Raw genomic sequence first — 50,939 nt, forward strand, 5'->3', positions numbered from 1 at the left:
CTTACAAGCAGGATCTAACACTCAAGACTCCATTTTTTTAAATTGTGATAAATTTGACTATAGAAAAAAGTAAACTTTGGATACAGAAGTACCATAAAGTAAATAAACTGCAACTATTATATGACAGAGAAAATGTACTCAAACTTCTAAGGAACTTCTAACAAGTAGGGAAAAAAAAAAAAAAAAACACAACCCCAAGGCAAACATAGTCAATAAATATATGAAAGTGTTCAACGTTACTCATAATAAAGGCGCACAAATCAAACCATGAAATACTATTTTTCATTAATCACAACTTTGAAAAAACTAAATGATTAAGTAATATCTGATGTCAATAAAGATGCAGAGAGATGGAAGGCAATTTGGTAACTTCTGTCAAGATTTTAAGTAGTCGGCCGGGCGCGGTGGCTCAAGCCTGTAATCCCAGCACTTTGGGAGGCCGAGACGGGCGGATCACAAGGTCAGGAGATCGAGACCATCCTGGCTAACACGGCGAAACCCCGTCTCTACTAAAAACACAAAAAATTAGCCGGGCGAGGTGGCGGCGCCTGTAGTCCCAGCTACTCGGGAGGCTGAGGCAGGAGAATGGCGGGAACCCGGGAGGCGGAGCTTGCAGTGAGCTGAGATCCGGCCACTGCACTCCAGCCTGGGCGACAGAGCGAGACTCCGTCTCAAAAAAAAAAAAAAAAAAAAAAAAAAGATTTTAAGTAGTCACTAAACCAAGTTCCAGTGCTAGGAATGAATATGTCCTATAAGTATTGTACTTAAGGATGTTGACTGCATCATTATTTGAAATATCACAAACTGAAAACCTAAAGTCCATCAATACAATCTAGTTAAATACATTTTCAATCCATCAACAGAATTAAATGCTATGAAGTTGTTTTAAAAATCTATACATATAGAAATGAAAAATGCCTAAGATATATTACATGAAAAAGATAAGATACAGAATAGTGTTGCATTTTAAAACTGAAAAGGAGAAATAATACATATGTGCACAGAAACATTCTGGGAAGCTACTCAAAAAACTAATAATAGTGATTGTCTCTGCAGAGTCCAAATGGGAGGCGGGAAGAGATGAAAAGGGAACTTTAAAAAAATATATTTGAATTTTCCTTTACTATTTGAATTTTTTCCCGTGCACATATATAACTTTGACAACTTTAAGGCACTCAACAAAAGAACATCGCAACTAAGGCACACTGAATAATAAAGACACAAACCTCAAAGTAGTTTTTTTCAAACATTTACTGAACACAAACACCATTTTTTCCTTTTACACAGCAAGATTGTTAGTTTCAAATTAGCTGAGTTATTAGGACTGTCAATTGCCATGAAACTAAAAATGACTCTACATGTCAAACTCAAAATAGAAAATGTCATGCAATATATAAATCACTAATGGACCTCTGGTGCAGTCAGCAAGTTTACTATGTTTATTAAAGTCACATAAATGGTTTGACAAAAGTGCACAATAGAATGACATCACTGGTTTGTTATAAATCACAGTGAATTACTAGAATACAACAATGTAGTTCCTCTACACGGAGGATTGCAGGATGGGGTGAAAAGGACAGGGTCTTTTCCATCGATTAGGCCAGTCAGATTTTACTCCCTAACTGTGTACCTCTGAAAAGATTAGTGAGGAAAGCTGAGTTTCTTTCCTCATCTTTTCTTCTCTACCAGTTACTAAGCAACAACAAAAAAAAGCCATGCACAAATTTTACAACACCTGATAAAAAATAGATACAAAATCGTGTTCATTTCATCACTTGGCAAGCTTGCATCTTTGCTCCTTCATTTTTCTGATTAGGCCATTCATCACATAACTCACCCTGAATAAAAGCTGTTAATAATTTAGCAATACTTACCCCTGTACACACATCAAGATACACTCCCCATAACCATCAAGTCATTGTCTCTTCCCTATACATTAACACAAAGGTACACACCACAAACCTAGACTAGAGACCACATTTACTTTACAGTTTTAAAAATTAATATATCTCCACTATCAATAGTGTAGTATTTATTTCAGATCCCATATTTGGGGGAGGGCATGCTGTACAACCCAGTCCATCTAAAGATTTGGGAAAGTCTGCCAGAAATACATAAGAAAGCCCTGCAATGTGATACACACATAGGAGTTTTCTACTTTCAAGAGATGACATCCAGAAAAAGCTATGCATTTTCAGAGCAGGAATGGACACATAGCTTAAAACCTCTGGACTAAAAATGTTTCATAGCACAAAAGGCAGAGTTTTGTTTTCTTTAACCCCTTTTTAATGTTATAGTATAGTCAGTGAGAAAAACAGAATAGTCATGTGTGCATCAACACATCTGACTAATCTGAAAAGGAACATTTAAGATTCTTACAGATAATCTACCATAAAAAAACAAGTCCTTTATACTTTCATTCATCTATTCACTAATTCAGCCACTGACTGGCTGTTTCTAAACCAGCAAACTGTAATCAAAGGTCTGGCAACTCACTCCTCACCCCACCCCATTCCAAAAAAAAAAAGAAATGCTTCTGCTTAAACAACCCAAAGTGGTCTTATTCATAAAGTAGCTGCCTCAACTATAGTGGAAACTCTTGACAGGGTGTTGCTCCCTTGAAATTTCAATTTTCAAAACATTTGTCAAACAGAGTTGGTATTTAGAAAGCTGCTGCCCCCAAATCATATTTTACTTCAAACAATGCTATCATACCTAAGTTCTCACAATTACCAATTGTTAGTCCACTATTAGTATAATGAAATAAAACCCTTCTCAGAAACAAGCAGACCAAAGCTTACAGATGGTCTGCTTTTGGGTTTGGTTTATTTAAAATTCCCACAGCAAAGAACCTTAACATGATTGGGCTGTGGCCTACTAGAGCAACCAGGGTGGACTGAAAAAGCTATGTTGTCAGTGTCAGTTCTAATGTAAAAACGTTCCCCCTTCTTTATCAATTGAGGGGATGGGTTTGCTGCCCATTCCTTGAGTTAAATAGTTAACTTAAACTCAATAGCTCAATTTTGCCAACTCTATCAAGTGCATAAAACCCACTTAAGCTTCTCATGATTTGCGAATGAAAACATCCACCTGGGCCTCCCTAGCTCATCCAGATTTATATAACTATTACTGAACAGGACAGAGAAGTTTTGGTTGAATCTGTAATACCATCAATGAAGAGATACAATTCAAAGCATACGTATACCAATAGTAAACATCAAATGACCAAAGTGGCTGCAAAATGGAGACAGCCTAGAGTTCACAGAGGGCTAAGATATAGAACTATCATTTTCTTACCTATTTTCCTTTTTTTAAAAAAAAAAATTAAGTTGGGGAAGGGTCTGGCTAAACATATTTTAAAACAATTCTACCAAAAACATTTTAAAAAAACAGGCATGTAGATCACTTATTTCAAAAATGATTTTATACAGATGTTTCACAATACACATTTGGATTGATTTTACAAGATAGAATTAGATTCTCAGCAGGATACTACACAATTTACCACTATACTAAACAAACAAAAAAAAAACTAATTACCATTAGCATAGTTCATAGTTTATTCCACTGTCTTCAAATTCGTTCTCCAACCTGTCAGCATTTCAATCAACAGTTTTACTTTCTCCAGCATTGTCTTCCCTTCTCAAAATAGAATGTCATTAAATTTTGATGTCTGAATATGTACATATAATCGTTATCCTCATTTTATAAATAAGCAGTGTCTTAAATAGTGCTGGTCCTGGGTAGCCAAAGGGATGAAATGTGTTTTTAAAACATGCAACATTATCTGATATTTTAAGTTTTGATGTTTAAATAAAAATGATATACATTAATAATGGAATCAACTGAATACCAAGTATCAAAGCTATTCCTTAGACTGTCCAATAAGCAGGCCTTGTAGTTTGAAAAATAAAGGGTCTGATCTGAACTGTGGAAAAAGCATGATTCACTCACCTTGAAGAAGAGCATTTTCTCTTTCAGGCCACTGAGAGTTGCTAAGAGCAAGGTACAGTATTTCCTTGACTCATACCAGGAGGATCAAGTCTGGTAATTTTTAAATTAGGGCTCACTCAAATACCTCCGTTTAAGCCAACCTAAAAACCTTCCTTGTAAAATCTCAGGTTAGGAAAATAGAAATCTATTACCATGACAGAATTTACCATGAAAACATTCCTAACTGAAGCAAGAAGACACACAAAGTATAATGATAGCAACTGTAAAAAGTATCTTGCATCCTTGGGGGATAGTCCCCCCTTCTGTCCCCTCCCACCCTTCAAAATATTTCATTTTGTGGGGTATTTCTATTTTATTTAAGGCCCTAGGTGCTGATTTTGGCTTGGTCATTGTTTTATACTGATCCAACTGCAACCTTTCTCTTATACTTTACAAAGCATTATCCATACATAAAGTGTTAATTGAAACCTTATTTTTTTTAAGTTTATATCTGATGCTGCTACATCATTATAATGCTTTTCATTAAAGGAAAAAAAAAGAAGCTGCAGGTCTTCACTTACAGTACCATGCACTATGAGTAGCTAAGGCATTCATTTGGCACTAGAGAGAAAATTACAGATACAGCTAATTTTGCTTTCATTATCATTTTTAACATCAATAGAAATAAGCGTATAACTTTCACTTGAATTTTTGTAATGCTTAAAAGATAATCACAGAATACCCTTTTAGTTTGACAGTTAAAATGTTGCCATTAAAACAAAACAAAACCAAAAAACCATAAAGACCTCTGTATAGCCTGTAGGAATAAGTGACATTTTGTGGTTGAAAAATTTGCAGCTCAGACAAAATTACCTTTCAAGTGGCATTAAGAATTATTTTTATCATAAAAAAACACGTAAGTTCCTATACCACACTAGTGATATTTCTACTTCTTGTCACAGACTAAGAAAGTGAAAAAATTCAAAAATATCCTGGTTCCTTTTCATCTGTCATAAATAAAAATACCTTATTAGGGAGGCACAAATAATGCCTTCTGGAAAAGTCGTTTCCAAATTTTAAAAGATATAGGAGGAAAAGGGAAAAGGGGACAAAAATAGAATGTATAGCTATACTGTGACAATTTGTTTCATAAGAAAACAGCATTCATAATTTTTACATGTCTATGAGCTGAATCAAATAGACTGCTGCAATTTAGATAAATTTCATTAAAATAGACTTTGAAGAATTCAAGCCTAAAGGCAGAGTCCATCAAGATTCTCTGAAAAGTTGGTTTAAGATGATAACCATTTTGTATATACTACCCAGCATAATGCAACAATTTCAAATGGATTTAACTTTACAAATTTGTAACTATTAAATTAGCATATTTTCCAGATTAATCTGCAGCTATTTTTTTTAAATCCTCCTGAATGCTAAAATATGCTGCATCACTCCGTATAAATAATGGAAGAGTGAAAACTATCTGCAGCAGTTTGGCATGTGCAGAACACCTGGATATCCCATTCCTTTTAATGTTCCTTTTTAGCTCTTTTTCTTCATAAAATCCTCAAAACTGCTGCATGGATAACATGCTGACATAGGCTTAACAGAAATACTTTTGTAAGCAGCTGTTTAAAACATTATCAACTTGAAATTATAAATGTCCCTTGTTACATAAACAATTTTATATCTGTTCCTTTAAAAAAAAAAAAAAAGACAAATAGGTGACCAATATCCAAATACCTTATCGTTACACCAAAACTATGTGGCTTTGTTTAAAGTCTGTCTGAAATCAATTATCATGAGGCAAGAAAAACAAATACAGAACTAAGGAAGGATGGGATGGGAGGAAGGGTAGTGGAAAGAAAAGCAGAATTTATGAACACATAATTCTACTGTCTGTGATTAAAGTCCTTTACTTTTTAGCACCACATTAAACGACTTTACATATCCAGTCACTTAATGAAATCCAACAAACTCTTCAAGAGTTCTGGGGATCTGGTCTTGGTAGTTAATGTCATTAGCCCGAACTGCTCGGGCAGCCAGGCACTTGAGACTCATCTTCATTTGAGTTTTAAGTAGTATTTCAGATACCCCAGTTGTACTTTTGTCTAGCGGAGTCTTATTCTGTTTATTCGTCATGTCAGTGTGAGCTCCAGCTTCAACTAGGCTAATGATGATGGAGTGCAAGGTCAAAAAATCACTGATGGGCCTGTTGTACTGAACGATAATATGAAGGGCACTGTTTCCCTCATTGTCCACGGCATTCACCTCTGCACCACAGTCCAGTAGGAGCTTTGTGACAAGTGCGTTTGGAAAGCTGCAGACATCATTGGTGTGGAAATCATCAACCGGAGTATTGGAATTGACAGCCAGATGCAACAAGGTGAAACCTTCACGAGTTCTGGGATCAAGGTGAATCAGGTTGTATATCTGCTTGTTAATTTTGCACTGATCTTCTTCGCTGCACTGCGTTTTGGTAGAGATGCATACTAAATACAGAAAGGTATAGAGATTACATTCATAATTGTCCATAGCATTGTGGACATCAGCATCTGATATATTTTTCACTCTGTTCATACTTTGTTCTATTTCCAAAACACTGCATCTCAAAACACATTCTATGTCTGGGGCCTTCACAGTTTCATTCAAATGTATCATTTGTGAGAAAACTTGAGCAAATCGAAGAAGATCCTTGTGGGTGTTCCTGTTACCTTTTTGTCTGAGGTGCAGGGCGTGAAGCCACAACTTGATACACTGCTCAAATTCCATGTTATCCGCATAAACAGCTCCCCTGTAAATGATGGGATGAGAAACATCAATATTGTCAGCACCTAAAATCCGTTCCCGAACTATAAGGCCTTCCATATGAAGAGCATCTCTGTCTTGCCGAATGGACTCCAGTTCCTGAGGATTTCTACATTCAGTTCTATTCCCATAAGCATGGATTGGTGGAAGAACCTCTTTTTCGAGAATGTTATCACCATCTTGAAACCTCTCTAACATGGCTAAATATAGATAGTGGTATGTCTTTATGATGTCATAGTTCTCACGGTCATTTGCAAAGGAGGCACCCAAGAGTTCCAAAGCTTCAATCCGACTTCTTCGGTCACAATCAGCATGAGAGAGCAACAGTTCAACGACATCAGCTTTACAGCTTTCGGCAGCTACTTTCAATGGCGTCATCCCATGGCCATTCACTACTATAGCAGCACGCCATTTTATCAGCTCTTTCACAATATCTATGTGCCCAGCTTCAGCTGCAAAGTGCAATGCTGTGGCTCCACAATGTGCTTTAGCATTGGGATCAGCACGTTGTTCTAAAAGGTATCTGACCACATCAGTGTGTCCCTTATATGCTGCAATCATTAGGCAGGTGTTGTCATATTTGTTGGCAATGCTGATGTTGGCATTATTTTCAACCAAGTATTTCACAATGTCCAGTCTGCCATCAAAGCATGCTGCCCGCAGGGGGGTTGAATTAGTTACTGTGGTATGATTCACGTTGGCTCCATGGCTGACTAGAAGTTTAACAACTTCAAAATGTCCTGCTCCAGCTGCACACCAAAGAGCAGTGGCACCATCAATGACATACCTACACATGAAAAGAATAAGCAGTTAGATAATGGAGGCCACAGCCTAACATCCGTTTAAAGGATGTGTTCACTCGCACCGACCAAGACCTCACTCTCCAGAACATTAATAAAACATCAGTTCTCATGAAAATAAAAACAGGTAATTTAAGGAAATCACTTTGCATAGTACTTGTACCTAATATAAAGCTCAATATATGCTATTACTGTTACTATATAACCCTAAAAAACAAACCTGAAAAATCAACAACTTTCTACTAGCAAAAGTAAATACATTTCAGAAGGCACAGGGGAAATGTATGGAGGTAGCTTCTTCATCACCAAGTTGATTCACTGGTTCCTAGAAGAACATGTTCCTCCTTCCCAGTAGCCTCCAGGCAGCAAGCAGTTTCTGACAATTAGGAAAGCCACCCCAACCCTACATTAAAGCCGCTTTAAGAAGAAAAAAATACAGCAGATTAAGTTTCCCCTAAGCTAATTGAGTACTATACGACAGCAATGAGAATGAAATAATTATTGCTCCCTACACAATATGAATAGATAACATAAACCTGATGCTGAGAAAAAGAAGTCAGATGAATACAGCACATATTGTATTATTACATTTACATACTTATCTGCAGTGTTAGAAGTGAGGATACCGGTTACTCTTGGGGAGAGGAGTGAATGGGAGAAAGCACAAAGGGGACTCTAGTAAACAAATATGTTCACTTTGTGAAATTTTTATATATTATAATTAGTGCATTTTTCTCTAAGTTACATTATGCTCCAATTTAAAAGTTTTAAAAACATATATGTACATGTGCGTGCATATAATGCTCGTCTGTGTGTGATAGGAAAAAACTAAAAGCAGGAAATAATTCACACTTTTGGAAAACCAAGCAGATATCTTCTGACATGACTGGACTTGTGGTTTCGTATTTATCACTTACTTACTAAACATCTGATATGTGCTAGGTTCACTACTTAACGTACAAAATTAGACTATTGCTAGAGTCCAATCTTTCCCACCTTTCTACTGTCAATTTTTCCCCAAACTCAATTTCTCAATTTTTTACCACTAACCAAAACACCTGATAAGCAGATTTTTGCTGGAGATAGTCTACTGTGCTAGAAGCAGTAAGTATATTTGGAAATGTTAACAAGAAAAGTTGATCAAAGGAACATTCACTAGGGCAATTAAATATACATACCAAAAACTTCACTAGTGAGCTTCTCACTATACAACTTTACAACACTGGTCAAATTATATCCCCCACGAAGTGGAAAAGAGAATAATGCTCCTGGTGCTATAGTTTGAATGTGTCCCCACCAAAATTCAGGTGTTGCCAAATGTGAACAGCATTAAGAGGTGATGTCTTGAAGAGGTGATTAGGTCATGAGGGCTCCTCCACTTGTGAATGAGATTAAGGACCATATACAAGAGGCGTTAGGCCTGGCGTGGTAGCTCACGCCTATTATCCCAGTACTTTGGGAGGCTGAAGTGGGCAGATCACTTGAGGTCAGGAGTTCAAGACCAGCCTGGCCAACATGGTGAAACCCCATCTCTACCAAAAATACAAAAATTCGCCGGGCATGGTGGCACATGCCTGTAATCCCAAATACTCAGGAGGCTGAGGCAGGAGAATCGCTTGAACCTGGGAGGCAGAAGCTGCAGTGAGCTGACATCGTGCCACTGCACTCAGTCTGGGCAACAGAGCAAAACTCCATCTCAAAAAAAAAAAGAAAAAAAAAAAAAAAAAAACCGGTGTTAGCAACATTCCACTGGCTTGCCTTTTCACCTTCCACCATGTGAGGACACAGCATTCCTCCCCTCTGGAGGACACGGCCCTCACCAGACAACTGAACCTATCAGCACCTGGATCTTGAAGATTTCAGCCTCCAGAAATATGAGAAATAAATTTCTGTTCATAAATTACAGTGTCAGGTATTTTGTTATAACACCACAGAACAGACTAAGACATATAAATATCACGGTTTAACCCCAGTTAACATCAACACAAAAAACAATACCCTTTATCACTTCTACTGAAAATACTCATTTTATAATAATTTAAGCAATTACTTTTTCAGTTTCAAATAATGACACAAAATATTTGTAAACAAAAGCCTTCTCAGTAACAGTGTTACCTACAAAGAAGAGGCTAGGACTGGCTGGAAAGAGACTTGAAGGTACTGGAAATATCCTATATTTCGATCTGGGTGGCAGCCACATGAACGGATATTTAGGGAAAAAACTCATCAAACTGCATACTTAAGATCTCTGTATTTTACTGTAGGTAAGATATACCTCAAAAAAGATCAGAAGGCTCCTAAAATTATTTAATTTTTATTTTTAAAAATGCATTTGTTAATTGATTTTTTTTAACTAAAGAATGGATCAGGCTGGGTGCAGTGGCTCATGCCTGTAATCCCAGCACTTTGGGAAGCCAAAGCGGGTGGATCACCAGAGGACAGGAGTTCGAGACTAACCTGGCCAACATGGTGAAATCCCTTCTCTACTAATAACACAAAAATTAGCCAGGAGTGGTGGCACACACCTATAATCCCAGATACTCAGGAGGCTGAGGCAGGAGAATCACTTGAACCCAGGAGGCAGAGGTTGCAGTGAGCCGACATTGCGCCATTGCACTCCAGCCTGGGTGACAAGAACAAAACTCCATCTCAAAAAAAAAAAAAAAGAATGAATCAAGAAAATAAGACACTACATCAGTGATGCCAACTATATGTTAATTAAACAATTCAGTTTAATTAAAATTCACTTATTATGTTTTTATTGTCATGATTATGTAAAGTTCAATAAACATTTATTTACTGTCAAAAAAATACCACTTGCAACAGCATCAGAAAATACCAATAAATAGTAATAAATCTAATGAAAAATGTGCAAGACTTCTACACTGAAAACTACAAAGCAGCACTCCTGAGATAAGTAAAGAAAATCTAAATAAATGGGAAAATATTCCATGTTCATGATCCAGAAGACTCTATAATGTTAAGATGTCAATTCTCCCCCAAAATGATCTATAGAGTCTATATAAACCAAATGAAAATCCCAGCAGGTTGTGTGGTATATGTATGTGTGTGTGTGTGTGTGTGTGTGAGTCCAAGAGGTCGAGGCTACAATGAGTCATGATCAGGCCACTGCACTCTAGACTGAGCAACACTGCGAGACCCTCTCTCTAAAATGGGAAGGCGAGGAAGGAAAGGGAGGAAGGGAAAGAGAGAAAAGAAAAGAAAAGAACAGAAAAGAAAAGAAAACGAACGGACAGGCCAATTCTAAAAAGAATACGGAAATGCAAACAACCAAGATAATCTTCAAGAAAAATAAAGCTAGAGGACAAACTACAGTAATTAAAATTAAGTGCTGGCACGGGGACAGAATAATATTATCAATAGACCAAAAAAAAAAAAAAAAAAAACTCCAGAAATAGATTCACACATACAGAATCCCTTGATTTCTGACAAAGGCTCCAGGGAAATTCACACAGAAAACATGGACGGCCGGGCGCGGTGGCTCAAGCCTGTAATCCCAGCACTTTGGGAGGCCGAGGCGGGCAGATCACGAGGTCAGGAGATCGAGACCATCCTGGCTAACACGGTGAAACCCCGTCTCTACTAAAAAAATACAAAAACTAGCCGGGCCCGAGGTGGCGCCTGTAGTCCCAGCTACTCGGGAGAGCTGAGGCAGGAAGAATGCTTGCTCGGCCAGGCTGGGCTTGCAGTGAGCTGAGATCTGGCCACTGCCTCTAGCCTGGGCGACAAGCAAGACTCTGTCTCAAAAAAACATGGTCTTTTTGATAAATAGTTCTGGAGCAACAAGATCATCTATATGGAAAATAATTATCCTTGATTCCTACCTCACAGTACATACAAAAATTAGAGACACAGTATAGACCTATACTGTGAAAAGCAAAACAATAAAAGCTTCTCAAAAAAAAAAAACTAGACTATCTTAATGAATTTAGTGTTGATCACAATTTCTTGAACAGAATACCAAAAAAAAAAAAAAAAAACATTAACTGTTAAAGAAAAAGGAAGTATTTTATTGGATTTCATTAAAACTAGAACTTCCATTAATCAAAAAACATTATAAAAAAAGTGATTAAGTGGCCAGGCACAGTGGCTCACAACTGTAATCCCAGCACTGTGGGGGGCTAAGAAGAAGACTGTCTGAGCCAAGAGTTGAAGATCAGCCTGCGCAACACAGCAAGATCCTGTCTCTACTCAATTTAAGGAAAAAAAAAAAAGACTGAACAAGTATACTTCATAAAAGATCTCCAAATGGCCAATATGCATATGAAAAGATGCTCAAGATAATTACTTAACAGGGAAATGCAAATTAAAACCAGTTTACCAATATACACACCCAGCAGAATAGCTAAATTTAACAAGACTGACAGGGCAATAATAAGTGTTGAGCAAGATGTGGCAACTGACATTCTCATTGCTGGGGGAAACTGCAAGTAGGAATGTAATTTGGTTGTTGAACTTTGGGGAAACTATTTGGCAATATCTGTTAGTTAAACATACACCTACCTGATGACCCAGCAATTCCACTCCTTGATATATACCAGATAACTAAATGCAAATGTCTACCAAACAACATACACAAATGCTCACTGCAGTTTTATTTGCAGTTTTATTCATAACAGTCAAACACTGGAAACAACCAAAATATTAATAGGAAATGGATAAACTGTAGTATATTTATGCAATGGAATATCACACATCATTAAAAAAAGAAACTACTGATACATGCAACTACACGGATGAATCTCAAAGACACTGTTTTAAGCGAAAAAAGTCAGACAAAAAGAGTACATACTGTATAATTCTGCTTATAGGAAGTTCAAGTACAGGCAAAACTAATCTGTGGTGACAGAAGTTGTATTAGTCCATTTTCATGCTGCTAATAAAGGCATACCCGAGACTGGGCAACTTACGTAAGAAAAAGGGTTATTGGACTTACAGTTCCACATGGCTGGGGAGGCTTCACAATCATGGCAGAAGGCAAGGAGCAGCAAGTCTTACGTGGATGGCAGCAGGCAAAAAGAGCTTGTGCAGGGAATCTTCCCTTTATAACCATCAGATCTCATGAGACTTACTATCACGAGAACAGCACAGGAAAGACCTGCCCCCATGATTCAATTACCTCCCACCGGGTCCCTCCCACAGCATGTGGGAATTCAAGATAAGATTTGGGTGGGACATAGCCATACCCTATCAGACGTCAAAATAATCATTACCTCTGGGAAGGAAAGGGAGGAAACTGGGAAGGGGCACAAGGGAAACTTTCAGAGTGATAAAATATTCTACACATTGATCTAGAAGGTGACTAGATGGATGTAAACATATTAAAAATTCATCGTACAGTATTGTACACAAGATTCATGCACTTTACTAGATATACCTCCTCTAAAAAAACCAGATATAATTATAAACAAAAACAGGCACAAATGACTTCAAAGAAAAACAGTTTAAATGAATATAAGTAATTTATACCAAATACTTTCATTTCAAGTAATTTCAATTTCAAGTAATTTCAATTCAAGTAATTTATACCAAATACAGTGCCAAGCACTGTATTCACTGCTGAATATGCAAAATATCTCACTTAATCTTCACAATAATCCTATGAGGTAGGTACTATTATTATGCCCTATTATACTATTACATTATAGTTATAATATTAACTATTATGCAGATAAATAAAAAGTTTATATGAGGGCTGGGCGCAGTGGCTCACGCCTATAATGCCAACACTTTGGGAGGCCGAGGCAGGCGGATCACCTGAGGTCAGGAGTTCAAGACCAGCCTGACCAACATGGAAAAACCCCATCTCTACTAAAAACACAAAATTAGCCGGGTATGGTGGTGCATGTCTGTAATTCCAGCTACTCGGGAGGCTGAGGCAGGAGAATTGCTTGAACCCGGGAGGTGGAGGTTACTGGAAGCCAAGATTGCACCATTGCACTTTAGCCTGGGCAACAAGAGCGAAACTCCGTCTCAAGAAAAAAAAAAAAGTTTACAAGATTAAAAATACAAAAGTACTTGGAATACCATAAAATGCATCAAAGGTAAGGAAACACAGTACACATCATTGTTCAAACATTTGTTTCAATTTAAAGAACATTTCCAAACTGATTGTTAATATAATCAAAAAATACAGTTAATACATAGTGACAATTACATAGTTACAATGTTTCCTTGCACTGGATTTGTTTTGTTTTGTTTTGAAACAGGGTCTTGCTCTGTTGCACAGGCTAAGTACAGTGGCACAATCACCACTCATGGCAGTGCCATAGCACCACTGCTCACTGCTGCCTAGATCTCCCAGGCTCAAGGGATCCACCCACCTCAGCCTCCTGAGTAGCTGAGACTGCATACTACCTTTTTTTTTTTTTTTTTCTTTTGGTAGAGTAGAGGTCTCACTATGTTGCCCAGGATGGTCTCAAATTCCTGAGCTCAAACGATCTCCCCACCTAGGCCTCCCAACGTGCTGGGATTACAGGTGTGAGCCACTGCAACTGGCCTGGTTTTTAAGATATGTAATTATTAAAAGCCAGGGAACAGGAATCTAAACTACTTCAAACTCAAGAAATGTTAGATTAAAATAGGCAGTCACATTAACTTTAACCCTAGCAATAACCCTACAAGAAAAGCATTACCCTCATTTTAGAGATGAGAAGAGACAAAAAGTGATTAAAATATTTTTCTGATCTCAAACTTCTCAGAATCTATGATGTAAGAGTAAAAATTAAATTACAAGTATTCACTTGGTTTTTATAATGGAAACTACTTGGTCAATTTAATATTTTTCCTGGTATAGTCTAATTAATTTCCATTTTTTCCCTTGAGCTACAGTCATTTGACAGGAGCCTCAAAAAAGTTCAAATTACCTATTTCTTTTGAGACAATTAAAAATTTTAAAGATATTCTATGACAAAAGAATTCAATGCAGAATGTTTCACGAGACTGGTCCTTCAGAAACATTAGCCTTGTTAAATTTAGAATTTCTACATCTAAATCAAAATATTACACAGATTAAAGAGAATTATAATACTAACATTTATGACATTCCTCCATCTATAAAATCTAGCTGAAATTATAAGACTATACTGCCTCAAAACACCAAATACATTTAACAGAAATTAAAGATAGAATAAAATTAATGCAATATTTACTAAGTTCCTAAAGAAGAAACACTATAAAGCAATTATCTTTCTAGGCCCAGTCCAAAATTACAATGCAAGTTCTCTATTATGTATTCATCTTCAAATCAAGAAACTATAATCTGATATTCACCTTTTCAAACAAATAGTATGCATCAGATGATGGAAACTTTTCACAATAAGAGATAACATTTCTGATCACAAGGCTGAGCTCATCTATTACCTGGTTCAATCTGAAATAGAAATGCCTGGTTCAAACATTTGAAAGGGAAATAAAAATTCATTAAATATAAATGATCCACACTTTATTTTAACCAAGGTCCTTAAAAATCATGTATTACATGAAATGTAATTCCTTGAAATATATATTGACAATGACTTTCTAAATGAAGTCAAATACTGGCATGCCCCTCATGCCTTTCCTCTAGCTGAACATTTATCAGAAATATTAGTACTAGCACTGACTAAAGGTAACAACACCCAACAAAAAGCCTCAAAATTATCGGAGGTCCTATTCTCCCCATTCACATCAGCAAACCCCTTCAAGGACAGGTGGTCTTCACAAACTCTGGGAGAGAGCAGCCAGACCCTCAGAACTCAGGCCAGCACAATGTTCCATGGTCACATGACACCTCCCCCTTGTTCTGTTCCATTTTTACAACATTCTTAACAAACAGCTTCCCACTATTCAACTAAGGGATCTTCTTTCATTCCCACTCATATGACTTTTCTTCTTGTCCACTCATCTATATCAACATGGTGTTCACATGTCAAGCCACAAGTAAAATAATCTCAAATGTTACTCCTAAAAATGTGAACAAGAACTCATATATTAATGGCTATTTATTCTAGGTGGGTGGTCCCTTTCCCCTCGAGGCTCTACCATGAATCCACTTTAGTTTCCTAAGGTATTATAGAAGTTTTTAGGTAAAACAGACTTTTTTAAACTTTCGTTAATATTTATTTTAATGTATGTCTCTCACGCACACACACACAACACACAGCAAACCCATAATTACACAGGATGAAGCTAAAAAGTAAAACATTCTAAAGACAACTATCAAAAAAAAAAAAACACAATTTAAAGAAAATATATTTATTAAGTAAACAGCAGGATAGTTACTGAACAATCTGGCCAAAAATTGTGAAGATAGCACGTGAATGACTAAAAATTAGAAACGCTAATCTACTTCAGCACACAGCTTCCCTACCTGGCCACGTGTCTCAAGTGCCAACGGTTGGGGTTGGGGAGGGGGGCGGTGCTGGCTATGTATTTTTCAATGGTCAGCCCCCAGGTGTCAAGTCAGCTTTCTATTGTTAATGTACTCAGGCTAACATTTTCACAATGTCTGAAACAAATGCAAAGTGAAATCATCACACTCTTTTTTGGTTCTAAAATGCTAAAATGACTGGGATAAACGGCAAAATAATCTCACAGAGGGTGTGAATGGGCAAAGAGGACCAGGAACTTCAATACCTCTTTTATTAATTAATTTGTAAGCTTCTCAAAAGTAGAAACCTTAGATTTCCTGTACCTTACATTTCCTCCAGAACATGACAGAGGCTAGGCCCATCATAAGCATTTAATAAAGACTAAACTATTTTTACATAGCAGCTAATTCATAACTGTAATAATCCATAAGCTAAACTAATATACGGAATCAAGGAGATGAAATCATAAATGATGGAAACATTTGAGATTGCAGTTTCACCAGTCTTACTCTTAGTACTTTATACAGGGATCATCTGGTCTCCAGCTCTCTCCAGTCTCCCACAATCTCTTTCTTAATTGCTCCAACTTGAATCCCTTCTTGCAACAGCACTGAAACACTAGTCACTGCAAGAGCATCAAGCTGTTGTTCCCCTTCTTCATGTTCCACTGCTATTCTTTAAAACACAGCTCGAACATCACCTCCTCTGTGAAGCCTTTCCAGATTCCCCCCCAGATAAAACTGAGCACTTCCTTTCCCTGTTTTCCCTCAGTAGTCCAAATGATTTCTACAACCCTAAATGGCATGGCATCTGCAAATACTCATGTATTAATTTCTCTCCCCACATCCAGACTGTCATCCTCCACGACAGAAGAGTATGTTATTCATCTCTGCATATCCAATCCCTACCACAGAACGTAGCACACAGTAGGTGTTCAATAAATGTTTACTTACCAAACTCATTAATTTCTCTGGCCAGTACAGAACATTGGGCAAGATAAGCCACTACACAGGCTCAATGCTACATTTCTAGTCATTTCAGGTTCTTTTAATTGCCACCTCAAAACATCTTTGATGACTGAAAAAATGGCAATAAGCAAAACCTTTCGAAATTCTTAACTCTTTTTTCTCCCCACTATTCTCCCTTATGCACATTGCCTCAGCAGCAGTATTCCCAAGCAGCTGTTATTACAGAAATTCATATCTCAATGACTGCACGTGCTTATACAGGTGAAATGGTACTGGAGGTTCAGAGGTCACTGTGCTTCACTCCTTCTCTAAGTGCGGGAATGCAAGGAGTTATAGAGAGGTCACGGAAGCCAGTAAGGAAAAGCAAACATGAAACAGGTTGCCATCTTTGGTCAACATGAAAAAAAAAAACATCTCCTTAATGTGTATAATAGTGATACCCGTGATATAAGTCATTACCCATGGGCTACCATTTCATTAAGATGTAATGCTATGAATATCTTCCACTCATCTAAAATAGAAAAAGCTTTCATTGTTTAAACCTGAAAAAAGAATCAACCGAAACAGAACATTTCCCTAGTCATCTTAAAGAATAAATGCTTTTTCAATCGAGTTTTAGCCAGGCAGTTTTTAATCACCAAAACTAAAGAAATATATTTTTATGTTCAGACCCTATTGACTTCAAAAGAAAAAAAAATGCTAAAATAGCTTATGTACTAGCACTAGTCAACCAAAACATATGTAGCAAAATCATTATGCAGTTGTAATCTGTAAAACATGTTATAATTACATGTAATCTGTAAAACATGTTAAAGTAAGAGGATAATGTCAAACCTGACAATTCTGGTCAATTACCCAAAAATTCGTACAATTAAACTCCAAGGGCAAATCTTAGGCATAACAGTGTGCATTTTTAAACTTCCCACCTCGACTAACAGTAAATGATCAACCTTCTCCACAACATCACAGGGTAAGATGTAATTTAAGAATGGCATCATCTCCCACATCAGGTCCAATGCCATTTTTGTAGCCAATATATCTACACCGAGCAATGTGGAGGAATCGGAATCATGTCTTGAGATGTCTGGCTGCGTGACAATCCCTCACGAGGCTGCAGCTGCTGCTGGTTCTAGGTGCTTATTTTGACACTAACGCCCAGCAGCCCACTGAAGGTTTTACGGAACCACTCACTTGAAGCGGGTAAAAATGGATGCTCAAATAACTCTTTCGGAGTTCTTCAATGTTAACTGCTGACCTCCTTAATTTCTGATCAGTTACAACACCAGTTCCACTAAAAGTAAAACCTGGAAAGGCAGCCACCTCCTCCAAATGGCTTGTTAACAGACTATCTAGTAGAGAAGACGACTATCTATTAGATCTCAAGGCCGAGGGTGTGGTTATCTTCCCACAGAGGGAATAAGGGGTAGGGGGCTGATGAGGACGGGCAGCAAAACATGGAATGGAGTATTAGCCCTGGAAGATGAAGTGGGCATTAGTGGGGCAGGAGGAGGTACAAAAAGGGGAGAAGTGAGTACCTACATGAAGAGAGGGTGAGGGAGGGGAGGGCCCGTGAATTAACGAGTCCGCGCGCGTCGGAAAGGAGGCTGGCTTGGGATGTACCTACCCATCGAAGCGGACGGTGCCAGTCTGCTGAGTCTGCACCCGGTAATGTTCTAAGAGCAAGCGTACCACCTTTGCGTGTCCATTGCGGGCTGCGATGATGAGGGGCGTGGAGCGCTGCCCTCCCTGCTGGCTGACATAGCCAAGCAGATAGCGGATGTCGCTTTCAGACCGGTTGAGAAGCAAGGCGGCCAGAGTCAGCACCTTGCCCTCGCTGGCCGCCTTGTATACATAGCCAGCCAGGCCCTCCATGGCCGCCGCCAACTCCAACACCCGTTTGGTCGCCACCGCTGCTGCTGCTGTGCGCCCCCGGAGGCCGCGTTCGCCAGCGCTTCAAACCTGGGCCCTCACAGCCCATTCAACAGGGCGCCGTCGCCGCCGCCGCGCCCAGGCAGCAGTGCGGCCCGGGGAAGGCGGAGACGCGGAGGAGGCCGAGTGCCGCGACGGGCACGTCCGCGACCCAGCCCTGGCAGGGAGGAAGGCGGTCAGGGCCGCTCGCCAGGACCCAGGCGCCGACCCTGGGCCGAGGGGATCTCCATGGTGGCCGCCGCCCCGGGCCTCAGGCCGGACCCCTCCTTCCTGCGGGATGCGACAGGCGCGTGCCCGAGGTACGGGTCGCCGGCCGGGTCCCGAGAGGACCTCGCGCGCCCCGGATGGCGAAAGATGGGCGCGTCTCGCCTGACCCGGCCCACCCGGCCTAAGGCCTAACACTGCCTCCGCCTGCGCTTTCCGCCCTTCGCCGTCCCTGGCTGGAGGAAACCTCAGGCTTTCGTCCCCCGAGCTCAGAAGTGCCAGGCGCTGCCAACGGCTTCGGAGATCCTAGCGTGGGGACCCCCGGGGCGATGCGGAACGCTCCCGCAGGAGCGGCGCCGGAACTTGGGCGGGGAGGAAGGCGAGCTTTCGCAGACAGGGCCGGGAGGAGAGGGCGGGAGCGGGAGGGACGCTAAGTGGGGTGTCTCAGCCTAAGCCGACCGGCGGGCACACGCGGCCCCGGTGGAGAAAGGTTCTGCTGCGCGCAGTTGGCCCATCCCCAGTTTGGGCCTGGATGTCCTCAGTGCCCTTGACTCCTGGAACCTCCTCCTGGCCCCTACACGGCCCTGAGGGTCTCCAGCCAGGGAAGGGGGCGGAGTGAGGGGGCTAAGCCGGTAGGCTAAGGAGACTACCCTATTTTACCATAGACGGTGCGGGTCCTCTTTCTGCCCCTGATGCGGGGTTAGGGAAGGGGTTGCGCGTACTCGGAGGGTCCCTTTCAGAAAAAGGGCGGCGTCTCTGAGTCCCCGAAATGTGGGAGGGCTTGAGAGCCACAGCACCAGGCTCTGAGAAGGGACTGGAAGTACGGCCTGACGTTCCCGGAGAAAGGGATTAAGTGTGAGAGAAAGATGGGAGCGAAGGGGAGCTGCGCTTGCGGTGGAAGGAGCGAGGTATCCTGGAAGGAAAGCGAGTCCCGCGTTCAGTCAGAGCAGGAATCTCATCCTGAGCCAGCAGAACCTCCGTTTTCTCGCAGACATCACAAGATTGTTGTTAGGATTTGAAACGATCATTTATCCAACGAATACTAGAGGTCGACTATGTGCCAGGCTCTGCTTAGCACTAGGGATTCAGTAATGGAACAAACAAGTCAATAAACGATAGACAGGATCAGTTGAACTGGTATCATTACCATTTGCTCTGAAGCAAATGAAATAGAATGATGGGGGCACTCATTTAGTTTGGGTGATCAGACAAGACCTCTATGACAATTGACAAGAACAGAGGGTATTTTAGGCAAAGGGGACAGCTAATATAAAAGCCCTGAGGAGGGAACAGTCTGGTGAGCTCAGGAACAGAAAGGTCAGTGTGGCTGCAGCAGAGTGGGCCGCAGGAAGAATGATAGGAGATGAAGTCAGAGGATGTAACACACGTTAGGGCCTAATAACCCATAGCAAAGGGTTTAAGTCTACTCTGTGATGGGGACATATGAAGGGTTTTAAAGAGGGAAGTGACAAGATGCTATTTGTGTTTCTTAAAAAGATCACTCTGGCTGCTGCGTGGAGAATAAACTCTGGAAGGCAAGAGTAGATGGGGGAGAGGCCTTGGATTAGGATGGTAGGAGTGGATGGTAGGTGATGAAGCTGCAGGGACAGTCTCAAAAAGCTCAATATGAAAGTGACTTCCTCCCTCTTCCTCCCTTCCCCAAAGGACAAAATTTACCATAGAGAAAGAACAAATGCATTTATGTGGCTCCAAGGGACAGGGCTCGGCTCAACAAGTTCACATACATTATTTTATTTGAACCCCACCATTCCATTTCCAGGAGGTAAAGGCCTCACCTCAGTTGCAGCTATTGGTGGAGGTTTGGGTCACTTCTCAAATTCTCTCCATTCTACAGCTCAGCTTTACCCACTTATTGCAGATCCCTACAGAAACACTAGAGTTGTTTTTCTCCTTACCACAAACAAAAACAGCATTGGCAATAAGGGCTGAAGATAAGATTCTACTGGTAGCATCTCTGAAATAGCTGATAGGGAAGTGGGGGAAGCTGGCTGGTTTATTTGGGGACTTCAGGGTCATAAGAAAATCCAATGTTTGACAGGCAGACCCAGGCTTTTTGGTCTCTGGGAACTCGGCAATGACACATTCAGATGTGTGATGACTTCCTTTTCTGGCTCCGTACAGCAAGCATGCGCCTCATCTACCATCTGTCTCCTCTCTCCATGTCTCTATCTCCGTCTCCCTACCATCCTCCCTCTCCCCTGCCAACACACTTTGATTACCTGGGCACAAGCTGACCTGGAAGAGTGCCTGGCTCTTTAGAAAAACCCTCTCCTCATAACCTTTCACCCTATTATGTTCCTGAATCATTCTACATTCTACTCCCAACCAACTTTTTGAAGAAGATGATGTAAAAGTTCAGACACAGGCCCCTTCTTCCAGTTTTGTTTTCTAAGGGAGACCTGATTCATCCAGACTCATTGCTGAATAAGAGACTTCCTTCTTCCTCTTGCCCTCGCCACCTCAATTTGGTGGTGTAACTGGATGAGTACTATAAGGGGGGACTACTCCAAGGGTCATGCTGGAGAGGGGCTCAGAATTTGCATTGTGTGGCCTCCTCCCCAAGATGGGAATACATCTTTGCTCCAGCAGCCCAAAGTCAGGAGGCTTGGGCTGCTGTTTTCTTCTGTGTTTATCAAAGTTCCTTAGTATAGGCTTCTGGGCTCTCTTGGTTTCTTAATAGCTATTGGCTGACTGGAGACTATTTAGTTGCCTGTTTACCTGGGCTTAGAGGGTGACGTTTCTGTGGTCAGGTTGTGCAAATCTGGAGAGAGGATATGTAAACAGGACAAGGCTGCTTTCCCAAAGGCCAGGACCCAGAAATAGTTCCTTGCGCTTCTGACCTATTTCCCCTTCCCTGGACAGAAAGCCACTGAGCAAATGTGCAATAGTAAGACATAACTACAAGTAGCTATATCCTGATGGAGATTGATTTGCTAATGATAACAAACTGTAGCCTTCCACCTGGAAACAAGGCAGGACTGACCTTTCCCCGCACTTTGCTTCCTAGGCATTATAGTGGCCTATGAGCAGAATTTGCCATGCCTTCCATGGAGCGTTCTTTTTCCAAGTCAGGTGAACCCAGCCTGCAGCTCTGAGTCAATGGAGTTTCTCAGATAAAGTGCACCCAAAAATGTTATTTTTCAAGCACCAGTAAAGACACTTGTTTTAATCCTATACCCCTTTCACGTACTATAGAGAAAGAGGGTGACTCTTAGTGTTGAATAGATCTGGGTGGGATTTCCACATCTATGGACATGCTGTGGCTCTGGGCCAGTTTCTACATCTGTACAATGGAGTTAAATCCTTTCCTTGCAGGGCTGGTGTGACAGGAACATGCCAGCTTCTTCACCAAGCCTGGTCCTATGAAGGGGTGCCTCAGTACATACTGGTTTCTCTTTCCTCTTACTCCCCTCCTGCCCCCGTGATAGTCATCCTTCTATTTTGCCATTAACCTGCTCAAGAAAGGACTTTGTCCCCATCTGCGTCTTCTCTGCAAGAATGTGTCTGCCTCTAAGAATGGAGAGTAAACCCACAGTATACAAGGGACTGTGGAGGCTGATTCACAAGAGTTCAGAAATTCTGACAGAGCTGCACAAGGATGATGTCAGAAATAAAAGTGGTAACTCAGAAACCGCTGGCAAGTCTATCAGCCTGGTTTCACAGAACTGGCAGCCCACTGGCCTCTGCCTCCTCTGTCTCCTACTCTCCTTGTCTTTCCCTGAAAAGCAAATCTAATGATTGGCAAAAACAAAACCAAGGATGGAGGAGAGGGGCTGGCTAGTCTGTTATTTTGTGAAGCCATTCATCTCTGCCAGATTTAGGTTTACCAGGAAAGTAGGTTGAAATAGACGTGTGTCTGCTTTGTTCTAACCCTATTCTTCTCTGGATAGTGATACCAATCGGTATTCTGGGCTTAGAATGACAGAAATGTCTGTGCCAGGCATCACAGTAAACATTTCACACAGATGAGCATGTTATATTTACACAAGCCTCTGAAGTACATACCATTATTATCATTCCCATTCTTCAGATGAAGAAACTAAGGCAGAGAGCTGTGGAGTAGCTTGTCTGTGGCCTCATAACTACAGGGTGGGAGAACACCAGGATTTGAACTCAGGCTGTCTGGCCACCCTGACCCCACCTGCTACCAACCTTCTGTGCCCTCTCAGTTCTCCCCACCCATCATGTTCTTTGCAGTCAGGACCCCAGCTTTAGGTGCCCAAAGCTTTCTGTGGTCCTGGTCACTTCACTTGGGCTAAGGAGCCAATTAACTAACTTACTGAGCCATCCCGTGCCAATGGGGAAGGGCTGGAGGAAACCCCACCTCCATCCCACACATACTCTGGACAGCCCTCACTCCTACCCCAGGAGCAAATGCCATCTCATCCTGGACATCTTCCTTGATTTTGCCCTGAAGTCTATACCACTTTATACCTCTCTTGGGACCTTTACCTCCTTCCAGTAATTACTTGTGTCTGTACAAGACTTCATAGTCTCCAAAGGCCTTTCCCATCCACCTAGTCCAGCTTCTTCCCAGGCCTTTTAACCTCCTTCCCTAACTGGGATGGCATTGAGCATGGTGGTTCAGCACCTGAGCTCTGGAATCCAGTCTGCAGCATCCTCGCTCCACCACTTGCTAGCTGTGTGCCGCTGGGCAAGGTACTTGCTCAACTTCTCAACATCTCAGTTTCCATATCTGTGAAACTGGGATAATAATAATGTCACCCTCATCTGGTCGGAGGGTTGAATGAGATGAACACACAAGCACACACAGCACCCAAACTCAGTAAGTGCTGGCTGTTGTTATCATCTCACTAAATCTTCTCCCAAAACTCCTGTGGGAATAAACCTCCCCATCACCCTCCCACACACACTCTGGTTCTTCTCATCAGTAAAAATGAGTCTGAACCAGATGACCTTTAAGCTTTCTTCCAGCTCCGTCAAGCTATGATTGTACCATGAATCACAGTTATTATGGACACATTTTAACTATGCCATAGCAATCTCCTGAAGGCCCAGCCCTTAACATAGGGCGTTGTATACAGTTGGCTGTCCTGCCAGGGTGATGTTAGCACCTAACAATAGTTCTTGCCTCATCCATGCATTGGGATGAACAAATGAGAAAATTCCTGTATAGCATTTAGTCCAGTGCCTGGCACTGAGTAAGCCCCTAATAAGTCATAGTTTCTATTATTATCCCATCTGATACCGATAAGATTCCCAAACATGGTCATCAAAAGCAAAGGAGTCACACTGGGTGTGGACTTATCCTAGTGCTGATCCTGTGAGACCTTGAGCAAGTTAATTCACCACCCCGTGCCTCAATTTCTTCCTCTGTAATATGGACGTGATTATGAGTAACTTCCTAATAAGGTTGTTGTGAGTTAATAGAAGGGCACTTAGAATTGTCCCTGGCGTCTGCTTTGTATATGTAAGTGCTTTTTGTCATCATTTACAGGTGTCAGTGGCACCAAGGGACGTCCCCAAGCAGTAGTGGAGTTGGGATCCAAACCTAAGCTTGATTGATTCCAGAGCCTCGGTGCTAATATTAGGAGATGTTGCTGCCCTGTGCGATCCCCGTGCATTTCAGCAGGAGCCTCCGTGTCCACTCCTGTCAGTTGCCTTCCCTGGCAAAGGAGTTTTTATAATGGTGAGTTCAGGATGGGAGGGGAGTGAGTCAGCACCAGAGATACCTAAGGATGCCCTCAAATCATACCACAGGAGAAGCAGCCTTCTCCTCACCTGCGTCTGGTCAAATCACTTTAGCATTCCATCAGGACCTGGCCCAGAAGCCCAGAAACATGACAACACCCACGCCTGCCATCTAGCCTGGAAGCTGCAGCGAAACCCTCAGCACTCACGCTGATGTCATATTTGAGGCTAGTCCTAGCTCTTCCATGGAGACAGGCCCTGGCCTTGAGGCCATTTCCCATTTCTGAGGCATGATTCACTCAGCAGACAAGACCAGACAGACTTGTTCATACCTACCAGAGGAAGGAGAGCTGGGTGGTGGATCCAGGGGGAGAAGAAAAACAAACAGGGGTTAGGGCTGGCAGGACTCTCACTACTGGGCTGCAGGGGCGGAGCGGGCAGGCAGAGCGCCTGACTTAGGAGCCATACCGAGCATGGCCACCCACTCAGCCATTTATCTTCCTTGTAGTCAAATGTATTGATTTAAACAGGAATCCATCTGTGCTTCTAAAGCCCCAGAAATGCACTTACATCTCACGTTTGTGTAGCACAATGATTTTCAAAGCAGTTTCCCACAAATAATTTTAATTTGGGTTACTTTTTAAATATTTGCTTCTCTTATTAACAAAGCAACACGTGCTTATGAGGAATGCTGGGACAATATTTCAAATGTCGATTTTAAATGTATGTAGAATTATACCACTAGCAACAAGATTTTCAGTAAATTTCCCACTAGTCTTTTTTCTAAGCCCATAGACATATATAGTTCATGAAACAAAATTGGAGCCATACCACACAAAGAGTTCTGTATCTTTTTTTCTTTTCATTTAACATGAAGTCATGGACATTTTTCAATGTTACCAAACATTCTGCTACAGCAATTCGTAATGGCTGCATTTATCAGAATAGATGTGTTATCATTTTAGTGGCCATGCCCTGATTGTTGGATTTGCAAGATGTTTACAAAAATATTACTATTAAAACAACAGTGCCACGAACACCTTTTTACTTGCATTTTTGTCTGTATATCTGATTATGGGCCAATAATAAATTTCTAGTAATGAAATTACTAGCTCACAGGAATTGAATCTTTCTGAATATATCTAGCCAAATTACTTTCCAGAAAATACATCCAGTTTACACTCCCCCGGCAATGTGTTCGAATGTTCTTCTCGCTCTGTTTTGAGCTTGTGAGCCAGTGAGTTAGGTAACAAGATCTCATGTTACAGACGAAGAAAACCGGGCGCAAAGAGATTAAGTAACCAGCTCCAGTTTGTACAACTGAGACCCAAGCTCTGGCCTCCTGGAGTTGGTGTCAGGGGCCTTCCAGACAAGGAGAGCTCTGAAGAGGTTTCCTGAGTAATGGAGTTGGATAAAACTTTTTTTTTTTTTTTTTTTTTTGAGACGGAGTCTCACTCTGTCACCCAGGCTGGAGTGCAGTCATGACATCTTGGCTCACTGCAACCTCCGCCTCCCAGGTTCAAGTGATTCTCCTGCCTCAGCCTCCCAAGTAGCTGGGATTACAGACATGTGCCCCTATGTCCAGCTAATTTTTATATTTTTAATAAGTAGAGACAGGCTTTCACTATGCTGGCCAGGCTGGTCTCAAACTCCTGACCTCAGGTGACCCACCTGCCTCAGCCTCCCAAAGTGCTGCGATAACAGGTGTGAGCCATCACGCCTGGCCTTCTTCTATTATTTATTAGAGACATTAGTCTGTAATTTCTCCTTTTTGTAATAACTTTGTTATATTTTGATATCAAAGTTATGCTGGCCTGAAAGGTGAAAAATTTTCCCTTTTTTCTCCTCTAGAGCTGAGGAAGTATTTCACTATGACAGTTTTGCGATGTATATGTATATTTTGTACTTTTTTCTTTTTTTTTTTTTTTTATATGAGTCCTCACTGCCCAGGCTGGAGTGGCAGGCACTGAGCAGGTTCTGTGCATCGCTCACTAGGCCTCATCTGGCTGCTTCATTCTGGCCTCAGCTCCGGCGAAGTTTAGACTACAGGCTACCACTACCACTGCCTCGGGTTAGTTTTTGTGTTTTGGTGAGACGGTTTCACCCAGCTTGTGGATGGTCTCACATCTGACCTCGCATCCACTGGCCTCCCTAAGTGCTGATTACAGGCTTGAGCCACCTGGCCCAGCCACATTTTGTAATTTTTCTGTTTGTTTTGAGAATTGGGTTTCAAAGAATTTATTCACTCTCTAAATTTTCTACCGGCTAGCATTACATTTTTTATAATATCTGTTTATCATTTTACATTCAGGGTGATCTATTTTTATGGCCTGCTTTTTTCATTCCCGATACTGGTAATTCATATTGTCTCTTTGTTTTTCTTAATTAGTCTTACTACTATTTCTCAATTTGTATTTAATTATTTATTTATTTGGATACAGGCCTACCACCACCAGTCAGAATATTAAGGAATGATTCATCACTGTAGTTTGAAGCCTTGTCGCTTATCCTCCCACCCCTGCCTCCCCATAGTGCTAGGAGTACACGATGAGCTTCACTGTGCCTGGCTTCCACTCCACGCAACCTTTTCAAGGAATGAATGTTTGGATTTATTTTCCATATTGCAAATTTTTTTCTATTTCACAGATTTTTGCTCTTTATTACTTCTTTGCTTTTTCTTTATTTGATCCTAATTTGATTGCCCTTCTTTTAGATTCCTGATTTTCAATTCTTAGTTTTTGTTTTTTTTTTTTTCTTTTTTGAGACAGAGTCTCGCTTCTGTCGATTCAGGCTGAGTGCAGTGGCACAACCTTGACTCACTGAACCTTCCTCACAGGTTCAAGCTTCATCTCCTGCCCTCATCTTCTCAAGTAGCTGGGACACGGTGTGCACCACCACTCAGCCAATCTTTGTATTTTTAGTAAAGACAGGGTTTCACCATGCTGGCCAGGTTAGTCTCACCTTAACTCTAGTGATCCACCTGCCTCAGCCTCCCAAAGTGCTGTGATTACAGGCGTGAGCCACCTGTCCAGCCAATTCTTAGTCTTTTTTTTTTTTTTAGAGGTTAGGAATTTGAGACCAGCCTGGCCAGCATGGTGAAACCCTGTCTTTACTAAAAATACAAAAATTAGCTGGGCGTGGGTGCACACTGTAATCCCGGCCACTGAGAGGTTTAAGGTGAAATCACTGAACCCCAGGAGGAAGAGGTTGCAGTGGAAAGCAAGGCTGTGCCACTGTACTGAGCCTCTGGTGCACAGAGCGACTCTGTTCCAAAAAAAAGAAAAAAAAAAAAAAAAAAAAAAACTAAGAATTGAAAATCAGGAATCTAAAAGAAGGCCATACATTTTCCTCTAATCCCTGTCTGGCTGACATCCTACAGTTTATAAAATAAAATTATATATGTTTATTACAAGAATCAAATTAAGAAATTATATCAGCTTCTCTAACATACTTATTTACACAGCAAATATAATATACCAAGATGATGCAAACCTTTCAAATATGTCAAGCTACAGTTTTCTTTGCTTTTTTTTCTTAGTTTAAAATATATTGTTGTTCTTCCACCTTATCTTTGTTTTCAGAAGTGGTTTTTCTCTTATCCTGCCTTTTAATTTTGTTAGGTTTGGTGATGCAGGAAATCAAAAAAGAATTTAGACAAGAACAAATGAAGTTATGATCTGAATATTTTTGAAGCAATAGATTTAAATTTGAGAAGTTTTAGTTGTAATGATCCTGCAAGTTTTGGTTTGTTGTTTTCATTATTATTCAGTTCAAAATATTTTCTAAATCTCATGTGATTTTTTTACTCATAAGTTATTTAGAAGTCCTACCAAATCTGAAAGCAGCTGGGGGTTGTATTATTAGCTACATATGATAGATGTTTGGCTTAATTCCACAGTCGAAGAACACACTCTGTAGGATTTCATTCCTTTGATATTTGTTAAGGTTTGATTATGTCTCAGCATGTGGTGTATCTGGGGGAAATGTTCAATGTGTACTTGAGAAGAATGTGCTTTCTGCACTTGTTTATAATATCTAAAACAAAAGAGTGATTATCTTCTAGGTTATATAAAAACTCATGCAAATCAATAAAAAAAAAAACGCCACAGGAAACCCTATAGAAAAAAAAATAGCATCGGAAAAGAACAAGTTATTCACAGAAGCAAAAGCCCAAAATAGAAGAGATACTCAAATTTATTAGTAATCAGAGGAATGCAATCACAAGATACCACTTGTATACATGGACGTCAGAATGGCAAAAATTAGATAGGCAAAACCAAATGTTAGTGTTTATCACAGAGAACTCACAAAGGTTTTTAGGAGGAAATATATAAGGACCTTCCTCATGGCTTTATCTGAGTGGTGGGAAAGTGAGGGCAACCTAGGTATTCATTATCACAGATGGAGAAGAACCTTATGATGGCTGCTCACTCTGGCAAGATTGGTTAGTGGCTCAATCTATCTCCTTTTCTTCCAAGACACACAAATAGACTACATTTTTCAGTCTTCATTGCAGTTAGGCACAGCCATTTGACTGAGGTCTAGTCAAAGAATATGAATGGAAATGATGTTGCTATTCCAGGCCCATGAAAACCTCTCACACAGATATTTATGCCTTTCACCTTCTGCCAGTGCAATGCAGGTGGATGTGACCATCTTGGAAGCCGTGTTAAAGAAGGCAGAGCCACAAGATAGATACAGCCAGGTTCTCTAAATCACCACTGGGGAGAAACCTACACACCAATGAGGAATACTCATTTTTTGGATTTCAAGAGCAAGAAATAAACTTCACTTGTGTTCAGCATTATGCGCTTTGGGGTTTGTTTATTACAGCAACTAGTGTCGCTGCAACTAATATGTAGTATACTATGAAAATACAATGCTGGAGAAAGAAGTGATGGAATAGATATGCATAAAATATCATTGATGGGCCTCACAAACATAGGGTTAAGTGCAAAAGTGGGGAAACAGAATGAGATTTATAACTAGATTCTATTCATTAAATAGCATATACAAACAATATAATAATACATGTTTTCTAAGGATACATGCAATGTATATATTTAAGGATGTATAACAAATGCTTTAGAATGGGTATGTATGGGCCAGGTGCGGTGGCTCATACCTGTAATCCCAGCACTTTGAGAAACTGAGGCAGATGGATCACCTGAGGTTGGGAGTTCAAGACCAGCCTGGCCAACATGCTGAAACCCTGTCTCTACTACAAATACAAAAAATTAGCCAGGCGTAGTGGTGGGCGCCTGTAAACCCAACTAATCAGGAGGCTGAGGCAGGAGCATCACTTGAACCTGGGAGCCAGCTGTTGCAGTAAGCTGTGATCATGCCACTGCACTCTCCAGCCTGGGAGACAGAGCAAGACTCCATCTCAAAAAAAAAAAAAAAAAAAAAAAGAATAAATATGTATGGTAGGAATCAGAGAAGAAGGGAGAAAAAAGAAAAATTTCAAGAGAACAATTGTACTAACCTGTGAGGACAATAAACTATGAACTGAGAAATGCGATTAATTAATTTTCTCCACCTGATGACCTGAGTACAATTTTGAAAAATACAACAAATAATTTAAGAATTGAATAGAACCAGCAAACAAGTGTATGAAAATAATCTGAACATTTTTAGGAATCAAACAAATATAAATCCATATAGCAATAAGATAACAGTTGCAACAGCAAATTAGCAAGTATTTTTTAAAATATTAATATCCAGTGTTACAGAGTTTGGTAAAATAGGACTCCTCATATTTGGCTGAAAGGTGTGGAAATTTGTAAAATTATTTAGGAAAGCAATTGATCGCTTCTCAGCCTTTTGGCTAAGATCAAGTGTAGGAAAGCAATTGATAATATTTATGAATATATATTATGAAGGTTTATACCTTTTGTCTCAGTGATTCAATTTCTTGGAATCTAGCTAATGATATAACCTCAACAATCTCGATAATAGAACCATCAAAATAGTTTTTATAAAGATTGTATAATATAATGTGAAAATTATTGTGATGCACTAAGTTTTTAAAAAGCAGAAAATAAAAGCAAATATAAGTAATAATTAATATATATTTGGCTACAAATATGTAAAAATAAACAAACCCCACATTCAGGGGTATAAGATTTACGCCCTACCCACAGTAAAATTACAGTACAGGAAGGACAGACAGCAAAAATAGGTCTCCACTTTTATGAGACAGGAGATTTCAGGCTAAGAAGTTGGTATTGTTGACTGAGGACTAAGACCACTTGGGTCAACATGACACAGTCTTCTAGGAAATTCTTGCCCAGGAAGATAACGTGGTAAACCAACATTTATTGTTTGCTTCAAGAAATTAACATATTGGGGAAAACAGTTTGCTCATCTGGCCAAAGAACTCTCCTGTCAGGATAACAGACTGCTCAAATAGGCAAAAAGCTCACGTATATGACAGTGTATTTATCAAGGCTTGCGTGGAGACCTTTACTTCTCTGTGTCTACTAATCCTAACTCTTCTAAATGTTATAAACTATGTGTAATTCCCATCAGTTTCTTTCTTTGTAAGACCATCTTAAACCATTTGAGCCCAGACCCCCAAATCCTACAAATATCCATTCTCGAAATCTCCCTCTGACATACTACTAATTCTCTATCGAGGTAGTGTTCTTCCTTTCTGCAGTAAGGCTAATACAACTTATGCCCTACCCACTTACTTTAAAAGTAAGTACTAAAATAAGTACTCGGACTTACTTTGCTTGGTCAATAGGTTTTTCTGTTACCCAGGAGGCGGAGGTTGCAGTGAGCCGGGATCGTGACACTGCACTCCAGCCTGGGGGACCCTGTCTCAAAAAAAAAAATTAAATTAAATTAAAATGTTAAAGACCTAAGTAAATGGAGGGATAGTTAACATGTATACTTTGGAAGACACAATATTGTAAAAATGTCAATTCTTCCCAAATTATTCGTTGGGTTCAATGCAATGTCACTCAAAATCCTATTTTTTTTTCTTTTGGTAGAAGTAAAAAAGCTCAGTAGAATTTATATGGAAATTACAAAGAATGAAGAATAGCAAAGACAATCTTGAGAAGGAAGAAGAACATAGAGGATACACACTATTGAGAGAAAATATTTATGTTATATATAATTTATTTATATAATATATAATAATATAAATATTTATTTTATGTGTGTGTGTGTGTTGTGTATCCAACAAAGGACTCGGATCCAAAATATATAAAGAACTCCGACAAATCACTATGAAAAAGACTGCCAAGGGGGAAAATGAACAAGAGACTTGTACAATCACTTTCCCAAAGAGTATATTCAAATGCTCAATAGGCATATTTAAAAAAAGAGTTTAGTATTATTAGTCATCAGGGAAGTACACATTAAGACAACGCTGAGATACCGATGTCCACTTGCTGGAGTGTCTAACTTTAAAAAAGTGATCATAACAATTCTCATACATTGCTGGTGGGAATAGAAATTGATTCGGCTACTTTGGAAAGTGGTGCCCACCAGTGAAAAAGATGCATACTCTATTATCCAGCAATTCTTCTCCTATGTATATACCCAACAGAAATGAGTGCATATGTATACCAAAAAGCATATACTAGGGTGTTTATAGCAGCCCTGTTGGTAATAGTCCCAAACTGGAAAAACTCAAATGTCCATGACCAGTAGAATGGATAAATTGTTGCTATATTCATACATCAGAATGTTCTACTATTATGTATTTGTATACATCAAAAAGAGAATGAATGCCCTTTACATGCAACAACATGATGAATGTCCAGACATCATCTTGAGCAGAATAAGCCAGACACAAAACAGTCACTACTGTACTGATTCCATTTATATAAAGTTCAAAAGAAGGCAAGAGAGTTTACCTTTTGTGGGGAGTATTGACTGCTTGACTGGAAGGAGATAAGGAAGAAGCTTCTAGCATTCTGGAAATGTTTTCTGTTTTTGTTTTTGTTTTGTTTTGTTTTTAAAGACCAGATCTCTCTCTATCACCTAGGCTGGAATGCAATGGCATGTTCACAGCTCACTGCAGCCTCAAACTCCTGAGTTCAAGTGATCCTCCAGCCTCAACCTCCCAAGTAGCTGGGATTACAGGTAAACACCACTACACCCAGCTCTATTCTTTTTTTTTTTCCCTGCAGACACCACAGTGATTTACAACTCTGTTCTTGACTTAGGGTGTTGGTTCCATGGGGATAACTCACTGTTGAAACCCATCGAGTTTAGTATACTTAATGTTTATGCACTTTACTATATGTAAGTTATATATCAACAAAAATGTTTACCAAAAAATCCAATAAGTAAACCTTTTCTTTCATATTTAGGGATGTTCACTTATTGATCATTCATTGTGCTGTGCATTTTCCACCCATATGCAATACTTGAATAATTAAATTTCTTTTTAAAATATATCTTTCTGTTGATCCTGCTAGCTAGTGGCCTTTTTCCCCTTCTTTTTTAAATATCAAAATTCCTAAAGAGAACTGTCTGGATTCATTGTTTCCAATTACTCTCCTCTCGGTCATTCCTTTTTTTTTTTTGCAAGTGAATTTCTTTTATTATTTGGAAAGGTTCAAACATATACAAAAGAAGAGAAAACTGTAGAGTACACGTCACCCAGATTTGACAATCATAAATTCATAGTCAGTCATGGTTCATCCATACCCCATTCCACACCCACTCCTATTCTATTATTTTGAAGCAAATCCCAGACATTGCATTATTTCATTAATAATTATTTTAGTCTATATCTTTCAATAATATATAACCAAAATATCATCATATCTAAGCAAAGTATCTTCCAAAATACCTATTCAGTGTTCCAAAATACCGTCATTATATCTAAAAAATTAACAGCAATTCCTTAATATTTGTAAATATTCAATCAGGGTTCAAATCTCTGTCTCATAAATGATAGCTTGTGCTATACATTTTTTAAAAAATCTATCATATTGTGAAAGAGCAAAAAGTTTGAAAACATACAGTGTTGGTCAAACTGTGTAAAGTGATTTAACCTCTATGGAGAGCAATTTGGTAATATTTATTAAATTATAAAATGCACATTGCCTTTGACCTAACAGTTTTACTTTAAAAAAATTTGTCCTGTGGATACATTCATACATGTGAAAAGTGGGTTATGGGGTAAGGTGGTACATGCCTGTAATCCCAGCACTTTGAGATCACTCCAGTTAAGGAACTTGAAACCAGCCTGAGCAACATGATGAAATGCCATCTCTTCAAAACGTACAAAAATTAGTCAGGCATGATGGTGAGTGCCTGTAGTCCCAGCTACTTGAGAGGCTGAGGTAGGAGGATTGCTTGAGCCTGGGAGGCGGAGGTTGCAGGGAACCAAGATCGTGCCATTGCACTCCAACCTGAGCGACAGAAATTAAAACTTTTTTCAACCACTTAAAAACGAAAAATTATTCTTAACCTGCAGGTCAGACAAAAACAAGTGGTGGATCAGATTTGGTCCCTGGGTTGTAGTCTGCTAATCCCTGATTTAGGGTAACTACTCACAAGATATTTGTAAAGTAAAAGAAAACAAAAGATTGGAAAGCACCGAAATTTCTATCAAAAGAGGATAAACAAATTTTAAAACTTCCAAACAAAGGAACATTGAATAGTTATGTAAAAGAATGGGTTAGTTCTGTGTTGGTAGTGAAAGGGAGGAATCTCCATACTGAGGGGCTGGGGAACAAAAGGGAAAAAAATACAGTAGGTATATGATACTGCAATATTTTATAATTATATGAAAATATTGCTAAACTAAATATAAATATATGTGTTCATAGATGCACAGAATTTGTCAGTACAAATATAGAACAAATTGATAGCAGGAGTGACTTCTGGAGAAAGAAGTTAGGTGCTAGAAGACAGGGATGTGAGGAAGACTTAAGGTTTTTTGCTGTCTTCGTTTTGTGTTTTTAAAAATATATGTATAGACAGCAATATTTTATTGAATAGGACTGCTCCTTGCAGACCAGTGCTAACTCACAGGCAGTGAACCCCAAGTCAGCCTCTCAGTTTTTACTCTATATTCTTGTGTACCCCCTTTCAGGCTTCTTTTTGTAGTACAATGCCTATAACATAAAATTTACCATTGTAATCATTAGAAGTATCCCATTCAGTAACATTCAGTACATTTACAATGTTATGTCATTATCACAATTATCTAGCTCCAGAACATTTTCATCACCCCAAACAGAAACCCTGTACTCATAAAGCAGTCACTCCTCTGCCCCCCAGCCACTGGAAACCATTAATCTGCTTTATGTCTCTATGATTTGTCTATTCTGTATATTGCATATAAATGGAATCATACATTGTGTGGTCTTTTGTGTCTGGCTTCATTTAGCAAAATATGTTCAAGGTTTTTAAGGTTCATCCATGTTGTATCCTGCAACGGTACTTCATTACTTTGGTAGCTAAATAATATTCCATTGTATGGCTATACCACACTTTGCTGATCCGTTCATCTATTGAGGAACCTCTTAGCTATTGCAAATAAAGTTGCTATGAACATTTGTGTACAAGTTTTTGCTTGAGCTCGTTATTATTTTTGTTACATACCAAGCAGCAGCGTTGGTAGGTCACATGGAAATTCTATGTTTAACTTGTGGAAAGTGACTGGGCACAGTGGCTCACCCCTGTAATGCCAGCACTTTGGGAGGCCAAGGCGGGTGGATCGCTTGCGGTCAAGAGTTCAAAACCAGTCTGGCCAACATGGTGAAACCCCCTCTCTACTAAAAATACAAAAATTGGTGGCACACATCTGTAATCCCAGCTACTTGGGAGGCTGAGGCAGGAGAATCGCTTGAATCTGGGAGGTGGAGGTTGCAGTGAGCCAAGATTGTGCCACTGCACTCTAGCCTGGACAACAGAGCAAGACTTCGTCTCAAAAAAAAAAAAACCTTGTGGAAAGCCACCAAACTGTTTGCTATATATGTGTGCCTTTTAAATTTATATAGAAGCCCCCCTTATCCTTGGGGAACATGTGTCAAAATCCTCAGTGGATGCTTGAAACCTTGGATAGTACTGAACCCTATGTATAGTATGTTTGTTGATCTCAAAACAAAGATGGGTACCAAATGACAAACAGGCTGGTAGCACATACAACATGGATACTCTGGACAAAGGGATGATTCACATTCCAGATGGAAAAAGCAGGACAGTAAGAGATTTCTTCATCCTACTCAGAATGGCACAAAATTTAAACTTATGAATTGTTTATTTCTGGAACTTTCCATTTCATATTTTCAGATGGCAGTTAACTGCAGGTAACCAAAACCACAGAAAGTGAAATCACAGATAATGGGGGACTACTGTACTGTGTGCATGTCCTACCCATTCAATAATAAATTTTAGAATATCTCTCTTTGAATTGTAGAACAATCTTTCTTTCTTTGAAGATTAAGGCCAGGTGTGGTGGCTCACGCCTGTAATCCCAACACTCTGGGAGGCCAAGGCAGGAGGGCTGCTTGAGCCCAGGAGTTGGAGAGTGGCCTGGGCAACATGGCAAAACTTCGTCTCTACAAAAAATACAAAAAATTAGCCAGGCATGGTGGCGTGTGCCTGTAGTCCCAGCTACTTGGGAAGCTGAGGTGGGAGGATCGCTTGAACCCAGGAGGTCGAGGTTGCAGTGAGCCATGATCACACCACTGCACTCCAGCCTAGGCAACAGAGTGAGATCCTGCCTCAAAAAAAAAAAAAAAAAAAAAAGATTAAAAAGTACATTAAATGATGATATACAAGTTATGACTTTTACAATCTAGCTCACCATCTAGTATGGGGTCTAACATTACTATGCTATTATATGTTATGTCTCTGTCTCTGACTCCTTGGGATATAATATGTACAAATAATTTCATCATGTTTCACTAAAGAAGTTAACTGGATATGTAGTTGACGTGTAATAAAGTTACAGAATGAAAATTTTTTGAAAAACAGTACAAATGTTTCTCAACTTAGGATGGGACTATGTTTCAATAAACCCATTGTAAAGTTGAAAATATGCAAGTTGAAAATGCATTGAATACACCTAACCTACTGAACATCACAGCTTAGCCTAGCCTACCTTAACCATGCTCAGAATACTGACATTAGCCTACAGTTGCGCACAATCATCTGGCAACACAGTCCACTGTAGAGTATCAGGTGTCTACCCTCATGATCAAGTGGCTGCCTGGGAGCTGCGGCTTGCTGGTGCTGCCCAGTATGGGAGAGTATCCTACCACATATGCCAGTACCATAGCCTGGGAAAAGAGCAGAACTTAAAACCTGAAGTACAGTTTCTACTGAATGTGTACTGCTTTTGTACTATTATAAAGTGGAAAAATCCCAGGTCAAGCTATCATAAGTCAGGAACCATCTGTATTTGTCACCACGTTTATGCCACATGAAGCAAGCCTTATTTTAGAAACAAACTGCATTAGGAGATAACATAGCATAGTGGTTGCATGCTCTGGCTTGAAACAGACCCGTATTCAAATCTGGATTCTGCCACTTCCTACTTGTGTGACTTCATGCATATATTTTAACTACTTTGTTTCTATTTCCTCAATGATAATATAATGTCATGGGGAGCAAGTATTTTATAATCCATGCAAAATATTGTACTCAATAGATGTTTAAAAGATTTTTTGTGGGGGCCAGGCATGGTGGCTCATGCCTGTAATCCCAACACTTTGGGAGACTGAGGCGGGCAGATAGCTTGAGCCCACGAGTTCGAGGATCAGCCTAGGCAAAATGGCAAAACCCTGTCTCTACAAACAAACAAACAAACAAAAAACCTAGCTGGGTGTGGTGGTAAGCACCTGTAGTCCCAGCTACTCAAGAGGCCGAGGTGAGAGGGTCACCTGAGCCCTGGAGGGCAAGGCTGCATTGAGCTGTAATCCCTCCAGCTGGGCAACAGACTGAGACACTGTCTTAAAAAAAAAAAGTTTTTTAAGCAGTAGTCACCTTATGTATGGTAACCAGACCATCATAATTCTGGAGAATCTAATGATTTGACAAAGTTGTCCCTCTCCTTCCTATTATCTCAATAACTGAGGTTCCTGGAGACAGTAGTCAGATTTGCAGAAACTAACATACCTCCAGGGAGGAGAAAGATTAAGATATACTTTCTTTCCTTTTAAAGTCTGTGGTAGATTGAAAAAATTGCCACAAATTTTCTCCATCTATGTACATGAGCATCTTAACAATGTAACTCTGTAGCTTCTTTCATCAAGAGTGGAATCTATTTGTCCACCCTTTGAGGCTGAGCTTGGCCCTGTGACTTGTGCCGGCCAATGGAACTTGGGGAGTATGACTTTAAAGCAGAGGTATGAAGAGCTCTTGCACACCAGGGCTTCCCCTCTTGTTGCTCTTTGGAGACTGCAGAGTGAGGCACCCAGGGCTGCCTAGTGGAGCCTGAGAGACCACACGGAGCAGAGAGTTGGGCTTTACTAGAGTGGGCCAGATGGGTATTGTGAACGGAGACGAGGCAAGGGAGTTCAGGGTATATCCACAGGAATGACCATAATAGTGGACAATGAAATTTAAGCCGGAAAGGAGGGAAGCCAGGAGATACACACACACACACACACACACACACACACACACACACACATATCCAGAGAAAAGGTGGTAAGATCAATTAATTGTAGATCGTATTGGAATCAAAGGGTTGCTGGACTTGTGGTTCTGGATAACCGAAAAGTAGTGGTCAGAGCCTAGAGTGCTTGAAATTTAGATTATGGAAGCAGGACTGGCTACATAATTTGTGGGCCCAGTGCAAAATGAGGATGCCTTATTCAAAAGGCAAGTAAAAGCTTTTACCTAGATTCTAGCCTTCTCTCTCCGGACTTTTTGTGCTTTTTATATGCTACTTATGAAAATTTCTAAATAAAGAAAAATACTATTTTAAATTATTAGCACGAATTTTACCATTTATCTTCATATTGTGCAATGTGGAATCACCGAGTTACCCAATTCGTATGTTACGGCTTGTCCCCAGAGGCTGCTCTGACTAGCCAGAAGAGACAAACAGCACAACAAAGACTCAGGAAGGTTGGAAGCAGGGAAAGAGGATCCTCCCTCCCCCACGCCACCCCTCCCCCAAGCTCGGAGCCAGAGGCGGGCGCTCTCCCTCGGGCACGCGGATACTCTGGGGCCGGCGCAGGCCCTCAGCGACACCGGGCGCGTGCGTTCCGCTGCCTCCAGCCCCTGGGCACCGCTGCCGTGAGCTCCCTGGCGGGGAGAGGCCTGCAGAAGTCAGGCCAGGTGTCTCTCCCCGTGGGCCCGCGGCCCAACCCCATGGCACCAGGCAGCCCCCAGCGGTATTGCGACCTCTGCGGCGTCAGTCGCCCTCAGTCCCTAGATCCAGGTGGGCCGGGGAAGCCCGGGGAAGGGATGCGTGGCCATCACCATACCCCGCCCCACGACACGGCGGGACGCGCACCCTGACCCTCCCCAGAGCCGCGCCCAGGACCTTGCCTGGGGGGAAAATGGCAGCCGTTGCGGGGCAGGAGCGGCGAGCGAGAGGCAGGCCCCGGCCAGAGACACTGGGAGCCATCCCTAGGAGGGAGGGAGGCGGGGCGGGCTTGAGCCGAGCCTTCAAGCCCCTGGCGCAGTCTCCATTGTCCTGTGAGACTTCGCTTAGAAAACTCAAATTCAAAGGTAAAAGTAAGGGTTTCAAGGCAATGAGAGCAGCGCGTTAAACCAAGGGCGAGGCCCTTCGGAACGTGGGGCCCTGTGCGACTGCACTGCCCACACCCCTGAAGCCAGCCCCGTGTATAGGGATCGCAAAGACAGTATTGTAATAACTAATACTGTGATACACGAGTGCTGTAATACACAAGTACTGTATTGGTAATAACGTCTAGAGCGGTGCTTCCCAACAGAAATACAATGCGAGCCACATATGTAGTATTAAATTTTCTGGTAACCACATTTTAAAAAGGGAAAAAGGGCCGGGCACCGTAGCTCACGTCTGTAATCCTAGTACTTTGGGAGGCAGAGGCAGGCAGATCGCTTGAGGTCGGGAGTTTGCAACCAGCTTGGCCAACGTGGTGAAACCCCACCTCTACTAAAAATACAAAAAATTAACTGGGTATGGTGGCGCGTGCCTGTAATCTCAGCTACATGGGAGGCTGAGGCAAGAAAATCACTTGAACCTGGGAGGCAGAAGTTGCAGTGAGCCGAGATGGCACCACGCACTCCAGCTTGGGAGACAGAGCAAGACTCCGTCTCAAAAAAAAAAAAAAAAAAAAAAAAAAAAAGAGGGCAAAGGCTGGGGGCTGTGGCTCATGCCTGTAATTCTAGCACTTTGGGAGGTCAAAGAAGGAGGATCACATCGGGCCAAGAGTTGGACAACAGACAGGGCAACATAGTGGGACCCTGTCTCTACAAAAATTAATTAGCCGGGAGTGGTGGCCCGCACCTGTAGTCCCAGCTACGCTACTGGGGAGGCTGAGGCAGGAGGATCTTTTAAAACTGATAGGTTGAGGTTTCAGTGAGTGCTGACTGCAACTCTGCATTCCAGCCTTGGTGACAGAGGGAGACCGTGACTCCAAAAAAGAAAGAAAAAGTAAAAAGGGACAGGTGAAATGAATTGAAATATTTCATTCAACCAAACATATATAAAATATTATTTCTTTTTTTTCCCAAGCCAAACTGTATCCAGCTTTATTAAAGATACTGTCCATAAACAATCATGGCATTTCAGGCAGGACATGGGCAGACAATCATTAACAGTATGCAGCGACTTTCAAACTCCCTTCTTCAATGGACTACGCAAAATCAGAAAGCCACTGTAAAACCCAAATGAAGTCCTCATCTGATGTTCTGAACAGGGAAAGTTGAGAGTGAGGTTGATATTTCACATTTAGCATGTTGTTTAACAATGTTTCACGAGCTGACCCTGACCTTCAGGAGATGAAATGAAAATGACAGAATTTTTCTGAAGATCCACAGTCTTGAAACGGAACCACTGCTTTTTCGAGGGGTTCCATCTCAGTGGCATCACTGGAAAGTCCAGATTGCCTGACACACCAGTAGCCAATTATTGAAGGTCAGGTCCCAACAGGTGTCTGGGCTTAAGGGAGTTAAGTCTATGCTGAAAGGTGGAAAGGGAGAAGAGGACATAAAAACGAATTTGTTTTTCCGTCCCACAAGGCTTTTGCCGCAAATTGGGTGTCAAGCTGAATCCTCCTGGGAGCCAAGAGCAAGTCTCCCAAAACTAGAAGGGAAAGGGTTTTCCCGTGACGCCAATCCCAGCTCGGAGACGCTCTGTTAGGTGACATATGCCCTTCCCCAAAAACACAATGGCAAGGCCTCCCAGGTGCTAACAACAGAGCTTAAAAAGGCAAAACAGGCCGCTTTGCCTGCCTGTAATCCTGGCAGCACTTGGGAGGCCGAGGCGGGTGGATCACGAGGCCGTGAGGACCCAGGACCATCCTGGCTACCATGTGTCCTCCTGTCTCTACTAAAATACAAAAAACTAGCTGGCGTGGGTGGCGGCTTCTGTAGTCCCAGCTACTCGGAGGCTGAGGAGAATGGCATGAACCTGGAGAAAGGAGCTTGCAGTGAGCCATCACGCACTGCACTCCAGCCTGGGTGACACAGCGCCAGGACTGGCTCTAAAAAAGGCAAAACAAATCCTGCATTTTATAAAACTTGATAAAATTATCGGGAACTGTACAGTCGCCAGAAGCACACACAGTTATCAAAAATGCACACACTTCACTTGGCATCTGCAGCACCTTCAGCTTTCTGTGTCTGATCTGTTTGGGCATCTCCATTTTCTGCGGCGTTACTCCCCTCCTTGCCAGCCTCAGCTTTTCCCTTTTCCTTTTTGGGTAACTTCTCTGCCTTCTTTTCAGGGGCGTTTTTAGGTTTGGGCTCTGGCTTTGGGGGAGCAGGCTTAGCAGAAAATCTCGTGGATCCTCTCTGTGGTTCGTCCTTCACCTTGGCTCTATCTCCTTTAGCATCACCTTCAGCCTTTCTCTTGGGCACGGTGGTGGCGGCAATGGCGGCGGGACGTAGGCGCTGGGCATGTGGGATGCAGCGGCGTGGGCTTTGATCTGTCCTGGGGTGGTTGTCGCCTCTTCTTCACACTGCTCAAAATATTATCATTTCAACATGTAATCAACATTAAAATTTATTGAGAGACATTTGACCTTTTTTTTCATACTAAGTCTTCAAACTCCAGTGTGTATTTTATACTTACAGCACATCTTATTTCAAGTGCTCCCTTGCCACATGTGTCTAGTGCTATGGTAGCAGACAGGGAAAGTCTAGAGCGTGAAGCTGCAAGTGGGTGGCTCACACCACCATCCAACTTAAGAACTAGAACATTACCTGCTCATGTATCCACCTGTGTGCTCCCTATGCCCCTTTCCTATCATACCCTCCCTCCTCACCAGAGAATACTGGCTTGAATTTCATGTCAACCATTTTCTTGATTTTTTAAAAAAATGTAGTTTTATCATAGGCATAGGTATTACCAAAGAAGATACTGTATAGTTTACCTGTTTGAGATCTATAGAAGTTAGACTTTATGCTGTTTATGTGTCACCACTGGTGGCATAATATTGGCTGCTAAAAAAGAAGGACCTGCCGACATTTGTCACTATCACATCAATCACATCATGTCAATAAGCTATTTGGCACCAGACTTTCTGTGAGTGATTTCGATGACTGTTGCATTGCTATTTTAACATTGATTGGTACTAAATTTTAAGTATTACTTTATATATTGCAATAGTGTCATCAGACATTATTAAACAGTGGTTCTAATGCTAGTGGTGAAAAACACAGCACCAAAACATTAGACATAAAAGTGCAAGTTAGATGTGTCCATTGCCATGAGGGACTGCCCTCCCGCTCCATGTTATTAATTTAGGAATGAATGCCTTGGGAAATATTGGAACATTCTGAGAAATAAAACTCAACATTCAAACAGAGAGACTTCTAAGTTTGCAAAAATAGTTACATAACCAGGCAGAAAGAAAGGAAAAATAAAAACAAAAAACCCGGTCACGTGGCTGCAAGATCCACGCCACAGTGATGTACACCTGAGATGCTGTAGTTGTGCGTTTAAACACTCTGAGAACATCAGTCCCTAGTTTATCTGTATCCCTGTGGGGAAATTAGAATGCTGCTAGAATACTGCCATTAGGTACATGTCCATTTACACCAGCCTTTCCCATTCAGGACCTATTTCACTGAGGTGTTAGCCTGCCATGTAGTGGCGAAAGAGGGAAACTACAGCTCTCTTAAACTATAGTATTTGATACATCAAAAGAACAAATGCAACATGAAATGAAGACTTAGAAACTCACCATTCAACTTAAGAACTAGAACACTGCCTATTCATGCATCCACCTGTATTTCCCTTTCCTGTCTTGCTCTACCTCCTCAGCAGAGGTAATACTAGCTTGAATTTCATATTGACTATATGCTTTATTTTTAAAAATACGTAGTTTTATCATAGGCATAGATATCACTAAACAAGATATCGTTTAGTTTACTTGTTTGAGCTTTATACAAGTTTGACTTTATTTAGTTTTCCATGATGTGCCGTTTTGATACATTATATTTGACCAGGTTGATGTGTGTAGCTATAGTACATGTACTCTGTGAATATATCACTATTTTTCCATTTTCCTATCAGTAGACATTTGACAGGCTCCAATTTTTGGTAAATAGTACTGCAATGAATATTGTTATGCGTGTGCAAGAATTTCCCTGTAATATATCCAGTTCAATTTTACAAAATATTGCCAAAGTGTTTATCAAGATTGTTCCAATTTACACAATCTTGGTGGTATAAAAGAGGCTCCACTGATACATGTCTTCACCAGCACTTGATACTAAATTTGTTAATTTTTGCCAACAGAGTTGGAGTAAAATGCTATCTTCTTGTGGCATTTATTTATATTTACCTGATTGTCAATGAGGTTGAGCATCTTTTCATGTTCGTGGGTAATTTATGTTTCCTTTTTTGGTAAAGTGCCTATTCGTGTATTTTGCTCATCTTCCTACTGGTTTGTCTTTTTCTTATTTTAAGATTCACACAAGGCCAGGCGCAGTGGCTCATGCCTATAATCCCAGCACTTTGGGAGGGCAAGATGGGCGGATCACCTGAGGTTGGGAGTTCGAGACGAGCCTGACCAACATGGAGAAACCCCATCTCTACTAAAAATACAAAATTAGCTGGGTGTGGTGGCGCATACCTGTACATCCCAGCTACTCGGGAGGCTGAGGCAGGAGGATCGCTTGAACCTGGGAGGCGGAGGTTGCAGTGAGCCGAGATCATGCCACTGCACTCTAGCCTGGGTGACAGACCAAGACTCCATCTCAAAAAAAAAAAATATTCACACAGATACACACATACACATACACACACACACACACGCTAGATCTTACTTTTTGTCAGTTCTATATGTCACAAATACCTTCTTCCAGTTTTGTATTTTTGCAGTTAACCTTGCTGGACTCTTATTAATTCTAATAATTCGTCTGTACATTCTTTTGAGGTTTTCTATATATGCAATTATATTACCTACAAATAATGACAGTATGATTTTCTGTCTTACCCTTCACCTTATTGACTAGAAGGAGTGATAGCAGACATCTTTGCCTTACTCTGTTTTGTTTGTTTGTTTTGAGACAGTGTCTCACTCTGTCACCCAGGCTGGAGTGTAGTGGGGTGATCTTGGTTCACTGCAACCTCCAACCCCTGGGCTCAAGCGATTCTCCTGCCTCAGCCTCCCAAGTAGCTGGGATTACAGGTGTGCACCACCATGTCCAGCTAATTTTTGTATTTTCTGTACAGATGGGTTTTTGCCATCTTGCTTGGCCTGGTCTCAAACTCCTGAGCTCAAGCCATCTGCCCGCCTCTGCCTCCCAAAGTGCTGGGATTACAGGTGTGAGCCACTGCGCCTGACCTTATCTTTGTCTGCTCTTCATGGAACAATGTTTACAGTGATCTACCATTAAGAATGATGAAGATTATAGGCTTTTAAAAAATAACCTTTTAACAATAGGAAGTTTCATTTATTTCTGCTTTACTAAGAGCTTTTGTCATAAATGGATGTTAACTTTTACTGAATGCCTGTACTGTATCTATTGAGATAATTATATAACTTTTCTCCTTTAATCCATTTAATGTGATGGACTAAAGTTATGAATTTTATGTTAAATCATTCTTATACTCTTGGGATAAATCCAGCTTAGCCCTGATAAATTGTCTTTGTTACATAATGTCGGATTCAGTTTCCTAATATTTTGTTTATAATATTTCCATCCACGTTCATGAGAGATTCTGGTCTGTTATTTCCTTTCTCATACAGTCCTTAATTAGTTTTACATCAAGTTTATACTAACCTCATACAGAGTTAAGAAGTATGCTTCTTTTGATATTCTTTGTAATAGTATAAAATGAGAATGCAAATACAGTCCCCAACTTATGATTTTTTAACTTTATGGTGGTTTGAAAGTGGTTCACATTCAATAGAAACTGTACTTCAAAATTTGAATTTTAATCTTTTTCTATCTGTAGGCTAATGTGAGTGTTTTGGGCATGTTTAAGTTAGGTTAGGATAAGCTATGATGTTTGGCATCATTTGCTCCATGAAAATCAGCTAGGAATCATGTGAAAACTATCTAGGCTTGATTTTTTTTTTTTTTTTAAGATGGTGTCTCGCTCTGTCACCCAGGCTGGAGTGCAGTGGTGTGATCTCGGCTCACTGCAACCTCTGCGTCCCGGGTTCAAGAGATTCTCTTGCCTCAGCCTCCCGAGTAGCTGGGACTATAGGCATGCACCACTATGCCCAGCTCATTTTTGTATTTTTAGTAGAGATGGGGTTTCACCATGTTGGTTGGCCAGGATGGTCTTGATCTCTTGACCTCGTGATCCGCCTGCCTCAGCCTCCCAAAGTGCTGGGATTACAGGCGTGAACTACCGCGCCTGGCCGGCTTGATTTTTTTTTTTTTTAAAGTCACTGATTCAATTTATCCCGTAGCTATTGGACTACTTGGGCTCTCTTTTCTTTAGTAGGAATTTAATTTTTTTATTTTTCATTGATACATAATAGATGTACATATTTTCAGGGTACATGTGATAATTTGATACATTTGTATAATCAAATCAGGGCCATTGGGATAGCTGTCACCTTAAATATTTATCTTTTCTTTATGCTAGGAACATTTGAATTATTCTCTTCCAGTTATTTTGAAATGCCCAATAGTGGCCGGGCGCAGTGGCTCAGGCCTATAATCCCAGCACTTTGGGAGGCCGAGGTGGGTGGATCATGAGATCAGGAGTTCGAGACCAGCCTGACCAACATGGTGAAACCCCATCTCTACTAAAAATACAAAAATTAGCCAGGCCTGGTGGTGTGCCCCTGTAATCCCAGCTATTCAGGAGGCTGAGACAGGAAGGGAGGCTGAGATAGGAGAATCGCTTGAACCCGGGAGGCAGAGGTTGCAGAAGCCGAGATCATACCATTGCACTCCAGCCTGGGCAACAGAGTGAGGCTCCGTCTCAAAAAAAAAAAAAAAGAAGAAGAAGAAATGTCCGACAGATTGATGTTAACTACAATCACCTTATTGAACATCAGGTCTTCTTTCTTCTACCTAACTGTATATTTGTGCCCATTAATCAACCTCTCCATCCCCTCACCCGCTCTTCCCTTACTGTCAATCTACTCTCTATCTTTCTGAGATTCACTTTTTTTTTTTTTTTTTTTTTTTTTTTTTTGAGACGTAGTCTCTCTCTGTCACCCAGGCTGGAGTGCAGTGGCGCGATCTCGGCTCACTGCAAGCTCCGCCTCCCGGGTTCACGCCATTCTCCAGCCTCCGCCTCCTAAGTAGCTGGGACTACAAGTGCTCACCACCACGCCCGGCTAATTTTTTGTATTTAGTTGAGACGGAGTTTCACCGTGGTCTTGATCTCCTGACCTTGTAATCCGCCCGCCTCGGGCTCCCAAAGAGATTACAGGCGTGAGCCACCGCGCCCGGCCGAGATTCACTTTTTAGCTCCCATATGTGAGTGAGAACATGAGATATATTTGTCTTTCTGTGCTTGGCTTCATTCAACATAATGACCTGCAGTTCTATCTATGTTGCTACAATGACAGAGTTTCATTCTTTTTTATGGCTGAACAGTATTCCATTGTATGTCTATACCACATTTTCTTTATCCATACATTCAGTTGATGGGCACTTAGGTTGATTCCATATTTGGTTATTATGAATAGTGCTGCAGGAAACATGGGAATGCAAATCTCTCTTCAATATATCAATTTCCTTTCTTTTGGATATATATACCCAGCGGTGGAATTGCTGGATTATATGGTAGTTCTATTTTTAGCTTCTTGAGGAGCCTCTATACTGCTTTGCATAGCAGCTGTAGTAATTTACATTCCCACCAACAGGGTTTGAGAGTTCCCTTTTCTCCACATCCTTACCAGCCTCTGCTATTCCTTGTCTTTTTGATAAAAGTCATTCGAACTGGGGTAAGATAATATTTCATTGTGGCTTTGATTTGCATTTTCCTGATGATTAGCGATTTTGAGCATTTAAAAAAAATACCTGTCAGCCATTTGTGTGTTTTCCTTTTACAAACGTCAATTCAGATCTTTTGCCCATTTTTTAATTGAATGTTTTTTGTTGTTGCTGTTTGTTGTTGTTTTTGCTATTGAGTTGTTTGAGCTCCTTATATATTCTGTTTATTAATCCCCCTTGTCAGATGGATAGTTTGCAAATATTTTCTCCTATTCTTTGGGCTATCTCCTCTTAGTTGATTGTTTCCTTTACTGTGCAGCAGCTTTTTAGCTTGATGTAATCCCATTTGTCTATTTTTGGTTTTGTTGTCTGTACCTTTGAGGTCTTACACACAAAAAATCTTTGCCTTGACCAATGTCCTGGAGCATTTCCCCAAGGTTTTCTTCTAGTAGTTTCATAGTTTTAGGTCTTAGATTTAAGTCTTTGATTTATTTCGATTTGATTTGATTTTTGTATATGGTGAGAAATAGGAGTATAGTTCATTCTTCTGCATGTGGTTATTTCATTTTCACAGCACCATTTATTGAAAAGACTATCCTTTCTCCATTATATATTCTTGGCACATTTGTTGAAAATGAATTAGCTGTAAATGCATTTATTTATATCTGGATTCTCTATTCTGTTCCATTAGTCTACGTGTCTGTGTTTATGTCAGTAACATGCTAGTTTGGTTCCTATGGCTTTGTAGTATATTTTGAAGTCTGTGTGATGCTTCCAGATTTGTTCTTTTTTTTTTTTTTTTGAGACTGAGTTTCACTCTTAGTTCCCAGGCTGGAGTGCAGTGGCACGATCTCAACTCACTGCAACCTCCACCTCCCAGGTTAAAGCAATTCTCCTGCCTCAGCCTCCCAAGTAGCTAGGATTACAGGCATGTGCCACCACACCCAGCTAATTTTGTACTTTTAGTAGAGATGGGGTTTTGCCATGTTGGCCAGGCTGGTTTTGAACTCCTGACCTCAGGTGACCCACCCGCCTCGGCCTCGGATTACAGGCATGAGCCACTATGCCTGACCCAGGTTTGTTCATTTTGCTTAGGCTTGCTTTCACTATTCTGGTTCTTTTGTGGTTCCATATGAATTTTAGGATTGTTTTTTCTATTTCTGTTGAGAACATCATTGGTATTTTGATAGTAATTGCATTAAATCTGTAATCTGCTTTGGGTGGAATTATCACTTTAACAACTAACTATTCCAGTCCATGAACATGGAATAGCTTTCCATTTGGCTGTGTCCTCTTCAATTTATTTCTTCGGTGCTTTGTAGTTTTCCTTGAAGAGATATTTCGCCTCTTTGGTTAAATTTATTCCTAGGTTTTTTGTTGTTGTTGTTGTTTGTTTTTGCAGCTATTATAAATGGGATTGCCTTCTTGATTTCTTCCTCTGCTAGTTCATTATTGCATAGAAATGCTACAGATTTTTAGACCGGGCACAGCAGCTCACGCCTGTAATCATGCCCATGTAAAAAGTAATTAAAATTAATTTTTAATTTTAATTTAAAAATTAAAAATTTTTAAATTTTATTTATTTGGGACTTCTCTCCTTTTATCTTAGCCTAGTTAATGGTCTGTTAATTTTATTTTTTCAAAAAACCAATTTTCATTTCATTGATCTTCTCTATATTTTAGTCTAATTTCATTTATTTCTGTTCTGATATTTATTATTTCTTTCATTCTAATAATTTCCTTCTAATATGTTTGGTCTGTTCTTGTTTTTCTAGTTCCTTGAGGTGCATTGTTAGGTTGTCATTTGAAGTCTTTTCACTTTTTTGATGTAGGCATTTATTGCTGTGAAATTCCCTCTTAGTACTGCTTTTACCATATCCCATATATTGTGTTATGTTTATTTCCATTTTGATTTGTTTGAAAAACTTAAAAAATTTTCTTCTTAATTTCTTAAATGACCCATTGGCTGTTCAGGAGCATGTTGTTTAATTTCTGTGTGTTTATGTAGTTTCTGAGATCCCTGTTGTTACTGATTTCCAGTTTTATTCCATTGTGGTCAGAAAAGATATTTGATATAATTCCTACTTTATTGAATTTGTTCAGACTTGTTTTGTAGCCTAAGATATAGTCTATTTTGGAGAATGTTACATGTGTTTCTGAAAACAATGTGTATTCTACAGCAGTTGGGTGAAATGTTCTGTAAATGTCAGTTAAGCCTATTTGGTCTAGTGTGTAGTTTAACTCTGATGATTCTTTGTTGATTTGCTGTCTAGATGATCTGTTTATTACTGAAAAGTGGGGTGTTGAAGTCCCCTACTGTATTGTATTACAGTCTATCTCTGCCTTTAGGTTTATTCATATTTACTTAACATACTTGGGTGCTCCAGTGTTGAGTGCATAGATACTTATAATTGTTATATCCTCTTGCTAAATTGACGCCTTTATCATTATATATTAATCTTCTTTGTCACTTTTTAGTCTTTGACTTGTAGTCTATTTTATGTGATATAAGTGTAGCCACTCCTGTTCTTTTTTGGTTTCCACTTGCATAGAATATCTTTTTCCATCTCTTCACTTTCAGTCTATGTCTCTATTGCTAAGTGGGGTTTCTTATTCTTGATTGTGTTCATGTGATAATAACATATTAGTTAACATCACACAGCATATAGTTGGGCCTTGTTTATCCGTTCAGCCACTGTCTGTCTCTTAATTACAGAATTGACTGAATTCTCCAATTAAACCTAATAATAACATTGAATAACCCACGTACATTCAGCATATTATTGATAAGTAAGGACTTACTACTGCCATTTTGTTGCTTGTTTTCTGTTTGTTCTGTTTTTTATTTTGTTTTGTTTTGTTTGAGATAGGGTCTCACTGTGTCACCCAGGCTGGAGTACACTGGTGCAATCATGGCTCACTCTAGCCTCAACTTCCCTCGACTCAGGTGATTCTCCCACCTCAGCCTCCCAAGTAGCTGGGACTACAGGAATGTGCCACCACACCCAACTAATTTTGTACTTTTTTTGTAGAGATGAGGTTTCACCATATTACCCAGGCTTGTCTCAAGCTCCTGGGTTCAAGCAACCTGCCAGCTTCAGCTTCCCAAAATGCTGGGATGACAGTCATGAATGGCCACCACGAATGGCCACCTTTTATTTTCATTGTATCTGTTATAGGTTTTGCATTATGGTTACCATGGTGCTTACAAAAAAACTGATAACTTATTTTAAAGAGATGATAACTTATCTCAGATCACAAAAAAGAGCAGAAATAAAGGAAAACCAAAAACAAAACAAAATAAAACCTTTGCACTTTAACTCCATCTCCCCACATTTTGACTATTTGTTATCTGAATTCACATATTTTTATATTGCCTATCTCCCTCTCTCTCTCTTTTTTTGTTTGTTTTGTTTTGTTTTGTCAGAGTCTTGCTCTGTCACTCAGGCTGGAGTGCAATGGTGCAATAGCTCACTGCAACCTCCACCTCTCGGGTTCAAATGATTCTCCTGCCTCAGCCTCCCAAGTAGCTAGGATTACAGGCACGCACCACCACACCTGGCTAATTTTTGTATTTTTAGTAGAGACTGAGTTTCACCATGTTGGTCAGGCTGGTCTCGAACTCCTGACCTCAAGTGATCCACCCACCTTGGCCTCTGAAAGTGCTGGGATTACAGGTGTGAGCCACCATGCCCGGCCACTATTGCTTATTTCTTTTCTTTTTTTTTTTTTATTTGAGACGGAGTCTCGCTGTG

General features: G+C 40.4%; 1 protein-coding gene, 1 long non-coding RNA gene and 2 pseudogenes across 5 annotated transcripts; 2 read left to right on the forward strand and 2 right to left on the reverse strand.

Annotated features, from left to right (window-relative positions):
- Window positions 1–1,233: 1,233 nt before the first annotated feature.
- FEM1B (fem-1 homolog B) lies at window positions 1,234–19,420 on the reverse strand. Of its 4 annotated transcripts, none has more exons than XM_009210485.4 (3): window positions 18,506–18,622; window positions 14,835–14,934; window positions 1,234–7,528 (listed from the first exon to the last, which is right to left on the reverse strand). In XM_009210485.4, exons 2-3 carry the CDS (start codon window positions 14,891–14,893, stop codon window positions 5,893–5,895), a joined length of 1,695 nt encoding a protein of 564 aa, XP_009208749.1. In that variant the 5' UTR covers window positions 14,894–14,934; window positions 18,506–18,622; the 3' UTR covers window positions 1,234–5,892. The 4 variants fall into 4 exon arrangements, with proteins under 4 accessions (XP_009208749.1, XP_009208750.1, XP_009208748.1 ...); XM_009210486.4 differs by lacking the exon at window positions 18,506–18,622 and adding an exon at window positions 15,230–18,485; XM_009210484.4 differs by lacking the exon at window positions 18,506–18,622 and adding an exon at window positions 15,167–18,485.
- A 38-nt stretch (window positions 19,421–19,458) lies between these two features.
- Window positions 19,459–29,491, forward strand: LOC103885897. Its single transcript, XR_649234.4, has 3 exons — window positions 19,459–19,682; window positions 24,494–24,685; window positions 29,320–29,491. It is a non-coding gene; the product is annotated as an uncharacterized LOC103885897 (long non-coding RNA).
- A 1,003-nt stretch (window positions 29,492–30,494) lies between these two features.
- LOC116276272 lies at window positions 30,495–30,582 on the forward strand (annotated as a pseudogene).
- Window positions 30,583–41,415: 10,833 nt separating this feature from the next.
- On the reverse strand, window positions 41,416–42,865 carry LOC108586642 (annotated as a pseudogene).
- Window positions 42,866–50,939: the final 8,074 nt, after the last annotated feature.

This window comes from Papio anubis, chromosome 7 (genome assembly GCF_008728515.1).
Source record: "Papio anubis isolate 15944 chromosome 7, Panubis1.0, whole genome shotgun sequence".
Taxonomy (NCBI): Eukaryota; Metazoa; Chordata; class Mammalia; order Primates; family Cercopithecidae; genus Papio; species Papio anubis.

Excerpts from the sequence above, each read along its gene's own strand:
- FEM1B (XM_003901112.5), bottom strand. The coding sequence starts at position 18,753 with ATGGAGGGCCTGGCTGGCTATGTATACAAGGCGGCCAGCGAGGGCAAG. Across the intron at positions 7,529-18,505 it reads GGCACCGTCCGCTTCGATGG|GTATGTCATTGATGGTGCCA; the intron begins GTAGGTACATCC and ends TTTCATGTGTAG.